Source organism: Triticum aestivum, chromosome 5B (assembly GCF_018294505.1).
Source record: "Triticum aestivum cultivar Chinese Spring chromosome 5B, IWGSC CS RefSeq v2.1, whole genome shotgun sequence".
Lineage (NCBI taxonomy): Eukaryota > Viridiplantae > Streptophyta > Magnoliopsida > Poales > Poaceae > Triticum > Triticum aestivum.
In genome coordinates, this window is record NC_057807.1 from 631,222,148 (window position 1) to 631,294,236 (window position 72,089).

The following is a 72,089-nucleotide window of genomic DNA, read 5'->3' on the forward strand; positions in this document are numbered from 1 at the left end:
CGCGCTGATGATCACAGCAGGGTGGACGTCTGGGATGTTGTGTTGTACACGGCTGAATCTCTGAATGTACTTGCGCAGGGGTTCGCCTTCCTTCTGGGCGAGCAGATGAAGATCGATCTCTTGGCCATGTGGCTTGTGGCCGCCTGTGAAGGCGCCGACAAACTGATGGCATAGATCTGCCCAAGAGGAGATGGAGTTGTCCGGCAAGTGCATGAGCCAGGACCTGACGTTGGGCTTGAGCACCAGCGGGAAGTAGTTGGCAAGGATCTTGTCGTCCCGTCCCCCGGCAGCCTGCACCGCGATGGTGTAGATGCTGAGGAACTCTGACGGATGCGTCTTGCCGTCGTACTTCTCCGGTACGTCTGGCTTGAAGTTCTTTATGCTGCGCCACTGGACTTGCCGCAGCTCACGAGTGAACACAGGACAACCTACCGCGTACGGCAGATCGCCTGGTTCCCCTGGCGCATGCATGTCAACAGAGGGCCCAGCGCGCTTGTCGGATTGACGTCGCGCTTCTCTTCGGCGCTCGATGCGGGTTCGAGCGTCTTCTTGTTGCCGTTCGTGGAGAACTTGGCGCTGGTCGCGACGAGCTCGTGGGTCCGACGACGCGGTGGAGCCGCTGTCGGGGTGGACCCGGCGAGTCAGCGATTTTGGCCTTTGTAGTGGAGAGTGCATGGAAGTTGCACCTCCCCCGGTCTTGTTGCCATCGGCTCGCGTCCGGCTGTCCTGCCGCGGCAGCGAGGTGTTTGGTTGCCGCGCAGTATCGCCGTTGGCGAAGCCGATGAGGCTCTGGATAGTGGCCCTCCACTCGTCGGTCCTGTCCGCCATCGGAGGGTAGTCTAGGAGCAGTTGAGCTCGCGCCAAGGCTTCTGCTGGAGTGGTGGGCGGCAGAGGTGTACGGTGCGAGGAGCGGGACATGCTCGGACTCCTAACCACGTTAGAAGGAGCAGTGTCCGGTCCAGGCGACCGTACTTCGCTCGAGCCAGCATGCTGACGCGCATGCTGGTCTTGGACACCATGAGAACCACCAGCTTGATCTTGGCCCAGCGGACGTATGGTGCTGCGAACGCCATGACGCTGCTGGTCCCGCGCCTCCTGAGACGAGCGTGGTGCGCGCATGGACGCCAAGGTCTGTGCCGCCTTGTCCTTGGACTTGGCCGCACTGAGAGCTCCCTCATCGACGCCCGTTCTTCCGCCGGCGTCCACTCCACCACCCGTTTGCTCCGGAGGTGGTGAAAGCGACGCAGACAGAACAGCTGCCTCCGAATCCTTCTTCTTCGGTGGCATGTCGATGAAGACGATGAAGATTCAGCTCGCGTGCACGCCAGATCGGGTTCACACGATCTCGACGCCCCCTACTTGGCGCGCCAAAGATGTCGGGGAGGCTGACCCACAGACACCTATGGGACCGGCAGGCCGAGTCCCTTTCGATTTGGTGAGGGCGGAGGTCGCACGAAGAGCGGATCGAGGCGAAAACACGCGAGCGGTTTACCCAGCTTCGGGCCGCACGGATGCGTAAAACCCTACTGCTGCTTGTCTGATTGTATTGAGTTCTTGCTCGGGAGCGATGGACGCTACCAGACCGAGCGTGGGAGTGTTCTTGGTGCTTCGAATGAGCCGACTCTGGGCCCCCCTCTACGTTGCGCCTGGGCCTCCTTTTATACTCTCAAGGGGTCACCGACAGGTGGCAACGTAGACTAGAAGGGTAAAAATGGAAAAGGATGTGGTAGGTGCAGCTACCGCTACTGTGGACACAGTGCACCCTACCTAACTCTGACGGCAAGGGACAAGGTCATTGAATGCACGTCTGAGCTGCCTAAACAGTGCAAAAAGTGACCGTTAGGAGCGCCACCGTTTGCCACGATGGCCTTCTCTTCATCTCCGCTTGCCACCACGTACCCCTGGCTGCACAGGCTCCCGCCACGCGTCCCTGAGAAAGCCTCATGGCGACACGCGGGTGGGTGCGCTGGAGCGTGGGTACAGAGTGGCAGCGGGCCCCCGACAGCGTCGCCTTGTCGCATCCGAAAGCTTGTCGCTTGCCAGACCTTGCCGGGACGCGCGGTGCATCGCGGCAAGTTTCTTGAAGTGCCGTGGTTGGCCTTCCCGGCAAGCTCCTCTTGCCGGGGCCTTGTCTCTTCCCGGCAAGCTCCTCTTACCGGGGTCTTGTCTCTTCATCTTAAATACTTTGTTCTTGAATGGCTCCAAAGGAACCCACGGAGGACCCTGGCGGTCGTCCGGCAAGCCTTGCCGCGGGGCGCTGCAACTGCCCGTGCACAAGTTCGGGATACTAGGGTACCCCTACTCTAGTACACTGACACCAGCCTCCTGTTACCATTAGCCTTAGACGCACAGTTCGGGACCCCCTACCCGAGATCCGCCGGTTTTGACACCGACATTGGTGCTTTCATTGAGAGTTCCTTTGTGTCGTCGCTGTAAGGCTCGATGGCTTCTCCAACCTTCAACAACACCATCCAGGGCGAGACTTCTCTCCCCAGACAGATCTTCGTGTTCGGCGGCTTCGCACTGCGGGCCAACTCGCTTGGTCATCTGGAGCAGATCGACAGCTACGGCGCTGGCCATCAAGTCAGGTTTGGGAACCTAAACTAGATTGCCAACATCCACGGAGACTTGATCTTCGACGGATTCGAGCCCGCGTCAGGAGCGCCGAACGATCGTCACGCGCATGACTTAGATCTGCCGTCGGACAGTATTCGGGATATCGCGCCTGCTGTAGCTCCGGACTTTGATCTAGAGAAGATCGTGCCATCCAAGGACGGGTGGATGGACCCCTCCACAGAGGCCGCACACCTATCGGCGTTGGAGCCGAACACAGACTCCGCTTCCGAGGAAATCTGTGTATCCGGACCTCCGGACTTGTCTTCGGCCGTGGGTTCCGGACCGCATGCATCCATGCCCATCGAATCTGATTGGGCTCCAATCATGGAGTTCACCGTCGCGGATATATTTCAGCACTCGCCCTTCGGGGGCGTGCTAAATTCATTGAGGTCTCTCTCTCTCTGTCAGGAGATTCCTGGTCGAACTATGTTCGGCTCAAGTGGGAAGTAGGCAATGAAGAAATTGGTTACCCACCAACCACCCACTTAATAGCTACAGTCAATGATTTGACCGACATGCTCAACTTCGACTCCGAAGACATCGACGGTATAGATGATGATGCTGGAGAAGAACAAGAACCATCGCCCACAAGGCGCTGGACAGCCACCTCTTCATACGATATATATATGGTGGACACCCCCAAGGACAACAATGGCGATGAGGCAACAGAAGATAACCCCTCAGGAAGGAAATCAAAGCATGTGCGTCATCGGCGCCGCTCTAAGCCCCGCCACAGCAATATCGGCATATGAGATGAAAATAATCTGGATACTGCCGAAGATGAATACAACCCTGATCAGCCTGCCTTTGAACAGGCCGAACAGGAGCACGGGCAGGTCAGCCCAGATGAACAGGCGACGGACGGATACTTGGAGGACGACAACTACATGCCTCCCTCCGAATACGAGGCGAGCCTCGGCGACGATGAATTCGGCGTACCGGAGGATCCCATAGAGCAGCAGCGCTTCAAGCGCAGGCTTATAGCCACTGCAAGAAGCCTGAAAAATAAGCAGCAGCAGCTCCAAGCTGATCAAGACCTGCTCACAGACAGATGGACCAAGGTTCTGGCAACCGAAGAATATGGACTCGAGCACCCAACCAAAGGTTACCCAAAACACAAGTTGCTACCTCAGCTAGAAGAGGAGGCCGTAGAGCCTACACTACCAGAACAAGACGAGGCTGGCCGGCCACCTAGTGGCCGGGATAAAACGGCATATCAGACCGAATACCAGCCCGCACCCCCACACCGGTTCACTACGGCCCGGGGCAATATGCAGGACCTGCGAGATATATTGGAAGACCACGCAGGACAACCAAGACCGATCTATGGATCACGGGGGCGCGCCACAGCACATGACGATGATCGTCACGCCGGATACAATAATAATAATTCCGGCCGGGCCGAACATAACCGACCAGACCTAGTCGGACTGTGTCGCGACATAGCCCGGCACCGAGGCGCCGCACACCCCCTTTGCTTCACTGATGAAGTAATGGATCATGAATTCCCAAAAGGGTTTAAACCCATAAACATCGAGTCATACGATGGCACAACAGACCCCGCGGTGTGGATCGAAGATTTTCTTCACCACATTCACATGGCTCGCGGTGATGACCTACATGCCATCAAGTACCTTCCCCTTAAACTCAAAGGACCAGCCAGGCATTGGCTGAATAGCCTGTCGGCGAACTCCATCGGCGGCTGGGAAAATCTTGAGGATGCATTCCTCAACAACTTCCAAGGCACTTACGTGCGACCACCGGATGCTGATGACTTAAGTCACATTACCCAACAGCCCAGAGAATCGGCTAGGAAATTCTAGACTCGGTTCCTAACTAAGAAGAACCAAATTGTCGACTGTCTGGATGTTGAGGCCCTGGTGGCCTTTAAGCATAATATCCGCGACGAGTGGCTCGCCCGACACCTCGACTAAGAAAAACCGAAGTCCATGGCGAACCTCACGACACTCATGACCCGCTTTTGCGCGGGCGAGGACAGCTGGCTAGCTCGCAGTAGCACCACGCCAAGAAACTTAGGCACTTCAGATGTCCGCGATAGTAACGGAAAGCCTCGGCGCAATTGACATAAGCGTCGGAATAATGGTGATAACACCGAAGACACGGCAGTCAATGCCGGATTCAGCAACTCAAAATCTGGTCAGCGGAAAAAGCCATTCAAAAGAAACAATCCGGGATCGTCCAGCCTGGACCGCATACTCGACCGCTCGTGCCAAATTCATGGCACCCCCGACAAACCAGCCAATCACACTAACAGAGATTTCTGGGTGTTCAAACAGGACAGCAAGTTGAATGCCGAAAACAAGGACAAGGGTCTGCACAGCGATGATGACGAGGAGCCCCGGCATCCGAACACCGGGGGACAGAAGAAATCCCCCCCCCCAGGTGAAAACAGTAAACATGATCTATGACACCCACATTCCTAAGCGGGAACGAAAGCATGCACTGCGGGACGTCTATGCGATGGAGCCCGTCGCCCCAAAGTTCAACCCATGGTCATCCTGCCAAATCACATTAGATCGTAGGGACCATCCAACCAGCATCTGTCACGGTGGTTCAGCCGCATTGGTCCTTGACCCAATCATCGACGGATTCCACCTCACGCGAGTCCTCATGGACGGTGGCAGCAGCCTGAACCTGCTTTATCAGGACAAAGTGCGCAAAATGGGCATCGATCCATCACGGATCAAACCCACTAAAACCACCTTCAAGGGTGTAATTCCAGGGGTAGAGGCCCGCTGCACGGGCTCAATAACACTAGAAGTGGTCTTTGGATCTCCAGATAACTTCCGAAGCGAGGAGTTAATCTTCGATATCATCCCCTTCCATAGTGGCTACCATGCACTACTTGGACGAACCGCGTTTGCTCGATTCAACGCGGTGCCTCACTATGCATACCTTAAGCTCAAGATGCCAGGACCTCACGGGGTTATAACAGTCAACGGAAACACAGATTGCTCCCTTCGTACAGAAGAGCACACTGCGGCCCTCGCGACAGAAGTACAAAGCAGCCTCCTTCGACAAACAGCCAATTCGGCAACGACAACCCCGAACACCGCCAAGCGAGTCTGGAGCACCCTACAGCAGGATCGTCAGGCACGCCAAGAGCTCAATTAGCAATCTGTCCTCCGCCCCAGCCCCATTCAGGCGGCATTCGTGCCACGTGTACATAATTACGCACTTAAAATACCATGGGCACGGGTGGAGGCGAGATGACTATGCGGTCTATAGTGCGAATCAGCCGCCACGAGGCTCGCACACCCCTTTTCTTCCTTTCTTTCAGGACCCCGCGATCGAGCAGCCCCTTCAGAGAGTCGGACCATCGGACTCACCACAGGAGGGAACACCAAGGAGGCAAGAGGCATTGCACACAAAGGAATACCCAGGTGGTCTCTGTTAATGATCGTTATACCTGTTTTATATACCTGCATGCAGCCTGTCCTTGGATAGGACATGTAAAATAGTCCTGTTGGTTTACGCTCAATGCATTACTTGCACACATACGCCTGGACATATTGTCCAGACAACAATGGGAAATAGTATATAGCGTCAGCTTCTTACTACTATCTTCATATTTTCCCTTGAAAACTTATTTAAATTTTTCACCCGTACACTTTGGTCCGATCAGTTTGCCAGGGGCTTTTTTTATTTTTGAGCCCCATAACACAGCAATAAAAGTCCGAACACTTTCAACAGTGCGGCACCCCGAACTAATAGCATTATATGCATCAACTCCAAATCATGTCTTGGGTCAATAGTTGGGTTAGCCCGGCTCCCTTGTTTTGGTACATTGCGTTCCATTATATCGACTAAGGTAGCGCAGGGAGAACTACTGTGATTGTGTCCCGGTTCTTCCGGACGAGCACCTCAGTAGAGAAAGCCGAAAACTGACCATCATGATGCGGCGAGAGCTGGTCGCTGTTCGAGAGGTACTAAATCATTAAAGAGTTTTTTTCGCTTAAGGCAAGGAATCGACCTTGTTCGCTTTAGGCGTGTATAGCGCCCCAGTTCAGACTTCCGAATACTAGGGGCTTCACCGAAATTTCAAATTATAGACTTCTATGGCCAAGTGAGAGTTATACAGCAGCATAGTCCGATTGCCTTGTTCGCTGCGCTAAACACCTCCTTAACGGACCAACAATTTGGATAAAGAGTGTTTGGGTTTTCCATGAACACCCTAGTACTAGTTACATGAGGGCGGAAGCCGACGACTGGCCTACTTTCAGAATTTTATAAACGGCCGCACAGATGGTACTATTTTAAATCAACAAAGCGGTATATAACGCAAACAACTCGTTTTCATATTAAAATAAAATGACATGAGTACATTTACTCAAAGATTGTGTTCTTGGCACATTCATTGGCCACAAGGTGAGTGCCTTTCATAATGCCATCATAATATTTTTCGGGGTAGCGATGCTCCTTACCCTCCGGGGGTCCATCCTTCACAAGCTTCTCCGCGTCCAGTTTGGCCCAATGCATCTTCGCGTGGGCAAAGGTCCGGCGGGCACCCTCAATACAGACGGATTGCTTGATAACTTCAAGTCGTGGATAGGCATGCACCATCCGCTTTACAAGGCCAAAATAGCTGCCGGGCAGGGGCTCACCGGGCCACATCCGGACTATGAGTTCCTTCATGGCCAGTTCGGCCACCCTGTGGAGTTTGACCAATTTCTTCAGTTGGTCGCTTAGAGGCATTGGGTGTTCGGCTCCAATATATTGGGACCAGAACAGCTTCTCCATTGAGCTCTCCTCTTCAGCACGGTAGAACTCTGTGGCATCCGAAATGCTGCGTGGCAGATCTGCAAATGCCCCTGGAGAGCTCCGAATTCATGTAAGTAAAAGAAATGCCTCCTCCACATGCTTGCTTTGCATAAAGAATGCCTTACCCTCCGCTATCTTTTTGGCCGCCTGGATTTCCTGGCAGGCCTTCTGGGCTTCGGCCTTGGCGTCTGTCGCGCTCTGGAGGGCCTTTGCAAGCTCAGACTCCTGCGTCTTGAAGTCATTCTCCAAGGACTCGAACTTCTTGCCGAGCTCCTGGAGCTCTTGCTGTACCTCCCCCACCCGAGCATCTTGTTTCTCACGCTCGGTACGCTCTGTGTCCGCTTTGGCTTCGGCTTCAAACAGAGCTTTCTTCAGGGCCGCCACTTCGGTTAGCATCATCAATTTTCTCCTATACACACGGACAAGGTATCACTTACATTTGTTCTCCTCGCGCTGCCTCTTCACGAGGCCGAGCTCCTCTTCGTCCTGCCCCAGGTTCTGCCTGAGTCCGGCTACCTCAGCTGTGCGCGCAGCAGCGGTCAGCAGCAGCGCCTGCTTATTAACAAAGACAATTACTGTTAGACTCCTGCGGATTACAAATTGACCCTCTGTTTGGCTTTTTCTTTTCGAACACCAAACAGAGTATCAGGGGCTACTGTCTATTGGGCGATAGTTCCTCGCACTTCTTCATTTCTTACCTCAAAGCCTGTTAGGAGGCTGGTGCAGGCTTCGGTCAATCCGCTCTTGGCGGACCAAACCTTCTCAATCACCATACTCATAAGAGTACGGTGCTCATCGTCGATGGAAGCGCTTCGAAGCACTTCTAATAAATTATCTGATGCCTCCGGCTGGGCGAAGGTCGTCGGCACAGCCGGCTCACCCTCCTTCGTGAGGGGATGCCTACTGGAGTCCGGAGCTTTTGGAGGCTCCAGCGTAGTAACCGGCTGGGAGCCAGACTTGTTGTGGCTCTCATAAGCATAATCCATGGGGGTCTTACCCCCCACGTGCCCGGCATCTGGGATTTTGCCTTGGGGCGTCTCTGGGACCGTCACCCCCTGCTCTGGTATCCTCTGGGACAACACCTCGGTGTCATCCGCAGGTCGTGGGGAGGTGGCCGTCGGGAGTGAATTCATCTCCGACTCACTCAGACACCCTTCCGAAGAGGAAACCGCGAGATTGGACCCGGCCGAACTGCACATAAGTGTTCGGCGTTATTACGAACTAGGAAGTTGAAGTCGCACGTGAATTATTATGGGGTGCGGATACTTACGACTTTGCCCGGGGCTTGCACCTGGGCAGCAACTCCTCTTCGCTATAAGTCGCAGTGATGGAGTGATCCGGGAGGGATGTTGTCGGTGTCAAAACCGGCGGATCTCGGGTAGGGGGTCCCGAACTGTGCGTCTAGGCGGATGGTAATAGGAGACAAGGGACACGATGTTTTTACCCAGGTTCGGGCCCTCTCGATGGAGGTAAAACCCTACTCCTGCTTGATTAATATTGATGATATGGGTAGTACAAGAGTAGATCTACCACGAGATCAGAGAGGCTAAACCCTAGAAGCTAGCCTATGGTATGATTGTTGTTCGTCCTACGGACTAAAACCCTCCGGTTTATATAGACACCAGAGAGGGCTAGGGTTACATAGAGTCGGTTACAATGGGAGGAGATCTACATATCCGTATCGCCAAGCTTGCCTTCCACACCAAGGAAAGTCCCATCCGGACACGGGACAAAGTCTTCAATCTTGTATCTTCATAGTCCGGGAGTCCGGCCAAAGGTCATAGTCCGGCCATCCGGACACCCCCTAATCCAGGACTCCCTCAGTAGCCCCTGAACCAGGCTTCAATGACGATGAGTCCGGCGCACAAATTGTCTTCGGCATTGCAAGGTGGGTTCCTCCTCCGAATACTTCATAGAAGATGTTGAACACAAGGATAGTGTCTGGCTCTGCAAAATAAGTTCCACATACCACCGTAGAGAGAATAATATTTACACAAATCTAATCTGCTGACGTATTCCGTGGTGTGACATCACGCCACGGCCAAGCCTTTACTCGAGTCGTTTTACTGTCCCACCTCAGCGCGTTTAGCGAGGCGGTTTCCTTGGCACGTCTTGTCAAAGCAGAGATCGTGTCCCCTTATTCTGGGATTCTCATCAACACGGGCGTGGGTAACCCAACCGTGCCATTGGTATGACTTCTTAATTGAAAGTGAGTCCCAAATGTTCACGGGGGGGCTCTTGGTATCCAACCTCTTTATAAAGAGACCAAGGCTCGACTCCTTTCTTTCAATCCAATCAAATCCGCCTCTCGCCTCGAGATCCAACACCCAAAGCTCCAGATTCAGGCGCTTTGGACCTTCGATGATGTCCGGCTCTGACCTCCAAGGCCGGTGGATACCTTCCTCCGTTACAGAAGAAGATGTGCGAAAGCTGAGAGATGCCAGGTATCTAACCAGCAAAATCTCGCATAGGTTGCCTGCTCAAGGTTAGGCTATTCCCACTCCTCAGCCTGGTGAGAGTGTGGTGTTCACATCTCACTTCCTTCGGGGGCTAGGCTTCCCGATTGATCCCTTCATGAGGGGTCTCATGTTTTATTACGGGCTGGAATTTCACAACTTAGCTCCGGAGTCCATCCTCCAAATCTCATCGTTCATTGTCGTGTGTGAGGCCTTCCTCCATATTACTCCTCACCTCGGACTGTGGCTTAAGACCTTCAAGGTAGAACCGAAGATGATCGAGGGGCAGCACGATGAGTGCGGAGGTGCTATTATAAGCAAGATTGCCGATGCTCCATGGCCCGAGGGCTCTTTTCAAGAGGAGTTCGGCTTGTGGCAACAAGAGTGGTTTTATATCATAGCTTCCAGGGGCACCAAATGGGTGGCGCCTCCTGCCTTTCGCTCGGGTCCCCCACCATAGCTGGCGTCATGGGTCAATAAAGGGCTTAACTGGGGGCCGTCCAAGGACGTGCCCTTATTGCAGGGCCGCATTCGAGATCTCCTAGAAAGAGATATCAGTCTGGCCGTAGTGATGCAGGTTATGTTGATTCGTCGCATCCTGCCCTGCAAACGTTGTCCCCTCCGTCTGTGGGAGTTTAATCTAGAAGGACCACGAGCTCTCCAACATTTTATGGGCACGACACCCGTGGAGATGTACAAATTGTTCTTCGGATCACAAGCAATGTGTCCGGACTTGTTCGAGTTCGCAGGTCTGAGTTGCAATCGCCCGGATACTCAAGTAAGTTGCCCTGTACCCGGACACGCTATCAGTACATTTATCATAAAACTGCCCTTAAAAGAGCTATCCTTTAAACAGGAGTGGATAGCGAAAGCAAAGCTTGTCAGGTGTCCGGCCCCCCTCCCTGAGACCACGTCGGATCCCGTGTTGACCAGGATGCTGGAGATTGCGCCTTTGGAAGAAGGTGAAGAGGGGAACAAAGAAGCTACCGCCTCCGCGAAGGAGGCTGTCAGGAAAGGAGGAATCGAGAATTCCTCTATCCAGGGAAAGAAGAGGACCGCCTCTGAAGACCCGGAGGCGATGGCCTCAAAACGGGGGAAGAAATCTTCGTCAGAGGGTCCGGCGCCGGAGGGTGCCCCGGCCGCATTGCGCCCCCAAGGGGATCAGCTCTCCACCGAGCCGTAAGTAAAGAGAGGGGTTTTAAAATGAGAGACATCCCTGTTTTATTTCTAAGGAAGATAACCAAAATTTTACCTTGCAGTTCGGATCTCAACCCTTCTTAGCAGAGCTCATCTTCAGGGGATCTTCGTCCGGAGATGATGGAGAGCGGAACGCCTCCCCCAGCTTTACCGTCTTGCGAGGCGGGCGACCCCGAGGTGTCGTCTCGGAGGGTTTCTCCGAATCCGGCCTTAGAAAAAGGTCTGCGGACGAGTCCGGCACCTTCCGGTGCACAGCCGGAGGAGCTGAAGGATCTGCTCGGGCGAGCATCTATCTCAGAAGAACACCGTGTGTTGATGAACACGGTGATTATAAGGATTTCATCCGCGAAAAGCGGATTGTACGAGGCCGCCAGGAGTTAACTGACAGGTTTTGAGGTACGCAAAATGATGCACCTTTTGACAGATCCGCATATATAAAATGCGCCCTATATAGATAGTAGCTCCTGAGACTCTGTGCGTTATCAAAAATGACGGCGCGCAGAGGATCATAATCCCATGTATAATATGCCGCCTTTCCTATGTAGGTGGCTAAGTCTTCGGTGGCTAGCCGGACTGATGAATTTGCCAAGCTAAAGCGGCAACTTGACATGGCAGATGCCGACATCGCGCTTGTCAACGGGCCGTTGGACGAGGCACAAGGTATGTAATGTCTCTGAAGACATCTGGTGAGAGGATCTTGATGCTCGTACCTTATAACATGTGTGCTTAATGCAGATGGTGCCGCTGCCATGGAGAACCTTCGGGCGGAACTTGCCCGAGCCAAGGAGCAAGCCAGGAAAAGCGATGTGGCTGCCTTAAAGGCGGCTGAAGAGCTAAAAGCCGAACAGGCTGCTCACTGCCAGAGCAAGAAGGAAATGGCCGAGATGGCTGTAAAATTGAAGAATGCTGCCGACCGCTGCAAGCTTCTTGAAAAAGAAGATAGGGTGGCACAGAAGGACCTAGAAAAGGTCACTGCTGAGGCCAAGGATACTCGCTCTGCAATGAGAGCTATGAAGGAGGAACTGCGTCAGGCCAGAGATATCATGGCTAGAAAGCCCTATATGCTGCGGATGAAGTTCGGGGATCCTAAGTATGCTCCGTTGGACCGGAAGTGGAGTGCGGCGAACACTTATCTGGATTTGGCGGCGAGTGCCGCGGACGCGACCGAACACTTCCGGGGTCTAACTGACCACGAATTGGAAGAACTTTTTTGGTCGCAGTTCCACAATCCAGAGCGCCCACTTTCGGTATCCGATCGTTTGGCCGCATGGGCGGAGCTGAACAGGTTATCCGGACTCGCCATGAAGCATGTCGTGAGTCATCTGTGGCCGAAAGGGCCCGAGCCGAAGAGTTATTTTAGCTTGGTGCAGCAGTTCCTTGGTGCGGTGCCGCATATTGATGCAATGAAGAGGTCAGCATGCATAGAGGGTGCACAGATGGCTCTTGCCCGTGTCAAGACATACTGGGCGGAGATGAAGGCCAGTGTTGTTGCATCCCAAGATTCGGACGAAAGCCGAGTGCCTGCCGAGCACTATTTTGAGGAAGTTCTGCAGGGCGCTCGTTTAATAGAGATGCAGTGCTCGAAGGATGTTATGTTCGAATAACGTGTATTATTGTAAAACAATGTTTTGATGGCATATAAAAGCTTTTTATACTTGTGCTTTCAAGAATTAGAATACCTCCTGTGCGGCCGTTTAATGTATATGTGTATATAACCTGAAAGATGGCAGTCGTTGGCTTCAGCCCCCATGCATATAATGCGGGGGTGTTCACAGAAGGCGCATTTTCACACTTGATCCAACGTCTTGGTCCTATAAAGGAGGTGATAGCGCAGCGAACTAGGCAACCGGACTATAATGCTTTATCACTTTCACTTAGCCATAGGAGTTTGACAGTGGGGCTACTGAATAGCCCCTAGGGGCACCGCGCTCACCCGAATTCGGGGCGCGTGTGTGCCTGACCGGGAAACGGCCCTTCGTTAATGCGGAGGAATCCTAAAGATTCCGGCAAGTCATCGAGTGGTTGACCAGTCTCTCGCTATATCATGACAGTCAGTTTTCGGCTTTCTCTACTGAGGTGCTCGCCTGGCCGAACCGGGGCACAATCGCAGTAGTTCTCCTGGTGCCGCCTTAGCCGATAGAGCGGAACGTAAGGCAGCAAAACACAGGAGCCGGGCAAACCCAACATTTGACCAAAGACATGATTCGGAGCTGATGCATATAAGGCCAAACTCGCGACGCCGAACACTCCCTAAGGTATTCGGTCTTTATGAAAACGGGCTGAACAAAAGCCCTTGGTAAGAAGCCCCTGGTGTCCAGGTACGCGCAAAATTCTGGCGTGGCCACATGCCAAGACGCCAGCCTCCTCCTCGGTTATAACAAAAAACCGGGGGAGTTATCAACAAGAGACAGTAAAAAAGGTTTACGCAGGGTCTTAATCTGAAAAGAATCCTTGAAACGGGTCCCTACTGCACGTCTGCGCCTGTGTCTCCGTTGTGCCGTATCCTGGACGGGTGTAGCACGGTGTTCATCTGTAAAAGAGAGGAACTTAGTTGAAAACAATCGTGCGAGAAATCTATGTTATATTAAATAAACAAAGTATAATACAGAAAATGGGTAGAATTGAGCTTTATTGTCTCTTGGTGTAAACGCGCGGAGCCCCTTGTACAGGGGTATGCGGCTAGTAAGCCTTTGTATGTTTACGCCGGACTCGTCGAGCCATGTCCGGGGTCTTGAACGACCTGTTTGGGTGCTTTAACTAGTAAAGCTGGTTTAGTGTGCGGCCGTCAAGGCAGCCGCACCATCGTCCGCGCTCGAGGAACACTCGATATTTCCCTTTAATGAGATGATGCCTCGCGGACCGGGCATTTTAAGTGTAAGGGATGCATAATGCGGTATTGCGTTAAAGCGGGCGAAAGCTTCGCGTCCCAGTAGTGCTTGATAGCTACTTATGAATGGGGCGATGTGGAAGGTTAGCTTTTCGCTTCGGAAGTTGTCGGGGGAGCCGAACATAACTTCTAACAAGAGGGAACCCATACAATGGGTATCTCGGCCTGGCGTTACCCCTTGAAAGGAAGTGTTGCCATGGCGAATTATTGTTGGGTTTATCCCCATTTTGCGGATGGTGTCCTGGTATAGCAGGTTTAGATCGCTGCCGCCGTCCATTAGGACTTGTGTAAAGTGGAGTCCGTCAATTATCGGATCTAATACCAAGGCAGTCCAGCCTACGTTCCGGATACTTCTAGAGTAATCCTGATGATCGAAGGTGATTGGTTGTAACAACCAGTGGCGGGACTCCTCTGGGACAGGCCGTATGGCGCGTATCTCTATAGGCGCCACTCTGTTTTTCCCTTTTGTCACATGAAGTGAATTTACTGTTTTGACTTCTTGCGGGAACTTCTTTTGTTCTCCGGTGCTCTGCTTGTGGGGTTCGTCGTCGTCCTCGCTTGGTATGTCGAGCCCCTTGTGTTCGGCGTTGAGTTTGCCGGATTGCTTGAAGACCCAACAATCTCTGTGGGTGTGGTTTGCAGGCCTCCCGGGAGTACTGTGGATTTGGCATGTTTTGTCCAAGATTTTGTTGAGGTTAGATAGCTCGTCCCTATTATCCTTGGGGGCGGCTTTTTCTGATTCTGCCGAGAGCTTTTGAATCCGGTGTTGACTGTCGTGCTCTTCGGGCTGCTTCCCTTGGTCCGGCGCTGGTCCTTGCTACGTCGCGGTTTCCCGTTTCCATCCCTGGATTCGGATGTACTTGGGTCGCTGGTGCTGCTCCTTGCCAACCAGCTGTCTTCTCCCGTGCAAAAGCGGGTCATGAGGCTTGTTAATGCGGCCATTGTTCTTGGCTTTTCTTGGCCGAGGTGTCTGGCGAGCCATTCGTCTCGGACGCTGTGCTTGAAAGCTGCTAAGGCTTCGGCGTCCGGACAGTCGACTATCTGGTTCCTTTTAGTGAGAAATCTGTTCCAGAGTTTCTGGGCTGACTCTCCGGGTTGTTGAGTTATATGACTTAGATCGTCTGCATCCGGGGGTCGGACATAAGTCCCTTGAAAATTTGCCCGAAAAGCATCCTCGAGCTCTTCCCAACTTCCTATGGTGTTTTCGGGAAGGCTTTTAAGCCAATGCCGTGCTGGCCCTTTGAGCTTGAGGGGTAAGTATTTTATGGCGTGGAGGTCATCTCCTCTAGCCATGTGTATGTGGAGGATATAATCCTCAATCCAGACTCCAGGGTTTGTTGTTTCGTCGTATGCCTCTATGTTTACGGGCTTGAATCCTGCTGGAAATTCATGGTCCAGCACCTCATCGGTGAAACATAGGGGGTGTGCGGCGCCCCTGTAATCGGGTGTCTCGCGATGTTCGGATATTTGTTGCGTTGCATTGCTTACTAGAGCTTGCTTTCTTGGCCTATAGATAGATCTGGTTGGGTCATCTTTTTGATGCGAATCCTTGTGTGGATCGCATGCCGGATTGAGTGTGGCGCCCTTTGCCGCTCTATGTTGGTCATGGGGTCGTCTATCCGACCTGGTGACTTCCTTGTTTTTTGACTGTGGGGGCTCTAAGGCCTTCTCATCAAATTCCGGCAGTAATTTTTGCTTCGGATAGCTCTTTGTGTGGTGACTGTCGCCGTATTTGTGTGCGGAGTTGAGTACTTTGCCCCATCTGATTCTGAGTGCATCTTCCGCTGTTTTGAGCTTCTGCTTCTGCTTTTTCAGGCTACGCGCAGTGGCGACGAGCCTTTGGTGGAGGTTCTTCTGCTCCAGCAACTTGTCCCGCATGAGGTCGTCCGGACTATTATCTTCACCGGGGACGGGTTGTTCGGTCTGTTTATCCAAGTTACCCTGTTCGGACGGTTACTCGAGGGCATGTTCGTCGTCTGCCCGTTCGCCCTGCTCTATGGCTGGGTCTCTATCGAGGTGGGGTTTGGCCTAGCGCTTACGCCGCCGCTTCGATTGCTTTTCGAGGGAACGATCCCTCATTGCGTCCCTTTGTTCCTCGTCGTCGTTTCTTTTGGGTGTGTCCACCATGTATACATCGTGAGATGAGGTGGTTGTCCAGTGACCTGTAGGCGTGGGTTCTTGGTCGTCTCTCTCATCAGCGTCCATACCGTTGATGTCTTCAGAGACAAAGTTGAGCATGTCGGTTAAATCATCGACAGTGGCTACGTATTGGGTGGTGGCTGGGCTTCGAATTTCTTCGTCGTCCGCATCCCAACCTTGCTGACCATAGTCCGGCCAGGGCTCTCCTGACAAAGAGAGAGACTGTAGTGAATTCAATATGTCGCCAAAGGGTGAGTGCTGAAAGATATGCGCGGCGGCGAACTCCATGATCGGCGCCCAATCGGGTTCGATCGGCAGGGGTGCAGAAGACTCGGAATCTGAAAAGGAGTCCGGCACCTTGGAGTCGCGAGCTTCGCGAAGGACAAGACTGGTGTTCGGCTCGATCGCCGTAAAGATTGCATCCCCCGAGGCGGTGTCCAGCCACCCGTACTCGATCGGCGCAGTCGGCTCCGAACTAAGGGTCGGAGCGGACATCTGAGCGGCCTTCTGGGCACTGTCTGGCGGTAGAGCTAGATCATGCCCATCGTGACAGTGTGGCACGCTCGGCTGTGGCTCAAATCCGTCGAAGATCAGGTCTCCGCGGATGTCAGTCGTGTAGTTCAAACTTCCAAATCTGACCTGTTGGCCAGGGGCGTAGCTTTCGATCTGCTCCATATGGCCAAGCGAATTGGCCCGCAGTGCAAAGCCACCGAATACGAAGATCTATCCGGGGAGAAAAGTCTCACCCTGGACCGCATCATTGTTGATGATCGGAGGAGCCATCGGGCCTAAAGGTGATGACACATAGGAACTCTCATTGAAAGCACCAATGTCGTTGTCAAAATCGGTGGATCTCGGGTAGGGGGTCCCGAACTGTGCCTCTAGGCGGATGGTAACAGGAGACAAGGGACACGATGTTTTTACCCAGGTTCGGGCCCTCTCGATGGAGGTAAAACCCTACTCCTACTTGATTAATATTGATGATATGGGTAGTACAAGAGTAGATCTACCACGAGATCAGAGAGGCTAAACCCTAGAAGCTAGCCTATGGTATGATTATTGTTCGTCCTACGGACTAAAACCCTCCGGTTTATATAGACACCGGAGAGGGCTAGGGTTACATAGAGTCGGTTACAATGGGAGGAGAACTACATATCCGTATCACCAAGCTTGCCTTCCACGCCAAGGAAAGTCCCATCCGGACACGGGACGAAGTCTTCAATCTTGTATCTTCATAGTCCGGGAGTCCGGCCAAAGGTCATAGTCCGGCCATCCGGACACCCCCTAATCCAGGACTCCCTCGGATATCTTCCCCTTCTTCGGTGTCCTGGCCTCCTCCTGCGAGGTGGCCTTCCTTTTCTTCTCCTCCCTAGTGCAGGGTGGGGGCATTTCTTCATATTTCTCCCCGTCTCCATGGGAGGAATCTGCCTCGTCATCCTCGAATGACGAGGCAATCACGGCCCTGCGTCGGAGACCTTTTCTGGTCCCCGCGGCCGCCTTCTTGGACCCTTCGGCCTCCCCGGATGGGGCGGCCTTCTTCTTCTTCTTCTTCCACTTCTTCTTTTTCTCCTCCCCTTCGGGGGAGGAGTGTGCCTCTTCGTCTTCGAGCGAGGCGTATGGTGCGACCTCGCGCCTGAGACCCTTCCGGGTCCCCGTGGCCTTCTTTTCGGCCTTCTTCTCCGGCACCTTGTAAGGCGCCGGAGCCAGCACTCCGTCAGGAGTGCAGTCGCTGGATCTTCGGGTAGCGGAGCCGGACAGTCAATCTGCTCTGCCTTCTTCACGTAATCCTGTTTTGTCAGCATGTGAATTAAAATCCTCCCACAAATATGCTGGGACAGGTACATCTTTTGATGGTTAGAGGACTTACCGAATTGGCAAGGCACTGCGCACTAAGCCCGTGGTCCTCGGAAATGGGAGGAGGAACTTCTCCGGTCTTGAATAGCACCTTCCAGACGTCCTTATGCGTCGTGTCGAAAAGCTCATGCAGCATCTGGTGTTTAGCCGGATCGAACTCCCACATATTGAATGCCCGTCTTTGACACGGGAGAATCCGGCGGACGAGCATGACCTGGACCATGTTGACAAGCTTGATCTTCTTGTCCCTCATACTTTTAATACAGGACTCGAGTCCGGTCATCTCCACAGGTTTGCCCCAGGCCAGGCCCATCTTTTCCCAAGAGGTGAGCCACATGGGGATTACGGATTGGAACAAGGGGCCGCCACCCAGTTGGCGTCCCGCGGCTCGGTGATGTAGAACCACCCTGATTGCCACCCTTTCACAGTCTCCACAAAGGAGCCGTCAAGCCATGTAACCTTGGGCATTCTACCCACCATGGCGCCTCCGCACTCCGCTTGTTGGCCGCTCACGATCTTTGGCTTCACGCAGGAGGTTTGCAGCCACAGACCGAAGTGGGGCTTGATGCGGAGGAAGGCCTCGCACACGACGATGAACGCCGAGATGTTGAGGATGAAATTTGGGGCTAGATCGTGAAAATCTAGCCCTTAGTAATACATGAGCCCGCGGACAAATGGGTGAAGTGGGAATCCTAGTCCGTGGACGAAATGAGGGAGAAATACTACTATCTCCCGAGACTTTGGGGTGGGGGTGATCTGTCCCTCCGTTGGAAGCCTGTGCGCGATGTTTTCGGCCAGGTATCCGGCCGCTCGAAGCTTGGTAATGTCCTTCTCTATGACAGAGGAGGCCATCCACTTGCCTCCCGCTCCGGACATGCTGTGGTCCTACAGAGAAGGTGAGAAGTTGGGCGCTGGGGCTCAAGAATGCGAGAATGGATGAGCAAAGGAGGAAGAATGCATGGGTGAAAACCGGATATCCTTATCCCTTTATAAAGGCGGTACAGAATGTGCGCCTCCCCACTTGCCTCTCGAAATCTCTTATTTTCCAGGCGCCTCGGTTAACGGCGCTGGTTGGGTTACCCATACCCGTATTGATGAAGATCCTGCAAGAAGGGGACACGATCTCTTCTTTAACAAGACATGCCAAAGAAACCGCCTCACAATATGTGCGGTAGCTGGTTGTAAAAAATGGTTCGAATAATGACTGGGTCGTGGCATGATGTCACGCTGCGAAGAGCTGTCAGCAGATTGGATTTGTGATGTATTATTCTCTCTACGGTGGTATGTGGAACTTTATCTTGCAGAGACCGGACACGATTTAAGTGTTCGGAGATTACTTTGGAGTATTCGGAGATGGAACCCGCCTTGCAATGCCGAAGACAATCTGCACGCCGGACTCATCGTCATTGAAGCCTGGTTCAGGGGCTACTGAGGGAGTCCTGGATAAGGGAGTATCCGGACAGTCGGACTATGTACTTTGGCCGGACTGTTGGACTATGAAGATACAAGATTGAAGACTTCGTCCCGTGTCCGGATGGGACTCTCCTTTGCATGGAAGGCAAGCTTGGCGATCCGGATAATATATCTCCTTCTCTGTAACCGACTCTGTGTAACCCTAGCCCCCTCCGGTGTCTATATAAACCGGAGGGTTTAGTCCATAGGACACAACAACAATCATACCATAGGCTAGCTTCTAGGGTTTGGCCTCTATGATCTCGTGGTAGATCAACTCTTGTAATACTCATATCATCAAGATCAATCAAGCAGGAAGTAGGGTATTACCTGCATCGAGAGGGCCCGAACCTGGGTAAACATCGTGTCCCCAGCCTCCTGTTACCATTAGCCTTAGACGCACAGTTCAGGACCCCCTACCCAAGATCCGCCGGTTTTGACACCGACACCCGGGGCTACACGCATGACCTGCAAGACAAATTAGAAAACAAAGCAGGACAGTCAAGATCGATCTACGGATCATGGGGCGTGCCCCAACGCGTGACGATGACCGTCATGCTGGATATACTAAAAACAAATCCGGTCGGGCCGAATACAACAGACCAGACTCATTTGAACTGCGTCGTGATGTAGCCCGGCATAGAGGCGCTGCACACCCCCTATGCTTCATTGACGAAGTAATGGATCATGAATTCCCAGAAGGGTTTAAGCCTGTAAATATCGAGCACTACGATGGGACTACAGACCCCGCGGTATGGATAGAAGATTTCTTTCTCCACATTCACATTGCCCGCGGGAATGATCTACACGCCATCAAGTACCTCCCACTAAAACTCAAGGGACCGGCTCAGCATTGGCTGAATAGTTTGCCGGCAAACTCCGTTGGAAGTTGGGAGAACCTGGCAGGCGCATTCTTGGATAACTTCCAGGGCACTTATGTGCGACCACCGGATGCTGATGATTTAAGTCACATAACCCAACATCCCGGTGAGTCAGTGATAGGTCTCCAACATATCTATAATTTATGAAGCATTCATGCTTTTATATTATCTGTTTTGAATGTTTATGGGATTTATTATACACTTTTATATTATTTTTGGGACCAACCTATTAACCAGAGGCCCAGCCCATATTGTTGTTTTCTTGCCTATTTTAGTGTTTCGGAGAAAAGGAATATGAAATGGAGTCCAAACGGAATGAAACCTTTGGGAGCGTGATTTTTGGAACGAACGTGATCCAGGAGACTTGGAGTTGAAGTCAAGGAAGCTTCGAGGTGGCCACGAGGGTGGGGGGCGCGACCCCCTACTGAGCGTGCCCCCTTGTCTCGTGGGCCCCTCGAGACTCCCCCGACCGACTTCTTTCACCTATATATTCCCATATAACCTATAAACATCGAGGCGAACAATAGATCGGGAGTTCCACCGCCGCAAGCCTCTGTAGCCACCAAAAACCTCTCGGGAGCCCGTTACGGCACCCTGTCAAAGGGGGGATCCCTCACCGGTGGCCATCTTCATCATCCCAGCGCTCTCCATGACGAGGAGGGAGTAGTTCACCCTCGGGGCTGAGGGTATGTACCAGTAGCTATGTGTTTGATCTCTCTCTCTTGTGTTCTTGAGGTGATACGATCTTGATGTATCGTGAGCTTTGCTATTATAGTTGGATCTTATGATGTTTCTCCCCCTCTACTCTCTTGTAATGGATTGAGTTTTCCCTTTGAAGTTATCTTATCGGATTGAGTCTTTAAGGATTTGAGAACACTTGATGTATGTCTTGCCATGTTTATCTATGGTGACAATGGTATATCACGTGATCACTTGATGTATGTTTTGGTGATCAACTTGCGGGTTCCGCCCATGAACCTATGCATAGGGGTTGGCACACGTTTTCGTCTTGACTCTCCGGTAGAAACTTTGGGGCACTCTTTGAAGTACTTTGTGTTGGTTGAATAGATGAATCTGAGATTGTGTGATGCATATCATATAATCATACCCACGGATACTTGAGGTGACAATGGAGTATCTAGGTAACATTAGTGTTTTGGTTGATTTGTGTCTTAAGGTGTTATTCTAGTATGAACTCTATGATAGATTGAACGGAAAGAATAGCTTCATGTTATTTTACTACGGACTCTTGAATAGATAGAACAGAAAGGATAACTTTGAGGTGGTTTCGTACCCTACCGTAATCTCTTCGTTTGTTCTCCACTATTAGTGGCTTTGCACTGACTCTTTGTTGCATGTTGAGGGATAGTTATATGATCCAATTATGTTATTATTGTTGAGAGAACTTGCACTAGTGAAAGTATGAACCCTATGCCTTGTTTCCTACCATTGCCATACCGTTTATGCTTACTTTTATCATTAGTTACCTTGCTGTTTTTATATTTTCAGATTACAAAAACCTATATCTACTATACATATTGCACTTGTATCACCATCTCTTCGCCGAACTAGTGCACCTATACAATTTACCATTGTATTAGGTGTGTTGGGGACACAAGAGACTCTTTGTTATTTGGTTGCAGGATTGCTTGAGAGAGACCATCTTCATCCTACGCCTCCCACGGATTGAAAAACCTTAGATCATCCACTTGAGGGAAATTTGCTACTGTCGTACAAACCTCTGCACTTGGAGGCCCAACAACGTCTACAATAAGAAGGTTGTGTAGTAGACATCAGTCAGCCAGGAAATTCTGGACTCGGTTCCTAACTAAAAAGAACCAAATTGTTGACTGTACGGATGCCGAAGCCCTAGTGGCCTTTAAGCATAGCATCCGTGACGAGTCGCTTGACCGACATCTCGGCCAAGAAAAGCCGAAGTCCATGGCAGCCCTCACGACACTCATGACCCGCTTTTGTGCGGGCGAGGATAGCTGGTTGGCTCGTAGCAACAACACAGCAAGCAATCCTGGCACATCAGAGGCCAGAGATAGCAACGGCAAGCACCGACGCAAAAAATACAAGCGTTGCAAAAATGGTGATAACGCCGAAGACACGGTAGTCAATGCCGGATTCAGTGGCTCTAAGTCCGGTTAGCAGAAAAAGCCATTCAAAAATAACAATTCGGGCCCGTCCAGTCTAGACCGCATACTCGATCGTCCATGCCAAATTCATGGCACCCCAGGAACACCAGCCAATCATACCAACAGAGAATGCTAGGTCTTCAAACAAGCCGGCAAGTCAGGTGCCGAAAACAAGGAGAAGGGGTCTCAAAGCGATGACGACGACAAGGAGCCCCGATCACCAAACACAGGAAGACAAAAGAAATTTCCCCCGCAGATCAAAACAGTGAATATGATAAACGCCACCCACATTCCCAAGCTGGAACGGACGTGCACTCTTAGGGATGTTGACTTAGCGGAGCCAGTCCCCCACAATATAAACTATGGCCGATCACTTTAGATTGTACGGATCATCCGGCCAATACCAATCAGGGCAATTCAGCCGCACTAGTCCTTGACCCAATAATTGACGGATTCCACCTCACACGAGTCCTTATGGACGGAGGCAGCAGTCTAAACCTGTTGTATCAAGACACAGTGCGCAAGATGGGTATTGATCTTTCGATGATCAAGCCCACTAAAACCACCTTTAAAGGTGTTATACCAGGTGTGGAGGCCCGTTGTACAGGCTCCATCACTCTGGAGGTAGTCTTCGGATCACCGGACAATTACCGTACCGAAGAGTTAATCTTTGACATCGTCCCTTTTCGCAGTAGTTATCACGCACTGCTCGGACAAACCGCGTTTGCTCGATTCAACAAGGTGCCACATTATGCATATCAAAAGCTCAAGATGCCCGATCTGCGCGGCGTCATAACAGTTAATGGCAAGGCCGAACTCCCCCTCTGTGCCGAAGAGCATACTGTCGCCTTAACAGCAGAAGCAACGATTGGCATCCTTCAATCGAACCTCGAGTCGACGGCCAAGCTCCCGGACACCGTCAAGGGAGTCCAAACTACTTCGCAGCAGGATAGCCTAGCTCGTCTGGAGCTCAATTAAAACACTCCGGCAGTAAATGGAGGCACAACTAGGATAGGCCACACAATGCGGCTTAACCACTCTGTGGCACATAAATATCTTTTTGCACTTCCTTTGCAGGTCCACTTTTGTGTAGGCCGGGACTGGCGACATGGAAACAACTCGAATGCATAGGGGAATCCTTAGATATGCCCCTTGATGACCATCCGATTACACTCTGGATCCGCACACAGCCTCCTCCCGCTTGATCTCAGCAGGTTACGAAGTCATATTTCTTTGTTATCACATTACTTGTATTCCCCTACGGCATAATCGGGTTAGCGCTGGCTAGTCGGGTTTGCGAGGCAAAAGACCGACGTATAGAGGTTGAGACACCGACATTGGTGCTTTCATTGAGAGTTCCTCTGTGTCTTCGCCATAAGGCTTGATGGCTTCTCCAACCTTCAACAACGCCGTCCGGGGTGAGACTTTTCTCCCCGGACAGATCTTCGTGTTCAGCGGCTTCGCACTACGGGCCAACTCGCTTGGCCATCTGGAGCAGATCGATAGCTACGCCCCTAGCCATCAGGTCAGGTTTGGAAACCTAAACTACACTGCCGACATCCGCGGAGACTTGATCTTCGACGGATTCGGGCCCGTGTCAGGAGCGCCGAACGATCACGACATGGATGACCTAGATCTGCAGTCGGACAGTATCCGGAACATCGCACCTGCTACAGCTCCGGACTTCGTTACAGAGCAGGTCGTGCCTTCCGAGGACGGGAGGATGGACCCCGCCCCAAAGGCCGCACACACATCGGCTTTGGAGCCGAACACAGACTCCTCTCCTAAGGAAATCTATATTTCCGGACCCTCGGACTTGTCTCCGGTCGTATGTTCCGGACCGCGCGCATCCGTGCCCATCGAATCTAACTGGGCTCCAGTTATGGAGTTCGCTGCCGCGGATATCTTTCAGTACTCACCCTTCAGAGACGTGCTAGGTTCATTAAGGTCTCTCTCTTTGTCAGGAGACTCCTGGCCGAACTATGTCCGGCTCGGGTGGGAAGCTGGCAATGAAGAAATTCGTTACCCACCCACCGCCCACTTAATAGCCACAGTCGATGACTTGACCGACGTGCTTAACTTCGATTCTGAAGACATCGACGGTATAGACGACGATGCGGGAGAAGAACAAGAACCACCGCCCATAGGGCGCTGGACTGCCACCTCCTCATATGATATATATATATATATATATAAGGTGGATACTCCCAAAGAAACCAATGGCGATGAGGCAACAGGAGATAACCCCTCAGGGAAGAAATCAAAGCATGAGCGTCATCGGCGCCGCTCCAAGCCCCGCCACATCAACACTGGCATGGGAGAAGAAAATCCAGATGGTGCCGAAGAGGAATACGATCATGATCAACCCACCTTCGAGCAAGCCGAACAGGAACACGGGCGGGCTAGCCCAGACGAACAGGCAATGGACGGACTCGGAGGACGTTAACTATATGCCTCCCTCCGAAGACGAGGTGAGCCTCAGCGATGATGAATTCAGCGTACCAGAGGATCCCATAAAGCAGGAGCGCTTCAAGCGCCGGCTTATAGCCACTGCAAGAAGCCTGGAAAAGAAACAGCAACAGCTTCAAGCTGATAAGAATCTGCTCACAGACAGACGGACTAAGGCCCGAGCAGCCGAGGAATACGGACTCGAGCGCCGAACAAAATACTACCCAAAGCGCAGGCTACTACCTCAATTCGAGGAGGCGGCACTAAAAATCAAACGCAGGCCTACACCCAGCCGATAGCACACTGCGGCAAGGGGCTACACGCAAGACCAGCATTACATACCAAATAGCAACATAGCAAGCACCCCGGGTGCATCAGCAGACAAAAACAGAGTCCACAAACCTTGGTGCAACAAATATAAGCGTCCCAAGACAAAGAATGGCGCCCAGGAAACGACAATCAACACAGGAGCCCGTAGTCCTCAACCCGTTGAGCGGGAGAAGAGACATCAACATCTTAACTCAGGCCCCTCTAGCCTGAACCGCATACTTGAGTGCCTATGTCAAATTCATGGTACCCCAGGAGCGGCAGCCAACCATACCAATAGAGAATGCTGGGTCTTTAAACAAATCGGCAGGTCGACGCCCGAAGGAGCATGAAGAAGTCCCAGGGCAAGAAGCCCAGATTATCAAGTCTAGGGATCGACCACTCGGGGATTAGACCCACCAAAAAACTCACTTTAGAGTGTCACAACTAGGCGTGAAGGCCACCTAGGCCCCACCACTCTGTAGATGGTCTTCGGATCACCAAAAATTGCCATACCAACTTTCGGTCTTACACCTCTTGGCAGTAGCTATTCAGCACCACCAGGATACACTGCGACTCGATGCATTATCACCCAAGACCCACGTGATGTAGTCACAATTGCGGGCAAGACCGAGCTTCGCCTCGGCGCCAAAGAGTATTCGGCCACTTTATTAACAGAAGCAGCGAGTCACGATTTTTTCAATTGAACTTAGATTCGACAGCCAAACTCCCGGACACCGACAAAGGAGTCCGAACTACTTCATGATACCCCAGCCTGATCATAGCTCATACAGATCCTTCAGCATAAGCTGGACGGGTCACATCCCACGGCTTAGCCACCGCTCACACACGCCTTTCAAGCATTATTTGCAGGTTCGCCTTCGCGCATAACTGGATCGGCGACTTGGAATCAGCTCGGACACACACAGGGGGAATCTCCACCCCACCTGAATACAATTTGGATATTTCTCCGGACTCGCGCACAGCTAACCACCGCCCGGCCCCAACAGGTTCTACTGTCATGCCTCTCTTTTATAACATCCACCGTACTCATACGCATAGATGTACTACTTAAATACATCATGTAGAGTCATTTGATGCTTATCTGCTATTATTTCTCAATGACATTTTGTTATAACGGCATCTAAACATCGTGTTATGCCTTTAAACGCTAGGGGCTTCATTGCACCCGTACTACGGCGACTAAAGTCTGAACACCTTCTCAGTCGTTCGGCACCCCGAACTTATAGCATTATATGCCTCAGCTCCGAATCATGTCTTGGGTCATTGGTTGGGTTTCCCCGGCTCCCATGTTTTGGTACCTTACATTCCGCAATATCGGCTAAGGTAGCGCTGGGAGAACTACTGCGATTGTGTCCCGATTCTGCCAGATGAACACCTTAGTAGAGAAAGCCGAAAATCGACTGTCATGATAAGGCGAGAGCTGGTCAGCTGTTCGAGAGGTTGTAAAATCTTTAAGGATTTATTCCGCATAATGCCATCATAAAATGCATCATGCGAAGGATCGGTCCACCGACTAGGCGCTATTAGAGCCCCTCGTGCGGTCTTCCGAACACCAGGGGATGAGCCTCCCATACTTGAATTCCTATGGCTAAGTGAGAGTAATAAAGCCCTATAGTCTGATTGCCTGGTTCGCTTTGCTGAAAACCTCCTTCATGGACCCAAGAATGGGATAAAGAGTGTTCAGGTGTATCCCGAACACCCTCGTAGTTCCTACGTGGGGGTAGAAGCCGACAACTGGCCAACCCTCAAGACTAACATATTAAACGGTCGTGCAGGAATGAAATTTACACATAACAGGCACCTACATATAAGTGACTCTGTTTCGCCTTACAAATGATAGCATAACTGCTTTCGGGGAAAATAATGTCTTTTCCACATTGCTCAGCCACAAGGCGGGCCCCTTTCAGGACACCATCATAATATAATTCGGGCTTGCGGTGCTCCTTCCCCTCCGGCGGCCCCTCGATCATTAGCTTCTCAGCATCAAGCTTCCCCCAATGCACTTTCGCACGGGTGAATGCCATTCGTGCCCCTTCTATGAAAACCGACCGCTTGATGACGTCCAGCCGAGGACAGGCACCCATAATTCACTTCACGAGCCCAAAGAAACTGCTCGGTATGGGCTCGGCGGGCCATAGCCGGATAACCAAATCCTTCATGGCTAGTTCAGCCGCCTGATGCAGTTCGACCAGCTGTTTGAGCTGGTCGACAAACGGCACCGGATAATTCGGCACCAAATACTGCGACCAGAAGAGCTTCTCCGTAGTGTCCTTCTTCTCAGCTCGGCAGAATTGGGTAGCATCAGATATGCTGCGCGGCAGATCCGCAAATGCCCCTGAAAAAATTAGGATTCAATGGGTCACCGTGAATCTCCCCTGCAAAGGTGTAAGGCGCTTTGAACAAGAAAAAAACCTTACCAGCCGCAATCTTCCGCTCCTCCTGAATATCATTCAGAGTGGCATGGGCTTCCTCCCGAGCATCATTCGTGGTCTCGAGAGCTTGGACGAGTTCAGATTCTTTCACTGATAGACTCTGCTCCAAACTCTCACTTTTCTTTACGGCTTCCTGAAGCTCTCGCTCAGCTTCCACGACCCTCGCCTCGTGCTTTTCGTGGAGAGCCTACTCTCCGGCCGCGGCCAAGGCAATAGCCTTCTTCAGCACCTCAATTTCAGCATCTGCCCCTGGAGTGCGCGATATATATGCTTTAAGATAGACACAACTACTTACTTGTGCTAAAACTCACTAAAAGTTTCAAAACATACCTTGTTTATCCTCCAGCTGCTTCTTCACTCGGCCGAGTTCCTCTTCGGCCCGCTCCAGACTCTGCTTGAGTCCAGACACCTCCGCAGTATGAGAGGAGGCAGTCGTTGCAGACGCCCGATTCATAATTCAATAAATCTATGTCATTAGCTGAGTCTCCTACGGATAGAGCTTTGATCCCCTGTCCGGTTCCTGTCCTCTCTCAACAGTGCATCAGGGGCTGCTATCTATACTATGACAATCTTCTAACAAACATACCTCCAAGCCTTTTATAAGGCTAATGCAGGATTCATTCAGTCCGCTCTCGGCAGCCTGAATCTTTTCTATCACCACGCCCATAAGGGCGCGGTGTTCATCAATGATGGACGCACTCTCCAGTGCTGTCAATAGGCCGCCCAACACCTTTGCTTGGACGGAGGTCGCAGGTGGAGCAGGATCGCCCCCTCCAGTCAAGAGGGGCTGCCTGCCTGACCCCGGAGCCTTAAGGGTCTCCGGACTGTGTCCGGCTGTGGGCCGAATTCGTGCTCGCCCCCGCTGTCGACGTTCATGGGAACCGCCGCTCCCGCGTGTCTGGTCCCCGAGGTACGCCCCCCTTGGCTCAGGTCCTTCTTGGACGACACCTCGGTGTCACAACCAGTCTTTGGGGAAGGGGCCCTGGGAGGTGTCTCGCTCTCCAAGGCATCAGAGCTCAACGAGTCCTCCGATGAGGCCTGTTGAGCAGGAGACCTCGTCGGACTGTAAAAAGTACGGTGCAAATCAAAATACTACATTCTAGTAAAGAATTGGGATGCATGAATATATTCGGATTTCATGCACTTACGAGGTTACCAGGGGCTGGGCCCTGGGATCCCGCTCCGGGCTGCTATCGGTAGCCATGGTGGATGCCTCGGGAATGGATATTCTTCCCCTCTTAGGCGAATCTACCTCTAAGGATGAGGAGGATGTCCTTTTCTCCCTCCCCCTCGTAGGGAACTCGAGCTCTTCTTCCTCCTCCTCCTCGTCCTCTTCCTCCTCCTCCTCCTCGCCGAAGGAGGGATGGTCACTAGAATCTTCGGACTCTGTGTCCGAAGCACCACGACGACGGAGACCGCCCCTAGTCTCCTTGGCCTTTTTGTTGGCCTCCTTCTTCGGCACGTTGTAAGGCGTTGGGACCAGCATCTTCGTGAGAAGAGGTCCCGCTGGTTCTTCTGGTAGTGGGGCCGGACAATAAATCCGATCTGCCTTCTTCGTCCATCCCTGAGGTGATCGTGGAAAAGCACGTTAAAAACATCTCCCTCGGGACATATTAATGAAACATACGGATAGCCAGGACATAATGACAACTTACCGGACTGGCGGGGTGGGACAATTGGTACCCGCGGTCTGCGGCAGAGTCCGTCCATGGTTTGCCGGACTTGAAGAGCACCTTCCAAATGTCCTTGTGTGAGGAGCCGAAAAGCTCCCGCAGGGTCTGGTGCTCGGCCGGGTCATACTCCCACAAATCATAGCCTTTGTGCTGACAAGGAAGGACCATGCGAACCAGCATTACCTGGACCACGTCAACAAGCTTGATGGCCTTGTCCTCCATACCTTTGACGCGCGCCTGGATCACTGACAGTTCATCAGACAACGACCAGTTCACGCCCTTCTCGGGCCAGGACGTGAGCCACAAATGGGCTCCAGATCGAAAATCAGGAGCAGCGGCCCACTTTTTGCCGCGTGGCTCAGTGATATAGAACCACTATTGCTGCCACTCCTTGACGGAGTCGTTGAAAGTACCCGTCAGCCATGTAACCTTGGGCATCTTTCTCACCATGGCACCTCCGCACTTGGCATGTTCACCATTCACCACTTTGGGCTTCACATTGAAGATCTTGAGCCAGAGCCCGAAGTGCGGCGAGATGCAGAGAAAGGCCTCGCACACGACGATAAGCGTCAAAATGTTGAGGAAAGAATTGGGGGATAGATCGTGAAAATCAATCCCGTAGTAATACATGATGCCACGAACAAAAGGGTGAAGGGGAAACCCAAGCCCGCAGACGAAATGGGGGAGGAAAACGACTCTCTCATGGGGCTCTGGAGTAGGGACAATCTGTCCCGCCGTTGGAAGACGGTGGCTGATTTTCTTGGCTAGATATCCAGCCGCCCGCAGCTTTTTAATATCCTTCTCCTGGACGGAGGAGGCCATCCACTTGCCTCCTGCTCCAGATCTAGACATTTTCGGTGGACCTTTGTTGGTGGGGAAGATGAATGCTGGGGCGATAGGGCTCGGGCGAAAGGAAAGGGGCGAGCAGAAGGAGAAGAAGGCATGGGTAGAAAGGAGGAGGCCTTTCCCCTTTATAGAGGCGATGAAACTTTATGCCGCCCCGCTTGCCTATTAGAACCTGCTCATTCCCCACTCAACATAATTGATGGTACGGTTGGGTTACCCACGCCCGTATTGAAGAGGATCCCGCATTAAGGGGACACGATCTCTGCTTTGACAAGACATGCCAAAGAAACCGCCTCGCAATATGCGTGGAAGCAGGTTCTAAGAAACGGTTCGAATAAAAACCGGACCATGGCGTGATGTCACTTTTCAAAGAGATGTCAGCAGATTAGATTCGTGGATTATTATTCTCTCTACGGTGGTATATGGAATTTATCTTGCAGATCCGGGCACGGTCCTTGTGTTCAGAATTTATCTTGGAGTATTCGGAGATGGAACCCGCCTCGCAATGCCGAAGACAATCTATGCGCCGGACTCATCGTCATTGAAGCCTAGTTCAGGGGCTACTGAGGGAGTCCAGGATAAGGGGGTATCCGGACAGCCGGACTATACACTTTGGCCGGACTGTTGGACTATGAAGATACAAGATTGAAGACTTCGTCCCGTGTCCGGATGGGAACTCTCCTTGGCATGGAAGGCAAGCTTGGCGATCCGGATTATAGATCGTCTTCTCTGTAACCGACTTTGTGTAACCCTAGCCCCCTCTGGTGTCTATATAAAATGGAGGGTTTACTCCGTAGGACACAACAACAACAATCATACCATAGGCTAGGTTCTAGGGTTTAGCCTCTTTGATCTCGTGGTAGATCAACTCTTGTAATACTCATATCATCAAGATCAATCAAGCAGGAAGTAGGGTATTACCTCCATCGAGAGGGCCCGAACCTTGGTAAACATCGTGTCCCCAGCCTCATGTTACCATTAGCCTTAGACGCATAGTTCGGGACCCCCTACCCGAGATCCGCCGGTTTTGACACCGACATACGCATCGACGTGTTATTCAATTACAACATGTGGCTTTATATGACGCTTATCTGTTGTTGTTTCTTATTGACACTCTTTGTCAAATGGCATCCGTACACTGCGATATGCCTCAATATGCCAGGGGCTTCATTGTACCCATAATAACGGCAATAAAGTCCTAACACCTTCGCGGTCGTTCAGCACCCCGAACTTATAGCATTATATGCATCAGCTCCGAATCATGTCTTGGGTCAATAGTTGGGTTTGCCCGGCTCCCATGTTTTGCTGCCTTACGTTCCGCTATATCGGCTAAGGCGACATAGGGAGAACTACTGCGATTGTGTCCCGATTCTTCTGGACGAGCGCCTCAGTAGAGAAAGCCGAAAACTGACTGTCATGATATGGCGAGAGCTGGTCAGCTGTTCGAGAGGTTGTAAAATCTTTAAGGATTTCTTCCGAGTTATGCGGATAACTAATGCAGCGTGCGATGGATCAGCTTTTCTTCCGATTAGGCGCTTATAGAGCCCCTCGTGCGGTTTTTCGAACACCAGGGGCTGCGCCTACCTTCCTTTTGTCAAACTCCTATGGCTAAGTGAGAGTGATAAAGCCCTATAGTCTGATTGCCTAGTTCGTTGTGCTGAACACCTCCTTCAAGGACCCAAAACTAGGATAAAGAGTGCTCAGGTTTATCCTGAACACCCTCATACTTCCTGCGTGGGGGCAGAAGCCGACGACTGGCTAACTCACAGGATTAATATAAAACGGCCGCGCATGATGAAAAACTTTCAAATAACAGGCAATAAATAATAGAAATGACCTTGTTCAACATTACAAAGGACAACATGGCTTTATTCATGGAAATATAATGGCCTTGGTGCATTGCTCCGCCGCAAGGCGGGATCCTTTTAGGACACTATCATAATATAATTCGGGCTTGCGGTGCTCCTTCCCCTCAGGCGGCTCCTCGGCCATCAGCTTTTCAGCATCCATCTTCCCCCAGTGCACCTTTGTGTGGGCGAAGGCCATTTGCGCACCCTCCATACAGACCGACCGCTTGATGACTTCGAGTCGAGGGAAGGCACTCACAAGCCACTAGCCCGAAGTAGCTGCTTGGAATCGGCTCGGCGGGCCATAGCCGGATAATTAAATCTTGCATGGCTAGTTCAGCTGCCTTATGCAGTTCGATCGGCTGCTTCAGCTGATCGGCAAATGGCGCTGGATAATTCGGCGCCAGATATTGCGACCAGAAGAGCTTCTCCGCAGTTCTTCTTTCTTCGGCTTGGTAGAATTGGGCGGCATCTGATATACTGCGTGGAATCTCCACAAATACCCTTGGAGAAATCCGAATTCAAATTAGTAAACATGATTTCCTCCCTTCAAATACCCGCTTTACATAGAAAAAGCCTTACCCGCCGCGATCTTCCTCACCTCCTGGATTTCCTTCAGGGCGCCTTGGGCTTCCCCCCGGGCATCACATGCGGCTTGGCGAGCTTGGGAGAGTCTGGAGTCTTTCTCCGCTAAACTCTGCTCCAAGGTCTCGCATTTCTTCACGGCCTCTTGAAGCTCTTGCTCAGCTTCAATAACCCTGGCCTCGTGCTTTTCGCAAAGAGCCTACTCTGCGGCAGCCTTCTTCTCGGCTTAGGCCACAGCCTTCTTAAGAGCCTCAATTTCGGCCGTCGCCCCTAGAGCATATCATAAAAATATTCTCATCATATTAATTTATTCATTCGCGCTAATGCGAACAAGGTTTTTTGTATACCTTGGTTATCCTCCAACTGTTTCTTCACTCGTCCGAGTTCTTCTTTGGCCCGCTCCAGACTCTAGTTCAGTCTGGAGACTTCCACAGTATGAGAGGCGGCAGTCACTACAGACACCTGCTTACAAATAAAAAGAGGGAGAGATGCCATAAAAGTGAGTCTCCTGCGAACATATATTGATCCTCTGTCCGGCTCCTTCTTTCACCGAACAGTGTATCAGGGGCTACTACCTATACTATGAAACTCTTTGAAACCTCACAAAACATACCTCAAATCCCATTATAAGTCTGACACGGGCTTCATTCCATCCACTCTCAGCGGACTGAATCTTCTCAATCACCGCACCCATAAGGGCACGGTGTTCGTCGACGATGGAGGCGCTCTTCAGCACCGTTGATAAAGTATCCGGCACCTCTGGTTGGACAGAGGTTGCCGGTGGAACAGGCGCACCCCCTCCAGCCGAGGGGGGCTGCCTTCCTGATTCTGGAGCCGTATCGGTCTCCGGAATTGTGTCCGACCAGGGGCCAAATTCAAGATGGCCCCTGCCATCGACATCCATGGGAGCCTTTTCTCCCGTGTGTCCGGCCCCTGAAGTTTGACCTTCTAGCACCGCATTGATGATCTTTTCCCCCCTCCTTGGCCTGGGTCCCTCTGGGATGATGCCTCGGTGTCATTCACATGTTTTGGGGAGGGGGCCTTCGGGGGTGTCCCGCTGTCCATAGCATCCGAGCCCGGTAAATCCTCCGATGAGGATTGTTCGGTGCGGGACCTCGCCGGACTGCAAAACAGCACGGCTCATTGATTAAAACGTCATGTCGTAGTGAGTCTAGATGTGTGTGTGTTCGGATTTTATATACTCACGAGTTCACTAGGGGCTAGGCCCTAGGATCCCACTCTGGGCTGCAGTCGGTAGCGGCGGTGGACTCCTCCAGAAGGGGAGTTTTGCCCTTCTTACGCGACTCGGCCTCCAAGGATGTGGAGGCCGTCCTTTTCTTTCCTCCCCTCACTAGGGATTGGTCTTCCTCCTCTTCCTCGTCCTCTCCAGAGGAAGAGCGGGCATCGGAGTCTTCGGATATTATGTCCGAAGTGCCACGGCGACGAAGGCTGCCCTGGTTTTTTTGGCCTCCTTCTCGGCCTTCTTCTTCGGTGCCTTGTAAGGCGCCGGGACCAGCATATTCGTCAGAAGTGGGCCGGACAGTTCTACCGGCAGTGGGGCCGGACAGTAGATCCGCCCCGCCTTCTTCGTACAGCCCTAGGAGAGTTGTGGAAAACACATTAAGCATTTCCTTTGGGCTATGCGAATAAAACTTATGACTTGCCAACGTACGATGACTTACCGAACTTGCAGGGAGGGACAGTTGGTACCCCGGTCCTCAGCTGAGTCCGGCCATGATTTCCCGGACTTGAAAAGCACCTTCCAGATGTCTTTGTGCGAGGATACGAAGAGCTCTAGCAGGGTCTGGTGCTTGGCCGGGTCAAATTCCCATAAAATGCAAGCCCTGTGCTGACAAGGAAGTATTCGGCGAACTAACATCACCTGGACCACATTGACAAGTTTGATATTCTTGTCTTCCATATCCTTGACGCGCATCTGGAGCACTGACAATTCGTCAGGCGAAGACCAGTTCAGGCCCTTCTTGGGCCAGGACGTAAGCCACAGGGGAGCCCCGGATCGGAATTCGGGAGCTATGACCCATTTTGGGTCGCGTGGCTCGGTGGCGTAGAACCACTACTGCTGCCACCCTTTGACGGAATCATTAAAAGTACCTGATGGCCATGTGACGTTGGGCATCTTGCTCACCATGACACCTCCGCATTCGGCGTGCTCGCCACTTACTACCTTGGGCTTCACATTAAAGATCTTCAGCCATAAGCCGAAGTGTGGCGAGATGTGGAGAAAGGCCTCGCACACGACGATGAATGTCGAGATGTTGAGGAAGGAATTGGGGAATAGATCATGAAAATCGATCCCGTAGTAATACATGATGCCGCGAACGAATGGGTGGAGGGGAAACCCTAGCCCACGGACAAAGTGAGGGAGGAGTACAACCCTCTCGTGGGGTTTCGGGGTTGGGACGATCTGTCCCGCCGTCGGAAGACGATGGCTGATGTTCTTGGCGAGATACCCGGCCTCCCAAAGCTTCCTGATATCCTTCTCTGGACGGTAGAGGCCATCCACTTGCCTCCTGCTCCGGATTCGGACATTTTTGGAGGGCCTTTGTGGGTGGAGAAGACGAATGCTTGGGCGCTGGATCTCGAGCGAGATAGAATGGATAAGCAGAGGAAGAAGAAGGCGTGGGTGAAAAAAGGGAGCCCTTATCTCTTTATAAAGGCGATAGAAACCATGCGCCTCCCCACTTGCCCTATAAACTCGCTTATTCCCCAAGCGTCGTGTTGATGGCGCGGTTGGGTTACCCACACCCATATTGATGAGAATCCCATGATAAGGGGACACGATCTCTGCTTCGACAAGATGTGCCAAGGAAAATGCCTCGCAATATGTGCAACAGCTGGTTGAGAAAAACGGTTCGAATAATGACCGGGCCATGGCATGATGTCATGCTGTGAAAAGTGGTCAGCAGATTAGATTTGTGAAATATTGTACTCTCTACGGTGGTATGTGGAATTTTTTTTGCAGAGCCGGACACGATCCTCGTGTTCAAGATCTTCTATGGAGTATTCGGAGAAGGAACCCGCCTTGCAATGCTGAAGACAATCTGCGCGCCGGACAACAATTTCCTTTGGGTATTCTATGAAGATGCACTTCTTCGATTTGGGTTTTGAGCTTATCAGGTTGAAAACCTTTTTCACATAAGCATCGCAACTCCAAACTTTAAGACACGACAGCTTAGGTTTACTGCTAAACCATAGTTCATACGGTGTCGTCTCAACGGATTTAGATGGTGCCCCTTTTTAACGTGAATGCAGCTGTCTTTAATGCATGACCCCAAAACGATAGTGGTAAATCGGTAAGAAATATCATAGATTGTACAATATCCAATAAAGTACGGTTATGACGTTTGGACACACCATTATGCCGTGGTGTTCCAGGTGGCACGAATTTGAAACTATTCCACATTGTCTTAATTGAAGACCAAACTCGTAACTCAAATATTTGTCTCTGCGATCAGATCGTAGAAACCTTATTTTCTTGTCACGATGATTTTCCACTTCACTCTGAAATTCTTTGAACTTTTCAAATGTTTCAGACTTATGTTTCATCAAGTAGATATACCCATATCTCCTCAAATCATCTGTGAAGGTCAGAAAATAATGATACCTGCTGCGAGCCTCAACACTCATCGGACCACATACATCAGTATGTATGATTTCCAACAAATCTGTTGCTCGCTCCATTGTTCCGAAGAACGGCGTTTTAGTCATCTTGCCCAAGAGGCATGGTTCGCAAGCATCAAGTGATTCGTAATCAAGTGATTCCAAAATCCCATCAGCATGGAGTTTCTTCATGCGCTTTACACCAATATGACCTAAACGGCAGTGCCACAAATAAGTTGCACTATCATTATTAACTTTTCATATTTTGGCTTCAATATTATGAATATGTGTATTACTATGATCGAGATCCAACAAACCATTTTTGTTGGTGCGTATGACCATAGAAGGTTTTATTCATGTAAACAGAACAACAATTGTTCTCTAACTTAAATGAATAACCGTATTGCAATAAACATGATCAAATCATATTCATGCTCAACGCAAACACCAAATAACACTTATTTAGGTTCAACACAAATCCCGAAAGTATAGGGAGTGTGCGATGATGATCATATCAATCTTGGAACCACTTCCAACACACATCGTCACTTCACCCTGAACTAGTCTCTGTTTATTCTACAACTCCCGTTTCGAGTTACTAATCTTAGCAACCGAACAAGTATGAAATACTCAGGGGCTACTATAAACACTAGTAAGGTACACATCAATAACTTGTATATCAAATATACCGTTGTTCACTTTGCCATCCTTCTTATTCACCAAATAATTTCCGCTTCAAGTGACCATTTCCTTTGCAGTGTAAGCACTCAGTTTCAGGCTTTGGTCTAGCTTGGAGCTTCTTCGCGGGAGTGACAACTTGCTTGTCATTCTACTTGAAGTTCCCTTTCTTTCCCTTTGCCCTTTTATTGAAACTAGTGATCTTGTTAACCATCAACACTTGATGCTCTTTCTTGATTTCTACCTTCGTTGATTTCAGCATCACGAAGAGCTTGGGAATCGTTTTCGTCATCCCTTGCATACTATAGTTCATCACGAAGTTCTAGTAACTTAGTGATGGTGATAAGAGAATTCTGTCAATCACTATCTTATCTGGAAGATTAACTCCCACTTGATTCAAGCAATTGAAGTACCCAGACAATCTGAGCACATGCTCACTAGTTGAGCGATTCTCCTCCATCTTTTAGCTATAGAACTTGTTGGAGACTTCATATATCTCAACTCGGGTATTTGCTTGAAATATTAACTTCAACTCCTGGATCATCTCATATGGTCCATGATGTTCAAAACGTCTTTGAAGTCCCGATTCTAAGTCGTTAAGCATGGTGCACTAAACTATCAAGTAGTCATCATATTGAGCTAGCCAAACGTTCATAACGTCTGCATCTGCTCCTGCAACAGGTCCGTCACCTAGCGGTGCATCAAGGACATAATTCTTCTGTGCAGCAATGAGGATAAACCTAAGATCAGGATCCAATCCGCATCATTGCTACTAACATTTTTCAACACAATTTTCTCTAGGAACATATCAAAATAAACATATCAAAGCAACAACGCGAGCTATTGATCTACAACATTATTTGCAAAATACTACCAGGACTAAGTTCATGATAAATTTAAGTTCAATTAATCATATTACTTAAGAACTCTCACTTAGACAGACATCTCTCTAGTCATCTAAGTGATCACGTGATCCAAATCAACTAAACCATAACCGATCATCATGTGAGATGGAATAGTTTTCAATGGTGAACATCACTATGTTGATCATATCTATTATATGATTCACGCTCGACCTTTCGGTCTCCGTGTTCCGAGGCCATATCTGCATATGCTAGGCTCGTCAAGTTTAACCTGAGTATTCCGCGTGTGCAAAACTGGCTTGCACCCGTTGTAGATGGACGTAGAGCTTATCACACCCGATCATCATGTGGTGTCTGGGCACGACGAACTTTGGCAACGGTGCATACTCAGGGAGAACACTTCTTGATAATTAGTGAGAGATCATCTTAAAATGCTACCGTCGAACTAAAGCAAAATAAGATGTATAAAAGATAAACATCATATGCAATCAAAAATATGTGACATGATATGGCCATGATCATCTTGCGCCTTTGATCTCCATCTCCAAAGTACTGTCATGATCTCTATCATCACCGGCACGACACCATGATCTTCATCATCTTGATCTATATCAATGTGTCGTCACATGGTCGTCTCGCCAACTATTGCTCTTGCAACTATTGCTATCGCATAGCGATAAAGTAAAGCAATTATTTGGCGCTTGCATCTTATGCAATAAAGAGACAACCATAAGGCTTTTTCCAGTTGCCGATAACTTCAACAAAACATGATCATCTCATACAACAACTTATATTTCATCACGTCTTGACCATATCACATCACAACATGCCCTGCAAAAACAAGTTAGACGTCCTCTACTTTGTTGTTGCAAGTTTTACGTGGCTGCTACGGGCTGAGCAAGAACCGTTCTTACCTACGCATCAAAACCACAACGATAGTTCGTCAAGTTAGTGTTGTTTTAACCTTCGCAAGGACCGGGCGTAGCCACACTCAGTTCAACTAAAGTCGGAGAAACTGACACCCGCCAGCCACCTGTGTGCAAAGCACGTCGGTAGAACCAGTCTCGCGTAAGCGTAAGCGTAATGTCGGTCCGGGCCGCTTCATCCAACAATACCGCCGAACCAAAGTATGAAATGCTGGTAAGCAGTATGACTTGTATCGCCCACAACTCACTTGTGTTCTACTCGTGCATATAACATCAATGCATAAAACCTAGGCTCGGATGCCACTGTTGGGGAACATAGTAATTTCAAAAAAATTCCTATGCACACGCAAGATCATGGTGATGCATAGCAATGAGAGGGGAGAGTGTTGTACACGTACCCTTGTAGACCATAAGCGGAAGCGTTATGACAACGCGGTTGATGTAGTCGTACGTCTTCACGATCCGACCGATCCAAGCACCGAACGTACGGCACCTCCGTGTTCTGCACACGTTCAGCTCGATGACGATCCCCGGACTCCGATCCAGCAGGGCGTCGGGGATGAGTTCCGTCAGCACGACGGCGTGGTGACGATGATGATGTTCTACCGACGCAGGGCTTCGCCTAAACTCCGTGACGATATGACCGAGGTGGAATATGGTGGAGGGGGGCACCGCACACGGCTAAGCAACGATCACGATGATCAACTTGTGTGTCATGGGGTGCCCCCCTGCCCCCGTATATAAAGGAGCAAGGGAGGGGGTGGCTGGCCTAGGAGGGGGCGCACCAAGGAGGAGTCCTACTCCCACCGGGAGTAGGATTCCCCCCCTTCCAAGTAGTAGGAGTAGGAGTCAAAGAAAGGGGGAAGAGAAGAGAAGGAAGGAGGGGGCGCAGCCCCTCCCCCTAGTCCAATTCGGACTAGGCCTTGGGGGGGCGCCCAACCTCTCATCTCTCTTTCCCCTAAAGCCCAATAAGGCCCATATACTCCCCGGCGAATTCCGTAACTCTCCGGTACTCCGAAAAATACCCGAATCACTCGGAACCTTTCCGAACTCCGAATATAGTCGTCCAATATATTGATCTTTATGTCTCGACCATTTCGAGACTCCTCGTCATGTCCCCGATCTCATCCTGGACTCCGAACTCCTTCAGTACATCAAAACTCATAAACTCATAATATAACTGTCATCGTAACGTTAAGCGTGCGGACCCTACGGGTTCGAGAACTATGTAGACATGACCTAGAACTGTTTCCGGTCAATAACCAATAGTGGAACCTGGATGTTCATATTGGCTCCTACATATTCTACGAAGATCTTTATCGGTCAAACCGTATAACAACATACGTTGTTCCCTTTGTCATCGGTATGTTACTTGCCCGAGATTCGATCGTCGGTATCCAATACCTAGTTCAATCTCGTTACCGGCAAGTCTCTTTACTCGTTCCATAATACTTCATCCCGTAACTAACTCATTAGTTACAATGCTTGCAAGGCTTAAGTGATGTGTATTACTGAGAGGGCCCAGAGATACCTCTCTGACAATCGGAGTGACAAAACCTAATCTCGAATTATGCCAACCCAACATGTACTTTCGAAGACACCTGTAGAGCACCTATATAATCACCCAGTTATGTTGTGACGTTTGGTAGCACACAAAGTGTTCCTCCGGTAAACGGGAGTTGCATAATCTCATAGTTGTAGGAACATGTATATCATGAAGAAAGCAATAGCAACATACTAAACGATCAAGTGCTAAGCTAACGGAATGGGTCAAGTCAATCACATCATTCTACTAATGATGTGATCCTATTAATCAAATGACAACTCATGTCTATGGTTAGGAAACTTAACCATCTTTGATTCAACGAGCTAGTCAAGTAGAGACATACTAGTGACACTTTGTTTGTCTATGTATTCACACATGTATCAAGTTTCCGGTTAATACAATTCTAGCATGAATAATAAACATTTATCATGAAATAAGGAAATAAATAATAACTTTATTATTGCCTCTAGGGCATATTTCCTTCAGAAATATGGCCTGGAGCCGAAGTCAATGTCGATGCAGGGTGTCAGCATGATGCGGTAAGGGCGTGGCAAAGCCTGAATTCACAGGTCGGTCCGAGTTCCGGATGCGGCGTTCATCGGACTACGTACGGAAACTGACCGAACCACCATGCGATCGTCGTTAATGTGGCCATCATTTGATAGACCTGCGTACATATGATGGACAAACCAGAGTAATAATTCCTTGGGAAAAATGAACCCAAACAAGCAAAAAAACTAGGATTAATAGCACCTGGTTTATTTGTTGTAGCAATCCGAAGAAAGGTGATTCCCAAAATTGGGACTCGGTCCGCACACCCATTGCCTGATGGGCGATAAAGCGACGGCATGGCGATGCCGGCAAAGGTTGGCTCGCCGAGGCAAAGCCCTCGGTCTAGCTAACGTGACGGAGTTGGTCGGCTAGTGACGCCGAAGTCTCCGGAGTATAGGTTGATGAAAAGATGGCGAAGCCCCCGGTCCAGCCGAGATGTCGAAGCCTCGATGTCAGCCGATGAGTCGAAGTAGGTCAGCATGATGGACACCGGCTTGAAGGAGCAACAGTGCGGCCCTGCCGATGCAGGTCGTGACGTGGTCAATGCCGGCTTGATGAAATGACCGTGCGGCGATGCCGGTGTGCCCGCTCCGTGTAATCCGTGGGGCGGCGATGTTGGTGATGATTTATCCTTTGCGATGCCGAACTCTTGTCCGGCTTGCCGAGATGATGATCCGAAGAAGTTGAACTCGACTCAACAAAGTGACAACGTGTCTAGCGCAGGTCGGCACCCGTGGAGTAATGTTGCTGGACTGGTTTGACACCAGCATGATGTTAAAGATCATGTTCAAAAGATTTTAAAGTTAGTGGGATGTGTTCAGGAACAAAACACAATACCCCATACAAAACTTCCTTCAAAAAGGATGTCCGAAATCCCTTTCATAAAAAAGACAAACTCGGGTCGGATTCGTTTTCGCGCAGGAAACAGATCAGAAAAGTGATGCACTAATCGGAAGGTTCCCGGAGTTTGGACGGTCGGATCGAGCTGAAATATTGAGGGGTGAAAGATATAGGAATTCCGCAGCTGATCAACGGTTGGATCTTCCAAAGGAAGTCCGAGCTAGAAGCTGGACACCCCACCCTAAACTCGTCCGGATTCTCGTCCAGATTTGACAGGGCTCCAGTATATCGCGGATTGCCAGAGGTTCCTCCATCAGAACTTGACGAGATTTTCTAGGGTTGTTGTAGACTCAATTCCGCACAATTCCACTGAAGCAATCGTTAAAACGACACTTGAGGAGGCGATGGCGGCGGAAACAAGTTCGTTGTCCAGAAAAACAGCACGGTCGCCCAAGGGCAATTTTGACGTTGAGCCCCCGGGCTCCCTGGATGATTCCTTGATAGAGATCGGAGCTGATGTTGATGAAGGCCCTCATCCGAACATGACGATCGGAGGTAGGGCGCAGTCCTTGGTCGAACCAAGGTGACCAGTCGAGCCGGTGACGAAGATGCCGAAGTCGCAGTTGATCTGCAGGCGAGCCATCAATCCTTTTGCCGATCACACAGCGGAACTCTCAATGAAAGCACCAATGTCGGTGTCAAAACCGGCAGATCTTGGGCAGGGGGTCCCGAACTGTGCGTCTAGGCGGATGGTAACAGGAGACAAGGGACACGATGTTTTTACCCAGGTTCGGGCCCTCTCGATAGAGGTAAAACCCTACTCCTGCTTGATTAATATTGATGATATGAGTAGTACAAGAGTAGATCTACCACGAGATCAGAGAGGCTAAACCCTAGAAGCTAGCCTATGGTATGATTGTCTGTATATGATCTATCGACTAGCCTAGCCCTCATTTATATAATGCACCAGAGGCCTAGGTTAACAAGAGTCCTAGCCGAATACGCCGGTGGGGGAGGAGTCCTTGTCTTGATCACCAAGTCTTGTGGAATCTTCCTTGTATGCGGCAGCTGTCCGGACTGGCCCATGAGTATACGGCCATGGGGGTCCTCGGCCCAATCTAACAGTTCGGGAAATGACGTGGTGAGTACCCCCTAGTCCAGGACACCGTCAGGGGGAGTCCTACTCCCGGTGGGAGTAGGATTCCCCCTTCCCTAGTTGGAGTAGGAGAGGAAGGAAGGGGGAGAGAGGGAAGGAAAGGGGGACGGCCCCCCACCCAATTCAGATTGGGCTTGGGGGGCGCCCTCCACCTTGCCCGCCTCCTCCTCTCTCCCACTAAGGCCCAATAAGGCCCATACACTACCCGGGGGGTTCCGGTAACCCCCTGGTACTTCGGTAAATGCCCGAACACACCCGGAACCATTTTGATGTCCAAACGTAGCCTTACAATATATCAATCTTTACCTCTCGACCATTTTGAGACTCCTCGTCATGTCCGTGATATCATCTAGGACTCCAAACAACCTTCGGTACATCAAAACACATAAACTCATAATATTGATCGTCGCCGAACGTTAAACGTGCAGACCCTACGGGTTCGAGAACTATATAGACATGACCGATACACATCTCTAGTCAATAACCAGTAACGGAACCTGGATGCTCATATTGGTTCCTACATATTCTACGAAGATCTTTATCGGTCAAACCGCATAACAACATACGTTGTTCCCTTTGTCATCGGTATGTTACTTGCCCGAGATTCGATTGTCGGTATCATCATACCTAGTTCAATCTCGTCATCGGCAAGTCTCTTTACTTGTTCCATAACGCATCATCCCGTAACTAACTCATTAGTCACATAGCTTGCATGGCTCATAGTGATGTGCATTACCAAGACGGCCTAGAGATACCTCTCCAATACACGGAGTGACAAATCCTAATCTCGATCTATGCAAACTCAACAAACATCATCGGAAACACCTGTAGAGCATCTTTATAATCACCTAGTTACCTTGTGACGTTTGATAGCACACAAGGTGTTCCTCCGGTATTCAGGAGTTGCATAATCTCATAGTCTGAGGAACATGTATAGGTCATGAAGAAAGCAATAGCAAAAAAACTAAATGATCATTATGCTAAGCTAATGGATGGGTCTTGTCCATCACATCATTCTCTAATGATGTGATCCCATTCATAACGGATGGTTTAGTTTTTCTGCTATTTATTTCTCCATAACTTATACATGTTCCTATGACTATGAGATTATGCAACTCATGAATACCGGAGGAACACTTAGTGTGCTATCAAACGTCACAACATAACTGGGTGACTATAAAGATGCTCTACAGGTGTCTCCGATGATGTTTGTTGAGTTGGCATAGATCGAGATTAGGATTTGTCACTCCGTGTATCAGAGAGGTATCTCTAGGCCCTCTTGGTAATGCACCTCACTATAAGCCTTGCAAGCAATGTGACTAATGAGTTAGTTACGGGATGATGCATTAGGGAACGAGTAAAGAGACTTGCCGGTGACGAGATTGAACTAGGTATGATGATATCGATGATCGAATCTCAGGCAAGTAACATACCGATGACAAAGGGAACAACGTATGTTGTTATGCGGTTTGACCGATAAAGATCTTCATAGAATATGTAGGAACCAATATGAGCATCGAGGTTCCGTTATTGGTTATTGACCGGAGATGTGTCTCGGTCATGTCTACATAGTTCTCGAACCCGTAGGGTCCGCACGCTTAACGTTCGGTGACGATCGGTATTATGAGTTTATGTGTTTTGATGTACTGAAGGTTGTTTGGAGTCCCGGATGAGATCACGGACATGACGTGGAGTCTCGAAATGGTGGAGAGGTAAAGATTCATATATTAGATGGTCACATTCGGACACCGGAATGGTTCATGTCGTATCGGATGAGTTTCGGAGTACTGGGGGTTACCAGAACCCCCCCCCCGGGAAGTTTATGGGCCTTCATGGGCCTTAGTAGAAAGGAGAGAAGGGCCACAAGGGAGGCCGCCCCCCCCCCATGGCCAGTGCGAATTGGACTAGGGAGGGGGGCGGCGCCCCCTCTTTCCTTCTCCCCTCTTCCTCCATCCCTCTCTCTCCCTCTCTTGGAAGGAAGGGACTCCAACTAGGATTGGGAATCCTAGTTGGACTCCCTATGGCGCGCGCCCCCCTTGGGCCGGCCACCTCTCCTCTCCCCCTTTATATACATGGGAGGGGACACCCCAAAGGCACACGAAGTCTTCTCTTAGCCATGTGCGGTGCCCCCCTCCACAATTACACACGTCGGTCATATCGTCGTAGTGCTTAGGCGAAGCCCTGCGCCGGTAACTTCATCATCACCGTCGCCACACCGTCGTGCTGATGGAACTCTCCCTCGGCCTCAACTGGATCAAGAGTTCGAGGGACGTCATTGAGCTGAACGTGTGCTGATCACGGAGATGCCGTACGTTCGGATCGGTTGGATTGCGAAGACGTTCGACTACATCAACCGCATTACTAAATGCTTCTGCTTTCGGTCTACGAAGGTACATGGACACACTCTCCCGTCTTGTTGCTATGCATCTCCTATATAGATCTTGCGTGATGGTAGGTAAATTTTTTTTGAAATACTGCGTTCCCCAAAAATTAAATCAACCAAGGTTTCATGTGTTTCTGTTTTTTTTTATTTTTTGGAATTTAAATGCCATGGCACTCCATGCTTAATTGTGTCATAGCTCTTAGACAAATATGTTTGAAAATTCCTCTAATTTGCTGCACTTGGAATTAAATCGCACACAAGTATGCAAAATATGACTTTTCAAACCGTTATGGTTTGCTGTTGCATGTACATGTAGTTCCAATTTCAATTACGATCATTAAATGGCTAGAAAATCACTTAAATGTCTTAAAAGGTCAAATGACCTCTGAAATTTTCCAAAATTTGACATGACAGTTGTATTAGTACTCTGAATTTTCTCGTACATTTAAAACACCATCCGTTGCCACTTTACCCCAAATTCGTCTTTCACAGCTAATAAAAAATATCTACATCACACACAATTGTTTTCTAGGAACCGTTTGCGATGAAATATCTGGGTCTATTTAAGTCTTCCTCCTTAAGCTTCACCGGGTGGTCTCCTCCAGTGCCGGCAACCCCCGAATCCATGAATCCCGATCCCCATTCCTGCACCCCTTGTTGTAAAGATAACGCCATGGAAACGCTTCGTGAAGGCCCGTATGACGGCCGAGTCCCCCCCCAAGCGCCGCCACCTGTGCTGAGAGCGTTGCCGCCTACGCTGAGAGTGCTGCCGCATCCGCATTGAGCGCGGCCGCTTCCACCGAGAGGGCGTCTACGACAGCCGACAGGGCAGCTGCAGCAGCTGAGACGGCTGCAGCAGCTGCTGCGACGGCGGCTGCAAACGCCGAGAGCGCTCGAGCTGCCGTCCGTGCCGCCGATGTCACCCTGGCCCGAGTCGAGGCCATCCACGCCAAGATCGAGGATGCACACACCAAGATATTCCAGGCCACCTCAGAATCCAGCATGCAACCCACGTCCGAAAAGGCGGCGGTGGCCATGGAGCACCTGCTTCCTCATGAGGTCGTCGAGTGGGAGCTGGAGATGCAGGAGGCGGCGGAGATCGAGGAGCACCTAGAGGAGGAGTTGCGCGTGGCCGAAGTCGAGGTAGAGAAGAGTCTGTCTGTCGAGGAATCGGCGGTGGAGTACCAACGCGAGCTTTGGCGCAGCCACTACTACGAGTACTACAACCTTGAGGGGGGCACCGAGGACGAGATGAGGACGAGGATGCAGTCGACTTCAGCAGGGGGGACGTGGAGTCCACCAACGGCGACATGTCGCCAGGACAAGTCATCGACATCTCATCTCACACCGGCGATGCATAGGCTGGCGCGGCGGCCGATTTCTTAAAATTATGCGTACTTAGGCTTTGTTTTTAATGCTGGTCTTTTGTTAGAGCAATGTTTAGGTCAACTGGCTCTGTTTAATTACTAAAATTGCTCGATTCAGTAAGTGTAGTCTGCCTGCTGTACGCTCTTCTGTGTGCCCAAATTAGCAAGTGATGTTAAATTATGCAATGACGTACCAGGGGAAATTTCCACCAAAATTTGAATTATCAAACTCATCCTATGCGCGTAAAGCAGAAGAATCGTTTGCCATGCACACAATCGTTCAAAGTGAATGGTCCGGCGGCACCGCACACAAAGTTTCCCTCCACATTTCAAAAGTTTGGCCTACCACCAAAATATCTACCCCCGCCCCCTCCCCCCTTCCCCACCCCCTTTTCTCCCTGACCACAAGTCACATTTCCCCTGTTTCCTCCTTCCTTCCATCCTAAGCTATAGTTGCTTCCTCGCTTGCTTCCTCGCTCTCACCGTCTCGCATCCTACCGTCGGGGTCGCCATGGTCTTCTTCAAATACCTCTCCAGCGGTTCCTCCTCCACCGACGACTCCTTCACCACCCGGGTATGTCTCTCTTCTCTCTCTCGGGCTATGACTTGGAATGTAGGATTTTTACCCGAGGGTGGATTTGAGTAATTTCTTCCTCTTGTAGCTCCCTAGCACCATCAGTGGCAACGAATGGAGTGGGGTGGCTAAAGATCTATCTGCTCATTGTCACCATCAATCTCCATGCGTGAAGCTAGTTGTGTTTGAATATGTGGACAATGGGAGGAAGTTTCCGGCATGTGTAGAGAAGGTTAGACCCTCTTTCGTTGTTACAAATCATTTGTTAGATGTGATTCAGACACTGTCACGGTCCCAACCCATTCATACCACACCTTCAACCAAACGCATCCTAAGACAGTGTCACAGTTTGTACCTAGTATCTAAAATTGTTGTCATCTCATCAGCGGTGCCATTAGAAAATTATTTGACACCGCTTCAGTAGTTTGTGTAGCCAACTTTGGTCCACACATCCGATTAGCCAAGCATTAAAATATTAAATCTTTATGGCATGAAGGAACTGGGCATCGGAGCAACTAGGTGCTCCGGAGTCTGGGTCCCTGATTTTTTTCCGCTACATCGGCTCGCCAGTGCAGGGCACCGGTGCGAGATGTAGCAACAGTTATCTTTACACCAATTTTGGCACACATAGTGGACGACCTTAGTGCTATTAGTTCTATGTTACTAAATTTGTGCATTTACACACCTGTTAGTATCAATTTGCTGTCATCCAAACACTGTCTCTATGTTGTTGCAGTTATATTTACCTTCCTCATAAAATGTTCAATTTATTATTTATTGTACATGAGTAAGAACTTGTAGCGTTGTTGTAGTTAATTGTAGCTTCTGATGTTCTAGAATTTGGTTGTTGTCTCAGTAGCAAATAATTCATTTGCACATTGATCTTTTTGAGAAGATATGTCATAATTAACATGTTTCTTCAGTTTTTCAAAATAAGCATTGGTGATTTTCTATGTTGCTATAAACCCATTTCCCCTACAATTTTACTGATCTAGTTTTAAATATTATAGAATGAATGGAAGTGTTCTTACTTGGAGTGGGTTGATCAAGAGTGGCCACAGTCTTTGAAGATGTGCCTAGAGAAGCTCTGGAGCATGTATGAGGAAGAGAACAGAGGTAGGCTTAGAGAAAATGTTGTCAATGCTGAAGAATATTTGAATATGCGGGATAAAAATAGGAAGGTGGAGAATGAGCGCAGATTTTTAAAATCAGACTTTGCTAAGATGGTGTTGGCGAAGGAGGAGGCACTTTCCCAGTTGACCAGTGCAAAACAGGTTCTTACTAAACTGAAAGCAGAGGTGGATAAGACGAGCCTGGATGATCTCGATTAGGGAAATGAATATATTGTTCTAATATTGTTCTTATGAAGTTGAACTAGCTGTATGTTGTATTATGCTATTTTCATGTAGCTATCGTACTGTGATGTTATAATATATTTATGTGCCTGATATGAAATTGGCAAACAGCTATTTGATATGAAATGTGAATTTGCATAATACTGAAATTATTAATTGTAAACGAATAAACCTGCTAAATGTGTCATGAAACTTTGCAAACGGTTCTAACAGTAAAAGGGCTTGTGATGGATAGCCCAATGTCACACAATATTTCTTCATCAAATCGTGTGTGATGTAGTTGACAAAAGCAAATAGTTAACCAAGGCAGAGCGTATGTGGTAGTTACACCTTTCACACATGAGCCTACACATAAAACTGTGTGGGATGTACATACGAACGGAAACGTTTTCCCCGGATTGACTGTGTGGGATACATAAGAATGGAAACGTATTCCTTGAATTGACTGTGTGTGATATACATACGTACGAAAACATTTTCCCTGGATTGACTGTGTGGGATGTACATAAGAACGCAAACGTATTCCTTGAATTGACTGTGTGTGATATACATACGAACGAAAATGTTTTTTTGGGATTCACTATGTGGGATGTACATACGAACGGAAATGACTGAGTTTCGATGCCTCGCCCGATCGTGCACGAGCTCATTTTGCCTAGGCATGTGTCCCGGGAGGGCCTATCCCCGACGATTTCTAGATCGTGTGGGAAGGACCCCCTATCGCTCACACTCACTTGGCGATGGTTCCAAATACTGTCACGGAAAAGGGTTAAAAACCGTTTGTATAGGACCAACGTGTACCAATGCTTGAGTAACGACTTTAATAGTATTTCTTTCCCTCCCAAAGATAGGTGTTTTTTGATGTGTCGTCTCGCCATGTTCCAAGTGATATCCTTCAATAACTTGAAAGCCCCATTCTTGCAGCTTCCCACGTGAGATGGCATTCTAGAAAAAAAATCAGATAGAGATTTATTAGGACATTTAAAATTTCCTTGCCCCATTCTTAGCCCATTTGCTTTATTTCGCTTATGCGACTAGGGTGGATTCTAGGCGACAAACAAAGGAGGCTTCGCTAAAGCCAGGGCAGATGGGCCAGCCCAGACGGGAGCATGCATGCTAAGTTCTTGGCTTCATTTTTTTTTCATTCATCACTAGAAATTGATTTTTTCTGTGTTTTTTAATTTCTATTTTCATATTTGGTTTTTGCTTCGTATTTTTTGTTTTATTCCTTTTGCACAATTTTCAACAACTTTTGCAATATATGATGAATATTTTTCTAATACATACGACCTTTTTAGTATATGGTGAACATTTTTTAATACACTAAACATTTTTTAATATATGATGAATACTTCATAGATACATTGAACATTTTTTGTATAAACACCACGCATTTTTGTAATATACGACGACCTTTTTTTAGCATACACTGAGCTTTTGAATAAAACACGTATTGAACAATTTTCCTATTTTTTTTAAAAAAAATTAATAGGTTTTAAATATCTAGATCATAAAACAAAAGTTTTTTTGTGGTTGGTTGGGGGGTGGAGGGTATCAAGCAAATATTTTTGGTTTTCGTTTTCTTTTTTTCTTTTTTCCTTTTGTTTCCTTTTTCATTGCATGATTTGTTTTTGAATTCTTGACCATTTGCTTTATTTCGTTCGGTTATGCGACTAGGGTGGATCCTAGGCGACAAATAGAGGAGGCTTCGTTAAATCCAGGGCAGATGGGCCGGCCCAGCCGGAAGTGTGCATGCTGAGTACTTTTCCCTCACGTTAGGGTTCCTTCCTCCCAAAGGCGATTCTCGCGCCGCCGTTGAGACCTTCTCTCCCCTCGTCGGATCTTACCCTGGGATCGACTCGGGCTGATCAAGGGGTGATCTTAGCATCACCACCCGGCCTTGGTTCAACTCCTGGGTAGGATTTGGACGGTAGGGCTCTCACAAACACCCGGTTGGCTCTAGATCGAGTTAGGGTTTCGAGTATGGCAGCGAGTTCTTCAGCGTCGGCAAAGACGTCCGGGGCTGACCCCACTGCTGAGATGGAGAGGATGATGGCGGAGCTCGGGCTGCGTGAAGAGGACCTAGACGACGTGATCTACGATGAGAAGGAGGCACTTTTTATTAACATAATGACAACGAGCCCTTATTGCACACCGCCAGATCAAGCCAAATGGACTGCAGTCGCACAGGTGCATATCAAAAAATCTTACAGTCAGTATTGGTTCTTCATGAACATGCACGCTGCTTGGGATCTAGCTCAAGATTGCAAGTTCCGTCCCTTGGAGGACAATCTCTATACGATGCAGTTCTTTTGCTTGGGAGACTGGGAGCGGGTCATGCAGGACGGCCCCTGGAATTTCCATGGGAACACAGTCATCCTAGCACCGTATGATGGCATAACGTAGCCCTCTATGGTTCCTTTGGACACGCTTGACATATGGATTCAGATCCATGACGTCCCTGACAAATATGTGTCGGAAATATGCCCTAGAGGCAATAATAAAAGTATTATTATATTTCATTGTTCATGATAATTATCTTTTATTCATGATATAACTGTATTATCCAGAAATCGTAATACACGTGTGAATACATAGACCACAATATGTCCCTAGTGAGCCTCTAGTTGACTAGCTCGTTGTGATCAACAGATAGTCATGGTTTCCTGGCTATGGACATTGGATGTCGTTGATAACGGGATCACATCGTTAGGAGAATGATGTGATGGACAAGACCCAATCCTAAGCATAGCACAAAGATCGTGTAGTTCGTTTGCTAGAGCTTTGCCAATGTCAAGTATCTCTTCCTTCGACCATGAGATCGTGTAACTCCTGGATACCGTAGGAGTGCTTTGGGTGTATCAAACGTCACAACGTAACTGGGTGACTATAAAGGTGCACTAAAGGTATCTCCAAAAGTGTCTATTGGGTTGACACGGATCAAGACTGGGATTTGTCACTCCGTATGACGGAGAGGTATCTCTGGGCCCACTCGGTAATGCATCATCATAATGAGCTCAAGGTGACCAAGGTGTTGGCCACGGGATCATGCATTACGGTACGAGTAAAGTGACTTGCCGGTAACGAGACTGAACAAGGTATTGGGATACCGACGATCGAGTCTCGGGCAAGTAACGTACCGATTGACAAAGGGAATTGTATACAGGGTTTGATCGAATCCTCGACATCGTGGTTCAACCGATGAAATCATCGAGGAGCATGTGGGAGCCAACATGGGTATCCAGACCCCGCTATTGGTTATTGCCCGAGAGTCGTCTCGGTCATGTCTGCGTGTCTCCCGAACCCGTAGGGTCTACACACTTAAGGTTCGGTGACGCTAGGGTTGTATAAATATGAGTATGCAGCATACCGAATGTTGTTCGGAGTCCCGAATGAGATCCCGGACGTCAGGAGGAGTTTCAGAATGGTCCGGAGGTAAAGAATAATATATAGGAAGTGGTATTTCGGCCATCGGGAAAGTTTCGGGGTCACCCGGTAATGTACCGGGACCACCGGAAGGGTCCGGGGGGTCCACCGGGTGGGGCCACCCATCCCGGAGGGCCCCATGGGCTGACGTGGGAGGGGAGCCAGCCCATAGTGGGCTGGTGCGCCCCCCTAGGCCCACCCCCTGCGCCTAGGGTTGAAACCCTAGGGTAGGGGGGGCGCACCACATGCCTTGGGGGGCACTCCTCCCCCCTTGGCCGCCACCCCCTTGGGAGATCCAATCTCCTAGGGCCGGCGCCCCCCCCCTGGGGTCCTATATAAAGGAGGGCAGGGGGGAGGGCAGCCGCACCCTTGTGCTTGGCGCCTCCCTCCCCCTGCTACACCTCGTCCTCCTCCCGTAGTCGCTTGGTGAAGCCCCGCCGGAGTTCTGCTGCATCCACCACCACGCCGTCGTGCTGCTGGATCATCATCAACCTCTCCTTCCCCCTTGCTGGATCAAGAAGGAGGAGACGTCTCATGTCCCGTATGTGTGTTGAACGCGGAGGTGTTGTCCGTTCAGCACTTGGTCATCGGTGATCCGAATCACGTTCGAGTACGACTCCATCATCACCATCCCCTTGCAAGCTTCCGCACGTGATCTACAAGTGGTATGTAGATGCAAACTCACTCCCTTGACTCGTTGCTTAGATGAACTCATAGATGGATCTTGGTGAAACCGTAGGAAAAATTTTAATTTTTTGCAACGTTCCCCAACAGTGGCATCATGAGCTAGGTCTATGCGTAGTTCTCTTTGCACGAGTAGAACACAATTTTGTTGTGGGCGTAGATCTTGTCAACTTGCTTGCCGCTACTAGTCTTATCTTGCTTCAGTGGTATTGTGGGATGAAGCGGCCCGGACCAACCTTACACGTACGCTTACGTGAGACCGGTTCCACCGACTAACATGCACTAGTTGCATAAGGTGGCTGGCGGGTGTCTGTCTCTCCCACTTTAGTTGAAGTGGATTCGATGAAAAGGGTCCTTATGAAGGGTAAATAGAAGTTGACAAGATCACGTTGTGGTTATTCGTAGGTAAGAAAACGTTCTTGCTAGAACCCAATTGCAGCCACGTAAAAGATGCAACAACAATTAGAGGACGTCTAACTTGTTTTTGCAGCAATTGTCATGTGATGTGATATGGCCAGAAGTTGTGATGAATGATGAATGATATATTGTGATGTATGAGATCATGTTCTTGTAATAGGAATCACGACTTGCATGTCGATGAGTATGACAACCGGCAGGAGCCATAGGAGTTGTCTTTATTTTTTGTATGACCTGCGTGTCATTGAAGAACGCCATGTAACTTACTTTACTTTATTGCTAAACGCGTTAGCCATAGAAGTAGAAGTAGTCGTTGGCGTGACAACTTCATGAAGACACGATGATGGAGATCATGATGATGGAGATCATGGTGTCATGCCGGTGACAAGATGATCATGGAGCCCCGAAGATGGAGATCAATGGAGTTATATGATATTGGCCATATCATGTCACTAATATATAATTGCATGTGATGTTTATTATGTTTATGCATCTTGTTTACTTAGAATGACGGTAGTAAATAAGATGATCCCTTACAACAATTTCAAGAAGTGTTCTCCCCTAACTGTGCACCGTTGCTAAAGTTCGTCGCTTCTAAGCACCACGTGATGATCGGGTGTGATGGATTCTTACGTTCACATACAACGGGTGTAAGACAGATTTACACACGCAAAACACTTAGGGTTAACTTGACGAGTCTAGCATGTACAGACATGGCCTCGGAACACGGAGACCGAAAGGTCGAACACGAGTCGTATGGAAGATACGATCAACATGAGAATGTTCACCGACGATGACTAGTCCGTCTCACGTGATGATCGGACACGGCCTAGTCGACTCGGATCATGTAACACTTAGATGACTAGAGGGATGTCTAATCTGAGTGGGAGTTCATTATAATACTTTGATTAGATGAACTTAATTATCATGAACTTAGTCTAAAAACCTTTGCAAATATGTCTTGTAGATCAAATGGCCAACGCTCATGTCAACATGAACTTCAACGCGTTCCTAGAGAAAACCAAGCTGAAAGATGATGGCAGCAACTATACGGACTGGGTCCGGAACCTGAGGATCATCCTCATAGCTGCCAGGAAACAATATGTCCTAGAAGGACCGCTAGGTGATGCTCCCGTCCCAGAGAACCAAGACATTATGAATGCTTGGCAGACTCGTGCTGATGATTACTCCCTCGTTCAGTGCGGCATGCTTTACAGCTTAGAACCGGGGCTCCAAAAGCGTTTTGAGCATCACGGAGCATATGAGATGTTCAAAGAGCTGAAACTAGTTTTCCAAGCTCACGCCCGGGTCGAGAGATATGGCATCTCCGACAAGTTCTATAGTTGTAAGATGGAGGAAAATAGTTCTGTCAGTGAGCACATTCTCAAGATGTCTGGGTTGCACAACCGTATGACCCAGCTGAATATTAACCTCCCTGATGAGGCGGTCATTGACAGAATCCTTCAGTCGCTCCCACCAAGCTACAAGAGCTTTGTGATGAACTACAATATGCAGGGAATGGAAAAGACCATTCCTGAAGTATTTTCTATGCTAAAGTCAGCAGAGGCTGAAATCAAGAAAGAACATCAAGTGTTGATGGTCAATAAGACCACTAAGTTCAAGAAGGGCAAGGGCAAGAAGAACTTCAAGAAGGACGGCAAGGATGTTGCCGCGCCCGGTAAGCCCGTTACCGGGAAGAAGTCAAAGAATGGACCCAAGCCTGAGACTGAGTGTTTTTATTGCAAAGGGAAGGGTCACTGGAAGCGGAACTGTCCCAAATACTTAGCGGATAAGAAGGCCGGCAACACTAAAGGTATATTTGATATACGTGTAATTGATGTGTACCTTACCAGTACTCGTAGTAACTCCTGGGTATTTGATACCGGTGCCATTGCTCATATTTGTAACTCACAGTAGGAGCTGCGGAATAAACGGAGACTGGTGAAGGACGAGGTGACGATGCGCGTCGGGAATGGTTCCAGAGTCGATGTGATCGCCGTCGGCACGCTACCTCTACATTTACCTACGGGATTAGTTTTGAACCTTAATAATTGTTATTTAGTGCCAAGTTTGAGCATGAACATTGTATCTGGATCTCGTTTAATACGAGATGGCTACTCATTTAAGTCTGAGAATAATGGTTGTTCGATTTATATGAGAGATATGTTTTATGGTCATGCTCCGATGGTCAATGGTTTATTCTTAATGAATCTCGAGCGTAATATTACACATGTTCATAGTGTGGATGCCAAAAGATGTAAAGTTGATAACGATAGTCCCACATACTTGTGGCACTGCCGCCTTGGTCACATTGGTGTCAAGCGCATGAAGAAGCTCCATGCTGATGGACTTTTGGAGTCTCTTGATTAAGAATTGTTTGACACATGCGAACCATGCCTCATGGGCAAAATGACCAAGACTCCGTTCTCCGGAACAATGGAGCGAGCAACCAACTTGTTGGAAATCATACATACCGATGTGTGCGGTCCAATGAGCGTTGAGGCTCACGGAGGATATCGTTATGTTCTCACTCTCACTGATGAGTTGAGTAGATATGGGTATGTCTATTTAATGAAACACAAGTCTGAGACCTTTGAAAAGTTCAAGGAATTTCAGAATGAAGTAGAGAATCAACGTGACAGAAAAATAAAGTTCCTACGATCAGATCGTGGAGGAGAATATTTAAGTCACGAATTTGGCACACACTTAAGGAAATGTGGAATCGTTTCACAACTCACGCCGCCTGGAACACCTCAGCGAAACGGTGTGTCCGAACGTCGTAATCGCACTCTATTGGATATGGTGCGGTCTATGATGTCTCTTACCGATTTACCGCTATCATTTTGGGGATACGCTCTAGAGATAGCTACATTCGCTTTAAATAGGGCACCGTCTAAATCCGTTGAGACGACACCGTATGAATTATGGTTTGGGAAGAAACCTAAGCTGTCGTTTCTAAAAGTTTGGGGATGCGATGCTTATGTCAAGAAACTTCAACCTGAAAAGCTCGAACCCAAGTCGAAAAAATGCGTCTTCATAGGATACCCTAAGGAAACTGTCGGGTATACCTTCTACTTAAGATCCGAGGGCAAGATCTTTGTTGCCAAGAACGGATGCTTTCTGGAAAAAGAGTTTCTCTCAAAAGAAGTAAGTGGGAGGAAAGTAGAACTCGATGAAGTACTACCTCTTGAGCAGGATAGTAGTGCAGCTCAGGAAGATGTTCCCGTGATGCCTACACCAACTGAAGAGGAAAATAATGATGATGATCAAGGTACTTCGGATCAAGTTGCTACTGAACTTCGTAGGTCCACAAGGACACGTTCCGCACCAGAGTGGTACGGCAACCCTGTCCTGGAAATCATGTTGTTAGACAACGGTGAACCTTTGAACTATGAAGAAGCGATGGCGGGCCCAGATTCCAACAAATGGCTTGAAGCCATGAAATCCGAGATAGAATCCATGTATGAAAACAAAGTATGGACTTTGACTGACTTGCCCGATGATCGGCGAGCGATAGAAAACAAATGGATCTTTAAGAAGAAGACGGACGCGGATGGTAATGTCACCATCTATAAAGCTCGACTTGTCGCTAAGGGTTATCGGCAAGTTCAAGGGATTGACTACGATGAGACTTTCTCTCCCGTAGCGAAGCTTAAGTCCGTCTGAATCATGTTAGCAATTGCCGCATACTATGATTATGAGATATGGCAGATGGACGTCAAAACGGCATTCCTTAACGGTTATCTTAAGGAAGAACTGTATATGATGCAGCCAGAAGGTTTTGTCAATCCTAAGAACGCTAACAAAGTATGCAAGCTCCAGCGATCCATTTATGGGCTGGTGCAAGCATCTCGGAGTTGGAACATTCGCTTTGATGAGATGATCAAAGCGTTTGGGTTTATGCAGACTTATGGAGAAGCCTGCGTTTACAAGAAAGTGAGTGGGAGCTCTGTAGCATTTCTCATATTATATGTAGATGACATACTTTTGATGGGAAATGATATAGAATTCTTGGACAGCATTAAGGCCTACTTGAATAAGTGTTTTTCAATGAAGGACCTTGGAGAAGCTGCTTATATATTAGGCATCAAGATCTATAGAAATAGATCGAGACGCCTCATAGGTCTTTCACAAAGCACATACCTTGATAAGATTTTGAAAAGGTTCAAAATGGATCAGTCCAAGAAAGGGTTCTTGCCTATGTTACAAGGTGTGAGATTGAGCTCGGCTCAGTCACCGACCACGGCAAAAGATAAAGAAGAGATGAGTGTCATCCCCTATGCTTCAGTCATAGGATCTATTATGTATGCCATGCTGTGTACCAGACCTGATGTAAACCTTGCCGTGAGTTTGGTAGCAAGATACCAAAGTAATCCCCGCAAGGAACACTAGACAGCAGTCAAGAATATCCTAAAGTACCTGAAAAGGACGAAGGACATGTTTCTCGTTTATGGAGGTGACGAAGAGCTCGTCGTAAAGGGTTACATCGACGCTAGCTTCGACACAGATCTGGATGACTCTAAGTCACAAACCGGATATGTGTATATGTTGAATGGTGGAGCAGTAAGCTGGTGCAGCTGCAAGCAGAGCGTCGTGGCAGGATCTACGTGTGAAGCGGAGTACATGGCAGCCTCGGAGGCAGCGCATGAAGCGATTTGGGTGAAGGAGTTCATCACCGACCTAGGAGTCATACCCAATGCGTCGGGGCCAATCAAACTCTTCTGTGACAACACTAGAGCTATTGCCCTTGCCAAGGAGCCCAGGTTTCACAAGAAGACCAGGCACATCAAGCGTCGTTTCAACTCCATCCGTGAAAATGTTCAAGATGGAGACATAGAAATTTTCAAAGTACATACGGATCTAAATGTCACAGATCAGTTGACTAAACCTCTCTCGCGAGCAAAACATGATCAACACCAGAACTCTATGGGTGTTCGATTCATCACAATGTAACTAGATTGGTGACTCTAGTGCAAGTGGGAGACTATTGGAAATATGCCCTAGAGGAAATAATAAAAGTATTATTATATTTCATTGTTCATGATAATTATCTTTTATTCATGCTATAACTGTATTATCCGGAAATCGTAATACACGTGTGAATACATAGACCACAATATGTCCCTAGTGAGCCTCTAGTTGACTAGCTCGTTGTGATCAACAGATAGTCATGGTTTCCTGGCTACGGACATTGGATGTCGTTGATAACGGGATCACATCATTAGGAGAATGATGTGATGGACAAGACCCGATCCTAAGCATAGCACAAAGATCGTGTAGTTCGTTTGCTAGAGCTTTGCCAATGTCAAGTATCTCTTCCTTCGACCATGAGATCGTGTAACTCCTGGATACCGTAGGAGTGCTTTGGGTGTATCAAACATCACAACGTAACTGGGTGACTATAAAGGTGCACTACAGGTATCTCCGAAAGTGTCTATTGGGTTGACACGGATCGAGACTGGGATTTGTCACTCCGTATGACGGAGAGGTATCTCTGGGCCCACTCGGTAATGCATCATCATAATGAGCTCAAGGTGACCAAGGTGTTGTCCACAGGATCATGCATTACGGTACGAGTAAAGTGACTTGCCGGTAACGAGACTGAACAAGGTATTGGGATACCGACGATCGAGTCTCGGGCAAGTAACGTACCGATTGACAAAGGGAATTGTATACAGGGTTTGATCGAATCCTCGACATCGTGGTTCAACCGATGAAATCATCGAGGAGCATGTGGGAGCCAACATGGGTATCCAGACCCCGCTGTTGGTTATTGCCCGAGAGTCTTCTCGGTCATGTCTGCGTGTCTCCCGAACCCGTAGGGTCTACACACTTAAGGTTCGATGACGCTAGGGTTGTATGAATATGAGTATGCAGCATACCGAATGTTGTTCGGAGTCCCGGATGAGATCCCGGACGTCACGAGGAGTTTCGGAATGGTCCGGAGGTAAAGTATAATATATAGGAAGTGGTATTTCGGCCATCAGGAAAGTTTCGGGGTCACCCGGTAATGTACCGGGACCACCGGAAGGGTCCGAGGGGTCCACCGGGTGGGGCCACCCATCCCGGAGGGCCCCATGGGCTGACGTGGGAGGGGAGCCAGCCCATAGTGGGCTGGTGCGCCCCCTAGGCCCACCCCCTGCGCCTAGGGTTGAAACCCTAGGGTAGGGGGGCGCACCACATGCCTTGGGGGGCACTCCTCCCCCCTTGGCCGCCGCCCCCTTGGGAGATCCAATCTCCCAGGGCCGGCGCCCCCCCTGGGGTCCTATATAAAGGAGGGCAGGGGGGAGGGCAGCCGCACCCTTGTGCTTGGCGCCTCCCTCCCCCTGCTACACCTCGTCCTCCTCTCGTAGTCGCTTGGCGAAGCCCCGCCGGAGTTCTACTGCATCCACCACCACGCCGTCGTGCTGCTGGATCATCATCAACCTCTCCTTCCCCCTTGCTGGATCAAGAAGGAGGAGACGTCTCCCGTCCCGTACGTGTGTTGAACGCGGAGGTGCTGTCCGTTCAGCACTTGGTCATCGGTGATCCGAATCACGTTCGAGTACGACTCCATCATCACCATCCCCTTGCAAGCTTCCGCACGTGATCTACAAGTGGTATGTAGATGCAAACTCACTCCCTTGACTCGTTGCTTAGATGAACTCATAGATGGATCTTGGTGAAACCGTAGGAAAAATTTTAATTTTCTGCAACGTTCCCCAAGAATATGCACACCTCGTTGATGCCCTGGCTAGTCGGGTGGGAGAAGTACTTTTCTCAGAGAAGCTATTCCAAGATTTTGCTGGTACCTTTTACCGTGTTTGGGTTAGGATTAATGTTCTGAAACCCTTGAAGAATGTTGTCACAATGGTGCGGGATGGCACACGTCAGGTGTACAGAGTCCGCTACGAGAAACTACCGGATTGGTGTGCAGTTTGTGGGCATCTTGGCCATGTTTTTAAGGAACACGGTGATGGAGTTCACCCACCGTCAGCCTTGTACTTCAAAGATCTCCGGGCTACATGGGCAATGCTGATATTCCTCTGAGGGATACAGTGCCGCTGGAAGCAATACAGTTGGATAGCGATTTGACCTACGAGGAGAAACCAGTCAAGATTCTCGAGTTTGCCAGCTGAGTTACACGCAGCAAGGTTATCAAGTTCTGCAAAGTTCAGTGGAGCCACCATACCAAGGATGAAGCCACCTGGGAACGAGAGGAAGACCTACAGAAGGATCACCCTCACCTATTTTCTAGCCAACCCGAATCTCGAGGGCGAGATTCATCTTAAGGGGGGTAGGTGTGTAACATCCCAAATTTTCAATTTGGAATGTTATGCATTAGATAATCATTGCATATCATATTTTTATTGCATTTTGGCTTGATCCTAGAAATTCTACGCAACTCAAGGACCCACGAAGAGAGTTGGGAATTTCTTTATTTTCATATTTGAGTTTTTCTCAAATTTTGAGAAGAGGATCGTTTGATTTTAATTATTATCTCTTTGAATATTTCTTTTATAAAAACAAAATAGAGAGGATAAAATGACTTCCTCAAAATAAAGAAATATCAGAGATTTAATATTAAAATCAAATAATATTTTATTCGGAAGTTTTATCGCTATTTTATTTGAATTAGGAAAAATATGCGTTTTTCAATGTTGCATTAGAGTCCCAAATAAATGTTCACCTTGTCCGGTCGAATTTTAGAGGACGGGGAAAATTTATTTCAGGATTTTTGGAGTCCGTTTAGTATTTCGTTTCTTTGTTTTTCTGCGCGGAATAATTAAAAAAAAAGAGGAACCAACTTCGGGCCGTACCCGAGCGGGACTCCGCCTGGGGGGGGGGGGCTTTATAAGCCGCGCGGGCTGAGCCCCGAAGCCCATCAGCGTGCGCCCCGCCGCCAAAAGCCTACCCGCTGCCCCGCACCGCCACCTGCCGCCACCCGCCACCGCGGCGCCGCGCCGGAGCCGCACCGCCGCCGCCGCCGTCTCGCCCGACCCACCGAAGGTAGCCGCCACCGTCCTCGGTTTTCGCGAGAAAACCGATCGGTTTTTTTTCGAAATCCTAGATCTATTTTTTTCAGACCTGGTTCGGTTTTTTCGGTTTAGTTATTTAGCGGACGTTCATCTGTACGTTCGTTTTAACGAACGGTTTTCGCCCGTTAGCCGCAGAGAACGAACGTTCGTTCCTTAGCCTGTTCATCAGTTTTTCTTTTTCTCGGGTTTTTTGCGATTATTTTCGATCGTGATTTCTGATCCGATTTTCGTTTTAGTTTAACATTTCGCTCGTTTATCGGAATCAGGCGATTCAAGCGCCTAGAGTTTCGTCTCGAAGCCCTTTTTCTGTTTAACCAACTTAAACAAGATTTTGCTACTATAAAATTTGACTTTAGTCCAGATTAGTAATCGGATCTTGTTTCTTTCGCCGCTTGAGTTTTGTTGCTTCGTTTGATTTGATTCTTTTTGCAAACCGGAGTTCTTAAGTTGAACTTTCTAGTTAGATCTCTCATTTGAGTTTTACCCATGCATCTTGCTTGATTTTCTTATTGTTTGTTTGTTTGTGTGTTTGTTTGCGATAGAGTACTCGGAGTGCGAAGCGTGTTACTACGAGTCTCTACGTTTCGCGGATCATCAGCAAGGCAAGTAACACTTTGATCATACCTCTTTACTATCCAGTTTTATTGCATTAGATCAATCCTCAAACAATTGCATGGTTAGGATCTGATTAAATTGTGGGTTTGGGAAGTAGATGAGGTAGTACATATTCACCTGTTTATTATCAAACCTTTGGGAGTTACTTCTACGTTGCTTATACTGCTATGCTATGCTCGTAGACGTGGATTGGGTTTGAGTGTATTCATGACAGATGTGAGTTTGTTAAGTAATGGTTCAACTTAAGGTGGCAACTTAAATACACATCTGGGTGGATTGGTTGCGGGCACCTGGAGAATCCAGTGTTGTCCTAGGATATCCCGGAGGACCCGTGTGATCATCCTACGGCTCACCACCCAGGCTCAAAGAGATCATAAGACTATTCATGCTAGAAACTTTCGTGTGCGGCCACAAGCCATTATGGGCTCTGGCATTGTTGAGTAAGTTGCGTGAAGCTCTCGAAGAGGTAGACTAGCAGATGTAGTGGGTTGTAGGTGGTACTGTCTATCCAGAGTAGTGAGTTAATGCTTCAGAAAGACTGTGTCTCGAATCTCCGATCATGGATGTATTCGAGTCTTGTGGGGGAAAAGTGCACAAACCTCTGCAGAGTGTACAAACTAATCATGGTTATGGACATCTTGAGTATCTAGTTCTTGGATTATCATGTGAATCTCATCACTCTTAATATAAATTTTGTTTGGGTTTAATGATGATTTTTAATTGGGATGAGTCGGAGGAACCTTCTCAATGTTTAACAACTACCATGATAGTTAAATAAAATTTATTCCTTTGTTGTAGGGGAAAATTGGCTTTTCGCAAAACATATTAACCATACAGCCTCCATCAGCCATATATGCATGTAGTGATAGCATTATTTCTGTTTCATTACTCTCTTGTGTTACATTGCTAGCATATTCCATGTGTTGACCCGTTTCGGGCTGCAACGTATCATGTTGCAGACTTTTCAGACGACGAGTAAGGAGCTTTAGGTCGTGGTCTTTCACTCAGTGATGCCGTTGGAGTTGATGGACTCGCTTTATCTTCCAAGCCTTCCGCTGTTATCGTTTTAGATGGCCTTAAGCCATATTTATTGTAATAAGTTCTCTTTTGAGATATTCGATGTAATAAGTGTGTGATTGCTACTCTGTTATAAATCCTTCAAGTACTGTGCGTGTCAGCATTACCGATCCAGGGACGACACTGATGCACAGAGATCAGACTGTTTGAGATCTGGTCGCTACAGATGCACTTGATACGTGCAGTTTAGCGGATATTGGGTATCAGGGAAACCCTTGGACTTTTGAAAAGAGAGTCACAGGAGGCACGTTCACACGGGTACGGTTGGACCGGTGCATTGCTTCACCGGAATGGTCCTTAGCATTTCCATTTGCAAAGCTCGGACACAAGAACACAGCCAACTCGGACCATGCGGCAATTCTTTTAACTCTGGCTGATGAGAGTGTTGTTAATAAGGGACCACGACCATTCAAGTATGAGCTTATGTGGGAACGACAACCTGACTTTCTTAAACTCGTTAATGAAAATTGGAACAAATCTGCTGCTAGTACAGTGACGGAGCTAAAGGCAAAACTGAAGGACCTGTCGAAAGGTTTAGCAATCTGGGACCGAACAGAGTTCGGATCAGTGTTAGCGGAGATAAAAAAAGCTAAAGTCTGATCTTGATGTTATGCATGCTCAGCCAGGTAGGACAGGGCCGACTCACCTTGAGACAAAAGTGATGGACCGACTGGTCGAGTTATGCCACCGCGAGGAGATTTTGTGGCGTCAACGGGCTAAAGTTGAGTGGCTATCTCATGGGGACAAAAATACCTATTTCTTTCATCTACGAGCGAGCAGAAGAAGAAGGAAGAATAAGATTAAAGCTCTCTTGCGACTGGATGGTAGCCTCACGGAGGAAATAGGAGAGATGGAGGACATGGTAAATTCTTTTTATGTAAACCTTTACACTTCGGAGGGAGTTCATGATATGGAGAGAGTGATTGGGACAGTGCCAAGGAAAGTAACGAACGAGATGAATGCTCAACTGAATGCGCCCTACTCACAACAGGAGGTGAAAGAGGCCCTTTTTCAAATATTTCCTATGAAATCACCCTGATCCGATGGCTTTCCCGCTCATTTTTTCCAATGACATTGGGGGGGTGTGGCGAAGAAGTCACAAAGATCGTGCTGAGTATAGTAGAAGGGAATGAGTCGCCTGAAAGCATCAATGAGACTATCCTAGTCTTGATCCCCAAGGTACAAGATCCCAACCAGTTAACTCAATACCGCCCAATCAGTCTTTGCAATGTTCTATATAAAATTGCTTCAAAGGTGATCTCGAAGCGGCTCAAAGTGGTACTCCATGATATTATTTCCCCAGAGCAGTCTGCTTTTGTTCCGGGTAGATTGATCACCGACAACATAATTGCAGCGTATGAATGCCTACATTTTGTGAAGAGAAATAAAGCAAAGAAGAATCAGCACTGTGCTCTCAAGCTGGATATGATGAAGGCCTATGATAGGGTAGAGTGGTCATATCTACGAGCTATTATGGTGAAACTTGGTTTCACACAAAGATGGGTGGATATTGTTATGGGCATGGTTACTTCAGTAAAATTCTCGGTGATGTTCAATGGTAAGAAGTTAGATCAGTTTATTCCTTCATGTGGAATCAGACAGGGGACCCAATCTCCCCGTACTTGTTCTTGTTGGCAGCAGAGGGCCTTTCGTGCCTGTTAAAATCTCAAGACGAGTCATCAAACCTTAAGGGAATACAAGTGGCACCGTCGGCGCCGCATGTAAACCATCTTCTTTTTGCAGATGACAGCCTGCTGTTTTTCAAGGCGAATAGCGTGGGAGCAGACGAGGTCAACCAGGTCTTGGAAATTTATTGCCAAGCAACAGGGCAGCGCATAAATTATGGTAAATCATCAATATTTTTCAGTAAGGGTGTTCCGGAAAGTATTAGAGATGAGATCAAGCAAACCCTTCAAGTCCCCAACAAAACTTTAAATGAAAAGTACTTGGGTATGCCTTCTGATGTGGGTTCTTCAAGGAATGGAGCCTTCAAGTTTTTGAAAGATAGATTATGGAGCAAAATTCAAGGGTGGATCGAGAAAACACTCTCGGCAGCAGGCAAGGAAGTGTTGGTTAAATCGGTGGCACAAGCCATCCCTGTTTTCTCCATGTCTTGTTTTAAACTCCCGAGGGGACTATGTGAACACCTTAATATGCTAATAAGGAAGTTTTGGTGGGGAAGCAAAAATGGACACCGGAAACCAAGTTGGGTATCTTGGGAGGCTATGACACAACCGAAGGCAATGGGGGTTTAGGCTTCAAGGATTTTGAGCTTTTTAACCTTGCCATGCTAGCTAAACAAGGATGGAGGATAATGCAACAACCAAACTCGTTGAGTGCCCAAATTCTCAAGAGCGTGTACTTTCCAGACTCAGCGATCCTGCAAGCATAGTTGGGCTCCCGTCCAAGCCAAATTTGGAGGGCTATCAAAGAAGGAGTTGATGTTCTGAAGCTTGGTCTTATAAAGCGCATCGGGAATGGGAATACCACGGATGTATGGTTAGATAACTGGATCCCTAGAGATGAAATGTTGTGATCTTATGGCAGCAAGATTGCTAACCCGCCCCGGCTGGCCTCCGACTTTTTTAGCTTGAGCACCGCTTCATTGGGATAAGCAAAAAGTTGAGCAGACCTTCATGCCCATGGATGTTGAAGCTATCCTACCTATTCCCATTAGCACCCGATAAACTTTGATGATTATTGGGCGTGGCACTTCGAGAGAAGCGGCAAGTTCTCAGTTCGCTCGGCGTATAGGATGATGGTGGCGATTCGGAACCGAAGAGGAGCCTGGCTCAAAGAAGCAGCTGGACCCTCGACTATGAGAAACGAGGAGAAGTCATGGAAGCAATTATGGAATGTGTAGGTGCTAGCTAAAATCAGAATGTTCTTATGGCGGTTAGCAAGGCAATCCCTCCCCACTGAGGATGTCCGGGCTCACCGCAACATGACGACCTCTAGCTCCTGTGCTTTTTGCGGCGCGAGGGACTCCTGGAGACACTCTTGTTGGAAATATGCCCTAGAGGCAATAATAAAAGTGTTATTATTATATTTCTCTGTTCATGATAATAGTCTTTTATTCATGTTATAACTGTATTATTCGGAAATCGTAATACACGTGTGAATACATAGACCACAATATGTCCCCAGTGAGCCTCTAGTTGACTAGCTCGTTGTGATCAATAGATAGTCATGGTTTCCTGGCTATGGACATTGGATGTCGTTGATAACGGGATCACATCATTAGGAGAATGATGTGATGGACAAGACCCAATCCTAAGCATAGCACAAAGATCGTGTAGTTCGTTTGCTAGAGCTTTGCCAATGTCAAGTATCTCTTCCTTTGACCATGAGAGCGTGTAACTCCTGGATACCGTAGGAGTGCTTTGGGTGTATCAAACGTCACAACGTAACTGGGTGACTATAAAGGTGCACTACAGGTATCTCCGAAAGTATCTATTGTTTTATGCGGATCGAGACTGGGATTTGTCACTCCGTGTAAACGGAGAGGTATCTCTGGGCCCACTCGGTAGGACATCATCATATGCGCAATGTGACCAAGGAGTTGATCACGGGATGATGTGTTACGGAACGAGTAAAGTGACTTGCCGGTAACGAGATTGAACAAGGTATTGGATACCGACGATCGAATCTCGGGCAAGTAACATACCGATAGACAAAGGGAATTGAATACGGGATTGATTAAGTCCTTGACATCGTGGTTCATCCGATGAGATCATCGTGGAACATGTGGGAGCCATCATGGGTATCCAGATCCCGCTGTTGGTTATTGACCGGAGAACGTCTCGGTCATGTCTGCATGTCTCCCGAACCCGTAGGGTCTACACACTTAAGGTTCAATGACGCTAGGGTTATAAAGGAAGTTTGTATGTGGTTACCGAATGTTGTTCGGAGTCCTGGATGAGATCCCGGACGTCACGAGGAGTTCCGGAATGGTCCGGAGGTAAAGATTTATATATGGGAAGTCCTGTTTTGGTCACCGGAAAAGTTTCGGGCGATATCGGTAATGTACCGGGACCACCGGGAGGGTCCCGGGGGTCCACCAAGTGGGGCCACCTGCCCCAGAAGGTTGCGTGGGCCAAGTGTGGGAGGGGACCAGCCCCTAGGAGGGCTGGTGCGCCCCCCACAAGGGGGCCAAGGCGCAAGGGAGAGTGGGAGGGGGCAAACCCTAGTCCAGATGGGCCTTAAGGCCCATATTGGTGCGCCTCCCTCTCCTCTCCCCTCTTGGCCGCCACCCCCTTTGCCATCTAGGGCTGGCCGCACCCCTTGGGGGTGGGAAACCCTAAAGGGGGCGCAGCCCCCCCTTCCCCCTATATATAGTTGAGGTTTGGGGCTGCCATACACATGAGTTCTCTCCCTCTTGGTGCAGCCCTACCTCTCTCCCGACTCCTCCTCTCCCATGGTGCTTGGCGAAGCCCTGCGGGATTGCCACGCTCCTCCACCACCACCACGCCGTTGTGCTGCTGTTGGATGGAGTCTTCCTCAACCTCTCCCTCTCTCCTTGCTGGATCAAGGCGTGGGAGACGTCACCGGGCTGTACGTGTGTTGAACGCGGAGGTGCCATCCGTTCGGCACTTGATCATCGGTGATTTGAATCACGACGAGTACGACTCCATCAACCCCGTTCACTTGAACGCTTCCGCTTAGCGATCTACAAGGGTATGTAGATGCACTCCTCTTTCTACTCGTTGCTGGTCTCTCCATAGATAGATCTTGGTGACACGTAGGAAAATTTTGAATTTCTGCTACGTTCCCCAATAGTGGCATCATGAGCTAGGTCTATTGCGTAGATTCTTTGCACGAGTAGAACACAAAGTAGTTGTGGGCGTTGATTTTGTTCAATATGCTTACCATTACTAGTCCAATCTTGTTTCGACGGTATTGTGGGATGAAGCGGCCCGGACCGACCTTACACGTACTCTTACGTGAGACAGGTTCCACCGATTGACATGCACTTGGTGCATAAGGTGGCTAGCGGGTGCCAGTCTCTCCCACTTTAGTCGGAACGGATTCGATGAAAAGGGTCCTTATGAAGGGTAAATAGCAATTGGCATATCACGTTGTGGTTTTGCGTAGGTAAGAAACGTTCTTGCTAGAACCCATAGCAGCCACGTAAAACATGCAAACAACAATTAGAGGACGTCTAACTTGTTTTTGCAGGGTATGCTATGTGATGTGATATGGCCAAAAGGATGTGATGAATGGTATATGTGATGTATGAGATTGATCATATTCTTGTAATAGGATTCACGACTTGCATGTCGATGAGTATGACAACCGGCAGGAGCCATAGGAGTTGTCTTTATTTATTGTATGACCTGCGTGTCATTGAAGAACGCCATGTAACTTACTTTACTTTATTGCTAAACGCGTTAGCCATAGAAGTAGAAGTAGTCGTTGGCGTGACAACTTCATGAAGACACGATGATGGAGATCATGATGATGGAGATCATGGTGTCAAGCCGGTGACAAGATGATCATGGAGCCCCGAAGATGAAGATCAAAGGAGCTATATGATATTGGCCATATCATGTCACTAATCTATTTGATTGCATGTGATGTTTATCATGTTTATGCATCTTGTTTACTTAGGACGACGGTAGTAAATAAGATGATCCCTTACAAAATTTCAAAAAGTGTTCTCCCCTAACTGTGCACCGTTGCTACAGTTCGTCGCTTCTAAGCACCACGTGATGATCGGGTGTGATGGATTCTTACGTTCACATACAACGGGTGTAAGACAGTTTTACACAGCGAAAACACTTAGGGTTAACTTGACGAGCCTAGCATGTACAGACATGGCCTCGGAACACGGAGACCGAAAGGTCGAGCATGAGTCGTATAGTAGATACGATCAACATGAAGATGTTCACCGATGATGACTAGTCCGTCTCACGTGATGATCGGACACGGCCTAGTTGACTCGGATCATGTAATCACTTAGATGACCAGAGGGATGTCTATCTGAGTGGGAGTTCATAAGATGAACTTAATTATCCTGAACATAGTCAAAAGACCTTTTGCAAATTATGTCGTAGCTCGCGCTATAGTTCTACTGTTTAGATATGTTCCTAGAGAAAATATAGTTGAAAGTTGATAGTAGCAATTATGCGGACAGTAGAAAGCTTATGTCCTTAATGCACTGCTCAGTGTGCTGAACCCCAAACGTCGTTTGTGGATGTTGCGAACATCGGACATACACGTTTTGATAACTACGTGATAGTTCAGTTAAATGGTTTAGAGTTGAGGCACCAAAGACGTTTTCGAAACGTCGCGGAACATATGAGATGTTTCGAGGGCTGAAATTGGGATTTCTGGCTCGTGCCCATGTCAAGAGGTATAAAACCTCCGACGATTTTCTTAGCCTGCAAACTAAGGGAGAAAAGCTCAATCGTTGAGCTTGTGCTCAAATTGTCTGAGTGCAACAATCACTTGAATCGAGTGGGAGTTGATCTTCCAGATGAGATAGTGATGTTTCCCCAAAAGTCATTGCCACCAAGCTGCTAGAGCTTCGTGATGAACTATAACATATCAAGGATAGAGATGATGATCCTTGAGGTATTCGCGTTGTTTGACACCGCGAAAGTAGAAATCAAGAAGGAGCATCAATTGTTGATGGTTGGTGAAACCACTAGTTTCAAGAAGGGCAAGGGAACAAAGGGATACTTCATGAAACGGCAATTCAGCTGCTGCTCAAGTGAAGAAACCCAAAGTTGAACCCAAACCCGAGACTAAGTGCTTCTGTAATAAGGGGAACAACCACTGGAGCAGCATTACCCTAGATACTTGGTAGATGAGAAGGCTGGCAAGGTCGATAGAAGTATATTGGATATACATTATGTTAATGTGTACTTTACTAGTACTCCTAGTAGCACCAGGGTATTGGATACCGGTTCGGTTGCTAAGTGTTAGTAACTCGAAATAAAAGCTACGGAATAAACGGAGACTAGCTAAAGGTGAGCTGACGATATATGTTGGAAGTGTTTCCAAGGTTGATATGATCAAGCATCGCACGCTCCCTCTACCACCGAGATTGGTGTTTGCGTTGAGCATAGACATGATTGGATTATGTCTATCGCAATACGGTTATTCATTTAAGGAGAATAATGGTTACTCTATTTTTTGAATAATACCTTCAATGGTCTTGCACCTAAAGGAATGGTTTATTGAATCTCGGTCGTAGTGATACACATTTTCATGCCAAAATATATAAGATAGTAATGATAGTACCACTTCCTTGTGGCACTGCCATGTAAGTCATAATGGTATAAAACACATGAAGAAGCTTCATGTTGATGGATCTTTGGACTCACTCGTTTTGAAAAGTTTGAGACATGCGAACCATGTCTATTGGTGTATATGCATGACGAAACTCCATGCAAATGGACCGTTCGGACTCACTTGATTTTGAATCACTTGAGATATGCAAATCATACCACATAGGCAAGATGACTGAAAAGCCTCGGTTTCAATAAGATGGAACAAGATAGCAACTTGTTGGAAGTAACACATTTTGATGTGTGCAGTCCAATAAGTGCTGAGGCATGCAGTGAATATCGTTATGTTCTTACTTCACAGATGATTCGAGTAGATGTTGAGAATATTTACTTGATGAAACACAAGTCTGAATTATTGAATGGTTCAAGTAATTTCAGAGTGAAGTAGAAGATCATTGTGACAAGAGGATAAAATGTCTATGATACGATCATAGAGATGAATATCTGAGTTACGAGTTTTGGCACACAATTAAGACATTGTGGAAAATGTTTCACAATTAATACCGCCTGGAACACCATAGTGTGATGATGTGTCCGAACATCATAGTTGCACCCTATTGGATGTGGTGCGTACCATGATGTCTCTTATCGAATTACCACTATCGTTCATGGGTTAGGCATTAGAGACAACCACATTCACTTTAAATAGGGCACCACATAATTCCGTTGAGATTACACTGTATGAATTATGGTTTAGAGAAACCTAAGTTGTCGTTTCTTAAAGGTTTGGGGCTGCGACGCTTATGTGAAAAAGTTTCAGGAATGATAAGCTCGAACCCAAAGCGGATAAAATACATCTTCATAGGACACCCAAAACAGTTGGGTATACCTCCTAATTCAGATCCGAAAGCAATATGGATTGTTTCTTGAATCGGGTCCTTTCTCGAGGAAAGGTTTCTCTCGAAAGAATTGAGTGGGAGGATGGTGGAAACTTGATGAGGTTATTGAACCGTCTCTTCAACTAGTGTGTGGCAGGGCACAGGAAGTTGTTCCTGTGGCACCTACACCAATTGAAGTGGAAGCTTATGATAGTGATCGTGAAGCTTCGGATCAAGTCACTACCGAACCTCGTACGACGACAAGGACACGTACTACTTCGGAGTGGTAAGGTGATCCTGTCTTGAAGGTCATGTTGCTAGACAACAATGAACCTACGAGCTATGGAGAAGCGATGGTGGGCCCGGATTCCGATAAATGGCTTGAGGCCATAAAATCCGAGAGAGGATCCATGTATGAAAACAAAGTGAAGACTTTGGCAGAACGGCTCGATGGTCGTAAGGCAAATGAGTACAGATGGATTTTAAAAGGAAGACAGACAATGATGGTAAGAATTACCATTAAGAAAGCTCGACTTGTCGTTAAGATGTTTTCCGACAAGTTCAAGGAGTTGACTACGATGAGATTTTCTCACTCGTAGCGATGCTAAGAGTCTGTTGGAATTATATTAGCGATTACTGCATTATTTATGAAATCTTGCAGATAGGATGTCAAAACATTGTTTCCTCGACGATTTTCTTGAGGAAAGGTTGTATGTGATACAACCGGAAGGTTTTGTCAATCCCGAAAGATGCTAATAAGTATGCAAAACTCCAGCAGACCTTCTAAGGACTGGAGTGAGCATCTCGGAGTTGGAATGTATGCTTTGATGATGATCAAAGATTTTGGTATATACAAAGTTTATGAGAAACTTGTATTTCCAAAGAAGTGAGTGGGAGCACTATAGAATTTCTGATGAGTATATGTTGTTGACATATTGATGATCAGAAATGATGTAGAATTTCTAGAAAGCATATAGGGTTATTTGAAAGGTGTTTTTCAATAGAAAACCTGGATTAAGCTACTTGAACATTGAGCATCAAGGTCTATAAGGATAGATCAAAATGCTTAATAATACTTTCAAATGAGCACATACCTTGACATGATCTTGAAGGTGTTCAAGATGGACCAGTCAAAGAAGGAGTTCTTGCCTGAGTTGTAAGGTACGAAGTTAAGACTTAAAGCTCGACCACGGCAGAAAAGAGAGAAAGGACGAAGGTCGTGACCTATGCTTTAGACGTAGGCTCTACAGTATGCTATGCTGTGTACCGCACCGAAAGTGTGCCTTGCCATGAGTCAGTCAAGGGGTACAAG